Source organism: Microchirus variegatus, assembly GCF_963457635.1.
Source record: "Microchirus variegatus genome assembly, chromosome: 19".
NCBI lineage: Eukaryota > Metazoa > Chordata > Actinopteri > Pleuronectiformes > Soleidae > Microchirus > Microchirus variegatus.
In genome coordinates this window covers 15,308,774-15,380,862 of record NC_139820.1, presented here as the reverse complement: position 1 = coordinate 15,380,862, position 72,089 = coordinate 15,308,774, and the positions used below count along the sequence as shown (strand labels likewise).

Here is a 72,089-nt window from a genome sequence, read left to right as displayed (position 1 = left end):
TTATTGAGGTTAAAACCGGCCTCATCTACAAAAAACAGCTCATGTCCCATGGCATCTGCTTCTAGTTCCATCACTCTCTGGACACGACTAAACAAATGCAACACATCAGGCCCATGCACAGCACTACAGTATGCACTTCCAGAATTACACGTTCAGTGTTTCTCTCGAAAGGAACTCTGTATATTTGCTTCATTCTTATTCTGTGGCGCGCAAGTACACGACTTAGTGCAGAATGGCTCACACTGTGTATATTTTGGAAGATGGTGTCATTATCAATTATGCGCTGCTGTATTTCGCATAGTCTTATTGCGTTATTGGCAATCACCATATTAACTATATGGGTCTCTTGCTCTGGAGTGAACATTCTTCCTCTGCCCCCAACATCTGGACGTCTAGCAATTCTGTAATGTAACAATTTCAGTATTTTTGCATGTATGGTACTGTTGTGTTTCTCATTAGAGTATGGCAGTGCTACAAAGTGACTGTACTTACCCATTCTCATTTTGAAATGTTCTAATGATGCTTGCTACAGTGTAGCGGCTCAAATTAGGCTGAACCCGTTGGCCAGCTTCCCTCAGGGTCATCCCATGGTTGACATGGTCCACTATTGTAGCTCTGATGTTATCAGATATTCTATTTCTTACTCTTCTTACCCTTCCTCTTTCCCCTCCTTGTCCTCTTCCTCTAACTTCCTCTAACCCTCTCGCTTCTTCATCTCCACGTCCTCTCCCTCGGCCTCCTCTGATTCTCACTCTTCTCACTCTTACTGCTCCTTCCATTGTACTCCACACAGACAGCTTACCTGTGGCTTATATATAGTGCTATTGCAAGGTGAACTAATTATCTAAAACAGTTTTTACATGTGAAAGTGTGCCAGACAGTTGGCAAAATAGTGTTAATGATGGCCATACATGTGGATAATTTTGCTAGGAGTGTGTTTTGGTAATTGGTAATTGAGTGTAAGCAGTGAGTTGGGTTTAAAGTTTTGCAAAAAGGGTGTTGTGCAGTGAATTGTGCCTACAGTTTAGCAAAGTGTGTGTTACACAATTACAAACTGAGTTCAAAGCAGGGTTTGTGCTTTTAGTTTTGCAAACTCAGTGAGTGGTTTTGCTATACGTATTAATAGTTTTAGAAATTGTGCTACAAGAATCACGATTAGCGCTTAAGCATTCAGAAAAAACTGTAACACTAGTTGAGAGCTAACTATTTCTCTGAATATTGACTATTTTCACTTTATTAATAGAGTTGAGTACATAGAATATTTCCAATTAGTTTTATAACACACCAGTAGTGAACACACACACAAGAGCAGTGGACAGCACAAATCTGTGGAGAGGGAGAAATGGGAGATTGGGTGTCTTGCTCAGGGGAACCCCATTTCAACCAGTAATTGTGTGACCAGTGTGAATGTGAGGGTTGAACTCATAACTTTCTGAACATGAGAGTGATGTGCTGCCAACTACACCAACAAGGGATCTTTTAGGTTATGTTCGGTCCATTGCAGCAGTGGATTAACACAGTGCTTTTGTTTATAATTGGCCTGCCTTTGCCTTTACCTTCACCAACAGAGTACTAGTACCAATAAATCTGCACATTAAATGTATACATTTACAATTATTTACTTATTTTCTAATGCTATTTATATACTGTATGTTGTTACTTGTTTATTTCTTGTCTATTTGAAACAGAGGTAAATATTGTATCTTATTTAAATATATATATATATTATATGTACTGTATCTTAGTATAGGCTGTTAATATCTGTATTTCTAAATCTGATTCTGATACCTCATTTAACCCCCTGAACTATCCCTTTATTTAAGATTCTTTATTGTTATTATGCAAGCATAACAAAATTTCCTCCCGAGACTCTCAGAACACATTAAAATGAATAAATAAAAACACTTGTAGTGCAAAAAACAGAAAGAAAAAGAAAGAAAACAGGGTATGATATTGCAGGTGAAGTGTGCAAATTGTAAGTTAACAAGTAAACAAGGCAGGGAAATGGATGGCAGAGCAGTCCTGTGTGAAGAGAGTGAAGAGGGCTGGGCTGAGCACAGAACCCTGCGGCGTTCCGGTGTGGAGGATCAGCGATGCAGAAGTGGACCCCCTTCACCACCAGGGGCCTGTTGGCCTTTAAAACACAGTTATCCATTTCTGTTTGATTGATTCTCTTCAGCAGTCAAGTGATTTCTGCAGCTTCTCTTCACAGAATACAGAATATATTCTAAGCTGCTGGACAGATTAAGCCTGTGTTTGCTTGAGTAACCAAGTACAAACACAGCTAATACCACTGTGGGTGCACCACCACGGCTGTTGAGCCTCTCCCCGTGGGGCTGTGGACAAGGCCTGGGTTGACTGGTAATCCCGATGATTCGCATGTAATGTTTTTCCAGTCGGCAGGTTTCAACACACACACACTGATGACACACCTTGTTGTGCAACAACACCAAAAACTGTGTGTATCTGTGCCGACTCATAAACTCTCTGTTTCTCTGTACACACCTTTATTGTGCACTATACAAGTCTCAGTCGGACAATATGGTTCAGCACTTAGTCTTGAAATAACAAAATTCATTCTCTTGCCTCTTGGCCATAAATCACTTGGCATTAAAGTCTATTTGTGGTTGTGTGGGGAAAATGTGTAAGTCAGCAACACTGTTTGCAAAGGTCAAACAATGACTTTATTATCCTCCCAAGATTTATGCTTTAGTCTCAGATAAAGCTGACCAATTTATTTCACACATCAGCATTGGCAAATTTATCAGGCCATTTATTTGATATAAATGAATTTCTTTTCACAGAAGTGGGAAGGTCCACTTCTCCATAATGATGAAAAGCTGTCTAACATAGTGTTGACTTCAGCAGGTCTTGACTTTATTAGAGGATCTTTTTTTATTGGCTAAAGTCTGTTTTTGCTTTTGTTCCTGCTGGCAGTCATGACAGCGAGTGTCTGGGTCCCAGGCTGTTTCACAGAATTGGTGGTGCGCTCTACAGTGTGCTGAGCAAAGTAGCTGTTGATTATGTCAATATGTCATACAGCCTCACCACCACCACCACAACCTCACAAACTGAACTGTCCCTTTAATGACTCAGGATAAACATGAGACCTAAGTTTATATCATTTGAGAAGCACTGCTTTACTTTATGTAGGACCGAGGTGGGCTTGTGAAAAGGTGTGTGTTAATTCATAATCACTTTATGTTCCTGCATACCTATTTGTTTTCTTGTGTGTTTTATGTTTTTTTGGACAATACATTATAGTGTTGAACTGTGCAAAAATATGCCTTAACATTATGTGTTCATTACAAGTTGTAAGGCACATTTGGGGTATCATCAAAAAATATAGACCATGTATATAAAGAGATAATAAATAAAATCATTTTAGCTGTGACATGCAACCTCACATAAACATTTCTAAAGTTGGAAATTGGAGAAGTGAATGATTATCTGCTGTGGAGGAGATACACATGCATAATAAATCTAAAAAAGCTAAAAAAAAAGCAAAGTTTAAAAAGAAAGAAAAGAAATGAGACAAAGTCAGGTTGGAAGTTAAGAACATTCACCTGAAGATGGTGATGAGACACGAGTGTACAGTCTCACATACAATAATGTGCAAATACATGTTTTTTCTTCCTTCTCTAGGGGTTACCACAGTGGAATCCTCCCATTTATCTGGGCTTTGGACCGGCACAAAGAGTGCACTGGATTAAGTCAATTTAGTGTGTGAAATTAAGAATGAGCAATAGCAATTGGGTACTTTGCTCAGGGGACACTCTGTCTCTCTCAACCTTTGACCTGGTGGGGGACTCGGGGACTGTCAACCCTTCACAAGACAAGTTCTCTTTGCACTTGAAAGCTTTGGCTGCCAGAGGAGGTGTGATTAAAATAATTGCTGTTTTACATTTAAAGGGACACTGTGTAGTATATATGGGTTTATATGACGCAAAATCCACTTTTTTATACATATTATGTGCTCCTGCATTGTCTAGTCGCTGTATAATAGTTTTTGTTTCATTTTCGTAGTGTTTCAAAAAGTCATGTAAAATAACATGGTCGCGGGCCACCGTTGCATAGCCACTGTTAGCAGCGAGACGCCATGTTTCTACCGGAGCCTGTTCTTTGTGAAGTGGGCCAGTGAGAACCACCTGCTTCTGAATGTGACCAAGACCAAGGAGATGGTGGTGGACTTCAGGAGGAAGAAGACAGCTCCACAACCGCTGACGGTGCTGGGGGAGCACATAGAGATGGTGGAGGATTACAAATTCCTCGGTGTGAGGTTGAACAACAGATTGGACTGGAAGGCTAACACCAGTGCTGTGTACAGGAAGGGGATGAGCAGGCTCTTCTTTCTGAGGAGGCTGCGATCCTTTGATGTATGCAGCAAGATGCTGGAGTTATTTTACCAGTCTGTTGTGGCCAGCGCACTGTTCTTTGCTGTGGTGTGCTGGGGGAGCAGCATGGGAGCCGGTGAAACCAGCAAAATCAACAAACTGATTAAGAAGGCCGGCTCCATCATTGGCTGCAAGCAGGACACCGTGGAAACGGTGGTGGAGAGGAGGATGCTGAACAAACTGCTATCCATCATGGATAACTCTGATCATCCTCTCCACCACATCCTCCAGGCTCAGGAGAGCACATTCTCCAGGAGATTCAGACAGCTCCGCTGTCACAAGGACAGATTCAGGAAGTCATTCCTGCCATCAGCCATCAGGATTTACAACTCATCCCTGTAAAACTGACTCTGCTCCATTGCACAACAGCACAGTGTATAATTTATATTAATATATTGGACAGACTACATTAGTCTCTCCTTTATGTCATTGCACCTGATCCTATGGGTCATTCATTCTTCACTTTTTGCACTATTTTCTTTACATACTTTTGTACACTCATTTATTTATGTTGAATTCTTTTCTTGTATTGTATTTTGCTGCTGTGCCACAACAATTTCCCCTTGGGGATGAATAAAGTATTTCTATTCTATTCTATTCTATTCTAAGGACGAACGCGAGAGAACAAATCAAGCGTCGATTTACTTGTAGCGGAAGTCCCGCCTCCACTCTCTCCGCTTCGTCTGCTACGGTCGCGGTAGCTCGCCCTCTCCCTCATCTCACGAACCTCATCTGCTGACACGGAGAAAGACGACGAGGACAACATTTGACCGGCTGAGGATACCGTAGCGCTCAGGGAAGGGAGGGGGTGAGCAGAGGAGCAGTTCTTTGTTGTAAATTTCAGCCTCTCCTCTAGATGCACTATAAACTACTTTATGATGACACATAACGAGACACCTCGTTATTTAGATTCTGAGATGAATCAGTAGTATAACAGTTTTCTTATGGAAAGGAGGAAGCAACAGAGGTGCAGCAGCAGATATGAGTTCTGTAACCTCACCATTGAGAGTATGTGCTCTTTGGCTGGTGGGCCCTCTGCCATGGAGCCTTTGATGAGGAAAAGGAGGAGGAGATTGAGCACATCATTGTGTGTGTAACAAGCATTATTGTGCATGCATTGGGAACTCACCTATGCATACGCATCTAATGTGACCAGGTTTTAGACCAGGTTTTTGTGGGTCAATGGTGCAGTGGCTTTATGCTGCCTCAAAATAGCAACACAACAACAATGCACCTGACCACAACTCATTTTAAGACAAGCAAACCCATGGGCACACTGATGAATCCTGTGAGTGCTAAGTGTGAAAATGACAGCTGTGTCAATTGGAAAACAGCAATGACACTCCGGTATGATTCTATCATCACAACTGCTGATATCACAACATTAATCTGTCACTTCGACTGAGCAAGGGTCAAGCTGTAGTGACCTGTGAGGAAGTTGCCGGTGGGATTGCGGGGTTGGATCCAGACCCTGGTCTGTATATTGCCCATGTGTGATGTTTAGTAATCTCAAACAAAAAGAAACAATGCTTTATACGAAATGTAGGTTATTATTATAGGTCGATTTAACCTTATCTGAAACTCAACAATCTAAAATTGAACATCAGTGAGATGACGTTTTAAATTACCCAATCCACATTGCCAATTGTGAATTGGACACCGTAAAGTGACCCCAGCCACGAATGCCGGTCCCATGCCCAGATAAATGGGAGGGTTGTCAGGAAGAGCATCCAGCTTAAAAATCAAAAAAGATTTGCGAAAATATATCCTTCTGTCAGCGATTCCCATGGCAGATGTAACTCATCTCCTGCAAATCACGCACACATGTTTTGGTCTTGCATTAAACTGAGGTCGTTCTGGTCATACATTTTTGACACATTATCTAAGGCATACGGCTACATTATTTCTCCAAATACTTTGTCTGCAATATTACAAAGTATGTGAGGCAGACCTTAGCATTTACTACCATCATGATCCTCGATAAAGGTGAAGTAAGTAGCCATCTAGAGGAGAGGCTGAAATTTACAACAAAGAACTGCTCCTCTGCTCACCCCCTCCCTTCCCTGTGCGCTACGGTATCCTCAGCAGGTCAAATATCGTCCTTGTCGTCTTTCTCCGTGTCAGCAGATGAGGTTCTAGTATTTATTCAGACAACGAGAGGGAGAGGGCGAGGGCGAGGGCGAGGACGAGGGCGAGGACGAGGGACGGCTCTTCGTGGCCGCCATAGAGCTGTCAGAAGCCGGCGAGGGAGAGGGCGAGCTACCACGGCCGTAGCAGACAAATCGGAGAGAGTGGAGGCGGGACTTCCGCTACAAGTAAAGCGACGGTTGATTTGTTCGCCCGGGTTTGTTCTTACAGGCTCCGGGAGAAACAGGGCGTCTCGCTGCTAACAGTGGCTATGCAACAGCGGCCCGCGACCATGTTATTTTACATGACTTTTTGAAACACTATGAAAATGAAACAAAAATGATTATACAGCGACTAGACAATGCAGGAGCACATAATATGTATAAAAAGTGGATTTTGGGTCATATAAACCCATAAATACTATGCAGTGTCCCTTTAACTGGAAACTCTCCAATACTCCCTGCACAATTGCTGTTATTGATACTACCACTATTTTGCACCTGCGGGTCGTAATTCCTGCATACGACCACTAGTTACATTTCGTTGAATCTCTGCGACACATAGAGAGAAAGAAGCTGAAAGAAATAAAAAAGTGGAGATCAACCTTAATTGTCGCATTGAAGCAGTTGTGGAGAACTTGTATGCAGTGTGTCACAGAGCAGCAGACCTGTCTCCTCGACCACTGTGTGACCATCAGGCCCTGAGGTCAGAGTCAAGCCCAATTTATACTCCTGCGTAAAGTGCTCTGCGTAGCTACGCAGAGTCCTCTGCGTCGACGCAGAACCTGTCGAAGAGCCTCTGCGTCGTCTCCGGGTGCACGGAATATTTTTTAAGTGTCCGTCACTCCGTCAAGGGACTACGGAGACGGCAAGAGCTGCGATTGGTCCTCAGGACAGGCCGAGCTAAGCTGCTCTGTGCCGGCTCTCAGTGCGCTCCGGGCGTCCTGACAGAGGCGGAGCTGATCCCCGCCGATAACGCCGCTGCCGAACTATAAATACGTCATATCTTAACACACACAGCACATGTTTAGACTCTAAATGGCCAATTTCTCGCCTCAAATTATCTTAAAACTGCGTTCCGTGACACAGAAAAGTGAGAAACGGCCACTTTTTCAACAACAACAGTCTTTCTCTCTCTTTCTTTCTCGGACGCCATTGCTCACTGTAGCCAGAAGCACAACAACCTTGCGCAGCGACCCCTACTGATCGGGCGGGAAATTGCAGCGAGTGTCCGTCACCACGACGCAGAAGTATAAATGCTCGAGGCGTCTCCGTGGTGACGCAGACGGATAACGCATACGCAGTCGGAGAAGTATAATGTGGCCTTCATGTCAGCATTTTGCACCTGTAATCTGAAGAGCTGAGGTCACCTCAAACACTCGGGACTACTTGTCCTCTTTGTCTGTCAAGCCAACTCCCTCCTGTTGTACACCTGATGCCTTTCTCCCTTTTTCTCACAGTTCATATCTGCCCTTTGACAAAACACTCGGGTGGGAACCAGAGCTGTCACAGGTGGTGAGAGGATGTGCAAGGTGTGAAATGTGAGAGTAAGAGAGAGAGGGAAGGCCATTTGAAGGAAAACACTGTTTGTTCTAATGGCTTCCAGAGAAGGCAAACACCAACCAGTGTTATCGAGATGTTTTCTTGCTTTCTTTACTTTTCTCTAAAATGAATATTACCTTATTTTAGCCAAGTAACTGGATAACTAGTTCCAGTTGAGGGCAGACAGGCAGGCAACAGTCAGGCGAGCAGCCGCATAGGTTCAGGCCTTGTTGGATAGTATCACGTAGCTGCTTTTACGACCTGTTTTTACACCAGAGTGTTGAACGTAGCCATTTATCCTGCAGTGTATGACACGGTGTGAATGGAACTGGGTGCACATGGCAATAAAATAAAAGCAGAGGAAGAGGAAATTGGGCTACGTGGAAATAAAGAGAGGTTGCTGTTTGTCTGCAGTAAATTATTCAATCCACTGACACAAGCTACGACTTTCCACTGTTTAAAAGTCAAGTCAATTTTATTCATGTCGGCCAATATCACAAACACTATTTGCCTCGAAAGGCTTTCCAGTCTGTACAGCAAGTGACCGCCTCTATCTTTAGACCCTCACATCGAGAGAGGAAAACTCCACAGAAAACCCTTGTACAGGGGAAAAATGGGCAAAACCTTAGGAAGAGCCACAGAGGAGGGTGTCCAGGGTGTGACATGCTGCTTGTCCCAACACCATCTGGGGTAGGTTCCAGCTAAGAAAAAAACAAGCCTTTGATGAACGGCAGATAAGGATAATGTTATTATATATTATGTATAATGTTAGCAGTAATAAGTAGCTATGTAAAATGTATAATTGTAGTTGTAGTATTTGAGCTGTGGAATCAGGGATACCTGTAAATAAGAACAGAGAGAGAGAGACTATTGTGATAATGCTCATGTGCCAATGGGAATACTGATGTGTGAAAGCAAAATTCAAAAGCAGACATTTTCAAGCACACCAGATAATATGCTTAACAAGTGATGTTTCTGTTGCAGTACAGAAATGATCCACTGCCTTCCACCGAGCACATTCTCTACTTCACATGTGTCAAACTCAAGGCCCATGGATAGACAGACAGACTCATGTTTGGTCTGTTTGCTTTATGATAACTTTTTTTTCTTTCCTTTGTTGTCCTGGCTTTCTTCATTCTGTCTCTGTTTCTGTGATTGTAAACATTGTAATGGATTCCAATGAAGCTTTATTTTAAAGAAATAGTAAACAGAGCACATTCTGTAGGCATACGCACAGTGTCATAGAGTTATTTTGAAGGGTTTCATGTGGATGAAGACTTTTCTTGAAACAATGCTGTGTTTATGGAAAGCTTTTCAAAACGACAAAGAAAAAGATGGTTCTGTTTCTGTGTGGACAGGCCAGTCTCCCTGGTTTGCATTAGCTCCCTGATGACATGGTCACCATGCCTATAGGTTCTGCTGCTGCTTTAAACTATCTGAAACTAACTAAAAAGATACCCCTGCTGTTCTCGTCATCCTTCCTTGTCTGAGTGTGTGAGAAAGAGTGACTATTCAAACTATAATGTTTATCACACTGCTGTTTATTATGTATGTCAGAGCCATGTATGACCGCTCTTTGGCTCAAGAGCCTGATCACCAATTTCTAGAAAGATCACTGGAAGGTCTCCTTGTGAACACTTAGGCTCTAGCTCTCAGAGGGAAAGGAATAACAATCCTCTCTATGATGTCTTCCACATGCTCTCCATGACGTTCACTTGGTTTTTTCTGACAATTTTGCCCTTCATCAGATGTGCTGGAGGCTACATTAGAAAGAGAGAGAGAAAGGTGAAAGAGAGTGAGTGGGAGAGAGGAAAAAGTGGGAGCTGAGAGCTGATCTTAAATTTCAACTGAGCCCCGGCAGCTACACAAACAGTGGATGAAGATGGGAGGGGGAACACAGCAGCTGAGGCAGAGGAACGGATGGATGGATGTGGATGTGGAGAGGGAAGACAGGGAGGGAGTGAGTGAGTCGCTCGGCAGAGCCACTCAGTCTAGACTCCAGATGTGCAGGCAGCAGCAGTGTGGCTGTTTTGGCCCCCACCAGGCTGCACTGGGAGTATCCCCAGCACATGTCCCCACTTCGCCTGTAAATCAGCCCAGCCAGGCCTCAGGCAGCACTGCAGCCACAAAGCCCCTCCGTCCGGACCCCCAAAACAGACTGGACGGCGACAGACAGACGCTGGCAAGGCCAATGGAATGGTCTCCCTCATATTAGATAGAAGTTACCATGTGTTTTGTTTTGGTTCGTATGTGTACTCACATATACACAGTGCACATGGTGTTTACTAGTGTACAGCTGCCTATAGATCAGAGAGGAATGCAGCTGGGTGTTGTAAACACTACTATTTCTTGTGTTTTTGCTCCACCACAGCTCGTCGGCCGCTCTGTTCCCTAGTCTCACTGGCACCAGGGCATTCCATCAATAGCCCACTGCTTCCCATACTTCACATTCACTCCAACACAGTGCATTTACACAATTACAGATTCCTGCTGGATGTTGGAGTGTGTGCATGTGTTTGTGTAATCCTTTCCCATCAGCGCTCAACACATAATTAGATGTTGGACTAAGAGGCACAACCCATATATAGTAAGCAGTTCGTACCACAAACATGTACTTAAAACCAGATTTTATATTGTACTACATCAGCTCTCAGGGTGAGGAAGGAGGGTCTTTCTTCCATGTGAGCAGGAGGAGGAGCCCTCTATCTGTGTGTGTGTGTGTGTGTGTGTGTGCGTGCGTGCGTGCGTGCATGCGTTTAAAGGGCTCTTTCTAGGTTAAGACCTGATTTTAGGGTTAGGGTTAGGTTAAACCTCACATAGAGTGGTCCTGTTGCACATATATGTTAGTTATGGAGGTCTACTTACATACATGAATTTGTTTTTATGGTCAAAGACCTCCTAGTTGCTGTAAACGAGCCGATAGAAATCTGTCTTTTCTGACGCTGTGCTCAGCCACGATATATTTCAGAGTCTTGTGATTGGCCAGCCAGCGTAGAGCCTTCCCAACTGTCTTGTGATTGGCCAATACCCGGAAGTGACATAATCAGCACACCCGATCTCAGAAGCGCAGCTCCCCCCTCTGGAACGGTGGATGCACTGCTACTCATTATCAAAACATTGTTTTAACAATGTTTAAAAATAGCTTCGTCACGACTCCCCGCCGCAGTCCCTTTAACGACCTTTGACCCGGTGTCAGACTCAGAGTCAGAAGACACTGTCGCTCGTGAAACACCTCCACAACGGACGTTATTCTTCTTCTGCGGTTCAATGTACGCAACCGGATGTACCCGGACTAAGGCCCACTTTACATTACGCTTTTCCTGTGTAACCCTGTGTAAAGAGAATTTCAGCTGTCGTAGTCCCGCTGTCTTCAAATGTTCTCCCGACCACTGCGAAGTGGTCACCCGACAACTCAGTGGGAGTCCCCGACAACTTCAAAGTGCGTATAAAGAGCATGCGTCAGGCTCGCGACAGTGGGAGGTCAGTGATTACCGATTACCATAGCAACAATGCAACAGCGGATGCGGGAGGCCGGCTACGATTGTACAGTCGAGCAAGTAAAGAGGAAAGTTGCAAGTGCCGCAGGTGTCCTGCCAGATATCCGGCCGGTGTGTCTAAAGACGTCACGACAGCGGAGTCCCGACAACGGGAAATTTTGCGGCTGTCGCGAAAAGCGTAATGTAAAGAGGTCCTAACAGAGAACTGCTGTTTACGTAACCGGACCAGGTTTTTTCAGAGATCTCGCTGAGCCCGAGATTACAATAAAACACAGTGTTCTCAGCAGTGGCTGAACTGTTTGTTTAGAACCTTCAGGGCTTCTTAAACAAGGTAATGATGCAGATACACACTAAAAAACAGCGTTAATTGGAACTTCCGGTCTAGGTCCGCTTTAAGTCAAGGGTTAGGGTTCGGCATTTAAGTGTGATGGTTATGGGTGGGGTAAGGGGACAGGGAATTTGTTATGTCTATAATGTGTCCTCACTAAGATGAAAAAACATTTTGTGTGTGTGTGTCTCCAAACAAATCCCCTGCTATTGTGCAAAGTGCTAAAACAATGCTTCACTCAGCTGTTCAAACAGGTAGCATGGAAACATTGGAGCTGTTTTTAAGTTGATCAGGCAGCAGACATCCTCCGAACAAACAGGTGTGTGCAGGGACAAAAATTTGGAGGTCAGTATCTGTGTGTGTTTGTGTGCACTCAGCTGTGACTGTGGCCCTGTGAAAATCAACTTCCCTGTGTGTGCATGTATGTGTGAACAGGTGAGCAAGCCCTTATTTTTGGTCCAACAAGCAGACACAAACACAGCAGTGCACCTATTCACACACTCTCTCTCTCTCACACACACACACACACACACATCCCAGTCGATCCCCCTAAATACACCTGTGCCATGTAGAGATTCTAAGAGCAACAGCACTCACATAACCTGCTTCTCCATCTGTGTGTGTTGTGGTTGTTTAAACACTTAAATGATGTTGTTCCTTGTCCCAGCATCAAGGTCCAGACCCTCAGTGGGACACATCAGAAAAAAGAAACAGCAGACAGTCAGTGAAATGCTTATGGATGGTTAACTAGGCTTTAACTTCTGCACTGTGGGAGGGAAGCAGTGCAGAAACACAGCACAGACCTCTGAATGGACTGTAATCAGAAGCTTGTGGACCAACATGAGCACTGCTGCGTAATGTACAGTCAACCTGCTCTAGTTTAAAACAGCAGTTCATGCATTGAGTCACATTAAATTACTGCATTTGAGCTGATTAAGATTAAGAAATGTTACATTTTTTGTAACCAATGTGATTGCAGCCTCTGCAATATTTCTCATGTTGCTGCATGTGTCTCATAATATTGGCTTTTGGTCTGAGTCATGCAAAAGAGGGAAGATGTCATTTCAGTTTCTGAGATGAGATGATGCTCTACCTCTTTGTGGGCGTAGAAGAAGTAAAACTCCAACCCTTTTCGCAGCTGCCTCACTTAACGCACACAGTGTTGCTGTTTGATGGTGATTGAGTCATGTGGAGCTGATAGAAAATAGAATGAATGAATGACAATGTTAGAAGGTAACACAGTATATTTTTTCACACAGTAGGTTTTAAGTTTGCATTTTCTCTGATATTTTTACCACCATCCTGTATGTTAAGTTAGTTCAACAATTAGTAGATACCTATTATAAGTAATATTGATCCACTCACTCAGTGTCTACCGCTTTTTCCTTAGAGCCATTACTAGCTGACATAGGGTGAAAGGCAGCAGGTCAGCAAACAGATTTGAACCACTTGTAGTTACATGCTTAGGTTTTTCTGGTCACTTATTAACTGTTGACATTGACAGGACATGCTCATTTGAAAAGAAATCATAATGTCTAACCATTCAAAATTCATCTAATTATTTTCAGAGGAAACCAAGAACCTCTGCCTGGGACCCAATGACTCACAACTGCAACCTTTAATAAATAACTAATATATTATTTATTTACAAAAGTAAGTTAATAAGCAGTGTCAGTTTGTAGCACCCTTCAAGTCTGTGTCTATGTGATGATTTCATGTTCATTTTGAAGATTTACAACAGCAGCACATGACTTAAAGTCAGGTGGAACAACTGAGACTCCTTCCTGTTATCCATATCTCCTTGCTGTACCACAAGAGGGCCCCCTACACCATCTAAGATCCTCTTGGGGTCCACAACAGATAGTAATCTGTGTCCAGTGTGTATTTGCAAGTGTCTGTTAGCATGCATACATGAGTAATCCTGAGCTGGGGGAGGTTTAAAAGAGACAAGGCAGTCAGTCAGAGGGCCCTGGGCTCCCAGTTAATTAGTAGAAGGGCTAGGCCACAAACAGGCCAGCAGCAGCAGCAGCAACATCAGCCTGGCCAGCAGTCATCATGTGAAATGGCTGGAGGGGAGAATGTCTCTCTGACGCTGCAGATAGAGCTGTTCAAAGAGCTTATCTGAGGCTGTCTGGCCTCGCCTTATCTGATCTTACCCCAGCTCATACGCCTCTTGTTACACTATGTTTCATCTGGTGCAGTGTGTGTGTGTGTGTGTGTGTGTGTGTGTGTGTGTGTGTGTGTGTGTGTGTGTGTGTGTGTGTGCGTGTGACTGTGCATGCATCTGAAGCACAATGTGTGTGTATTGGAATCCAGTTGGATTGAATGTCAACCGGGCCAATGTGAGGTCACCATCACTTGTAAGTGGGTAAACGGGACTGCATATCAAATTAGCCACAGGTACTGTCACTGCACTGTACTGTTACAACGCGATCTGAAATCGTTTAAGTGCTTAAGTGTGATTTATGAAGTGATTTATGGGAAAATTACTCATGCGAGCTCCTTGGCCTGAGCTGGATATGTTCACAAGTGTGTTTTTGTTTAAGTGTGCTCAGAGTGGAGTGTGAGTCCAACAGAAATTTAGGAAAGCGTCAGATATGGTTAAATGTTAAGGGTAATCAGTAAATGAAATTCTTCATACAGCACTCTGAGTTCTGCATGAGTGTGTTCTCATCCTGCAGCTGATCATTTATTCTCTATTATAAACTAACAAGCAGCATTGCATGTTTCAAATGAAGCAGTGCACTGTAATTACGCAGCCACTCCAAGCTTCTCTCTGCTGGCACAGACGTGTCTGTGGGCAGGGACCAACAATTCAGACACAATTTAGCTACAATGCTGCAGTAATTGTTGTTGCCCAGTGTCTCTCCCAGGGGTGAGCCGTCACTTCCCCAAACACAAACATGTGCACAGATACACACAGTATTGACACACATTAACACACAATGTTGACACAGCTTCAGCATAGGCAACAACTCCCCCCCCCCCCCCCCCTTGTCTTCTCTATTCCTCATCCCATCATCGTCCCTCCCTACACAGACACACACACATTCACACACAGTGCTGTTTGGTGGAGATCAGAAGCCCAGCTCGGAGGCCCCACACCTGGGCATGTTTGCGGAGGAAGCGGGCCCTGGGCGGGCTGCGCTCCATGCGCCTGTCGACTGGCTCCACCAAGTCTGGCCAGCTGTGCTCCTGGCCTGGCCTCGCGCTGTGGGGGCTGTGCAGCTGGGAAAGGCATGTTTCCCAAAAGAGGAAAAAAAAGAGGGGAGGGGAGGAGGACACAGAAGAGAAAAAGAGAAAAAGGGCTTTAGGTTATTTCAAGCTCATTACACATTCATCCCTGAGCTCTCCTAAAGCATCTCTTTTAATATGAAAAAAACATTCTGGGCTAAGCCGGTTAATACCTTGGAGGAGCTTAAATTCATTATTAGGTTTTTATGGACTAATCAAGCAATGTTTGATAATATCCTATAATCAAACAGGATATTTTATAATGTTTGTAGAGTTTGAGAGTTAGATAATGATACCAACTCATATCAACAAAAGTCATTGTCCTTGGTATTGAATTAAATAAGTTGTGCACAAACTCAATTTCCAATTGTTTTCTCCTGCAGTTTCATGAAATACATTTTCAGATATTCATGTTGAATTTGAATGTTGGACATTGTTTTTTTGGCAGATGGTCCACTGTGATGAGTTGGCACTGGATACAGTGGACACACTGGAAACTTTCACCAGTTTGAAGAAACAACAAACAAATGATTGCATTGCATTTCAGATGTCACCTCTTCCTGTGTGTGTAGCTCACGTGAAGCTTCCAAAAACCTCAGAGCCCAGCAGAATCTTAGGAAATGGAGGGCGAGTGGAGACACAGCTGAATACTCCTGTCACTCAGCACTCCAGGAAACAGTCCGAGCCAGGCCAAGCCAGGCCTTACCAGGCCAAGCAAGTCGGACCAGGGCCAGAGCCCTGCAGGCTCCTTCACTCTCATTCCTTACCATTCCTTACCTTTTGACCAGACGTAATCTGCATTCATACTAACACACAGTCATGTGACCATTTAGGTTGACGGGCATGTGTTTGTCAGCGTAAACGGGAAGCAGATTCTCTCTTCTGCAGTTGTTTGTTTTGTTTTAGACAATACCACCAATGAGAAACAATGGTGAAAAATAATGACACCAATGTCGAGGTGACATCGAAAGCAAGAGTTAACTGAGGAGTTTTTCCTTCATGGCTGATTGTTGATAATGTCGTCGATAAAAAAACAATCAGGAAATGAATGAGCGTAACTATGTCATCAAAACCTCTAAGTTCAAAAGATATATATCCATCTCCAGAGGGCAAATTAAGGCATATAGAGCACTTTTCAACAAACAGAATTAGAATTAGAATGTTTGCACACACACAAAACAAGTCAAATTAAAGGTTAGATTAAAGAGTAACATACAGGCAGATGGTTTGAGGTGTTGAAGAAATCAGTGTAGCAGTGCAAACAGACACAGAATAACTAAATGTGTAGATTGCAGTGTAAGTGGATTGTCTGTACTGCATTGTTGTTGTTATAAATCGTCAAAGACAATTAAAGAAAACATCATCTCCCAGACAATTTCAAACAAAAATAACTAGTGGTCCACAATGATGGAGTCGTGTGGATGAACACCTTAATGAAGGGAAAACAAAGTAGTGTGGTTGTTGCCTGAAAATGAGTTTAGTGTGATCCTCATATGCAGTTATTTATGCTGTGTAAGGAAAGTGAAACACCTAGATGTTGGCACAAACCAGTGCTATCTCTGGTCTGTGTTGAAGTGTTTTCATAGCTCAGATAGTAGACATCATGATCTGATCTGTGCAGATGTTCACTGAGGTAATATAAACGCTAAGGAGCTGTACATTTCTCTAGTTATATCCCCTGGGCTTTTTTGACTGTGGACTGAGTGTTGAAGTGAAACAACACCAGTTATCCAGTCCAGCTATTTATTGTCCCTGCCAGGTCATTCCCCTCAGAGAACCTCAAACATAGAGTAACCATGCAAACAGAGGAGCAACACATTAAACCCATTTGTCTGCTGCACAAAGCACAGAGCCTGCTGACACACAACATGCTCTGTCTGTAAAGAGTCCACATGTGAGCCACATCCCTTATGGTTCAGAAAACCTCTCACGGTGTGTGTGTGTGTGTGTGTGTGTGTGTGTGTGTGTGTGTGTGTGTGTGTGTGTGTGTGTGTGTGTGTGTGTGTGTGTGTGTGTGTGTGTGTGTGTGTGGTGTACTGGCTGCCAGCGGCCTGTAGCCTCTCCTGAAGCTATGTTGGCCCCAGGTTCCTATACCTCCATCCACAGGTCAGCCCTTCTCCCTGCTGTCCTCTCTCCTCTGGCCTGACCCTTGACCTGCTGCCCTGCTGTCACCAGAGGCCCATGCAGGTGGACATAAAAAAGGAGGAAGTGACATAAGGTGAACATATGCTGGTCACATAGAAGTGGATGCCCTTTGTCACGTTCTTTTTTCTGGAAACATACATTTAAAATGTTGTAGTAAGCTCAGTGATAATGCTGTACAGATTATTGCTGCTGTGGAAGGTTGCAGTGACGCACTGCTGATAGTGACAGCAGCATGAAGGTTCAGATTAGACAGTGAACCTCTGTTACTGATAGAGGTACATTATGATTAGGGATTGTGACATTTATCAAATGTTAAAAAACTTAGACAACTGTTATTTACTGTTATGAACTGTCACAGTTTTCCCGGACACGGCAGTAAGTAATTCAGAACCTATAAAGAGTGTAAATTGATATTACAGTTGTGTAAAACATCTGTCAAAAACTGGAAAGTGTGTGCTCATACACAGAGACAGTTAGTATGAAGTTATGGTTTGTATATTTCATCAGTTGTTTTTTATAAAGTTGAATACTATATGAGCAGGATCAGCTCTAATTCAAACGAAAATTGGTTCTAGAATGGGAAAATTAAAAGTGTGTACACTGTGCACATGCTCAATGTCTTCTGTAGTGAAGTGTGCTACAGTGCCCCGTACAGGCCTGGCATATGTACTACATCGTTTAGGGTCGTGTAGTGGGTCTGAAACAGTGACGTGTTTACGGAAAACTTCTTCAAAATGACACAGAACAAGATTGTTTTGTTCTGTTTCAGTGTGGATAGAGACTTAGAGGTCAACATTGAAAACAAAAGTGTTAATTCTCATGGGTGCTTGTTATCAAACTGTGTGGAGATGCTAGAGCATTAATTGTGTCATACTAACTTCCAGTACTTGACCAGATTCATCTGTACCTAGAGCGCGACATACAGTACTAAAGGCATTGAAAATACATTTTCTCTTTCACTCTCTGTCCTTATGCTCCATTTGCTTTCTTATTCTCTCTGTAGGTCTGTGTTTGCTCACCCAGTGAGGCCTCCTTCTCACAAGCTATCTGTGCTCTGTCCTGCCTGTTTTTGGGCTTGGCGTACTGACTAGAGCCAGTCTCTGCTCGCTACCAGGGCCCACACACCCACCACATTCCTGCACTCACTGCCAGAGGGGAGGGTGAGGTGCTGGATGAGGTGAACATCAGTAATGATGGATGGGATGACCTGGTGAAATATCACAACATAGCCTCTCCAGACCAGCAGGTATGAGCTGTGCTATGTTATCATTAGGCTGCGTGATATCTGTTAGGCTCATTTTCCTGTGATGCTGAATTTCTGTCCTTTCAGAAGATGATTTATCTCCGGGGGATGCCATTCACTTTACATTGTAACAAAGTCAACCTGCAGCTTAGCTGAGTAAATGGAAAAAAACTACAGAGTGAAAAGAAGACCTCTGGAGACACAGAAAGAGACAATAAAAAACTCCTGACAAAGGCAGAAAGAGAGAATTATCTCCCCAGCTGTCTGTGCATCAGGAAGTCTCTCCCAGAGAGTCAGCTCTGATCAGCCTGATCGCAGTGGCAGCACAGGAAGTCACACAAAAAGAAAAGGAAGTGAACACCAGCTCCAGGAACTGAGTTTTTTGCAGCTTCGGCTCCACAAAGTCTGGATCACGAAGGGAGGAAGGCGGGAGGAGGAAGGGAGGTAGCCCAGCTGAACACCAGAGTGTGAGAGAGGAGGAAAAGACATATAGAGGGAGGGAGACAGATTAGGGCGTAGTGACGGCAGTGACAGCTGTCTCCACGCCGCCAGCTGTGTGTCATTTACTGACTGCTTATAAATATGAGCCTGGCACCAGGGAGTGATGCTCCTGATGCTGTGGCGCCAGGCGCTACGCTTCAAATGACATTGGGTGCCACCACTGACTTCCTCTCATCCTACACACACACACACACACAAATGAGGCAGCACAAAAAGCTCAATTCAGCACAAGTAAATGTAGGCTTGTGTTTTTGAGGGAGATGCCTATTTTCAGGCTGCTTTTCTCCTTCTGCAATCTCTTTACAATAGAGAACTGAAACATGTTTTCACAAAACCTCTAATTACACAACACCACAATCCAACAGTATCAGAGCAAACATGGAGCACGTCAGGACAAACAGATTAGAGCTCCCGGTGACAGCATCTCCACCACATCCCACCCGCACACACCTGTGTTCACACATTTTCTGACTAAGCTCCCTGTTTTGCATGCAAATAGTGTGTGTTGCTGTGTTGCGGAGGTGCTAACTTCCTCTGGTTTGCACCTGGGTCCGCTTCTCATATGCATATGTGTGTGTGTGAGAAGGAGAGCACAGAAAGAGGGACAGGAGGAGGGAGAATATCAGAGGTGTTAATGGGTTAAAACCTTGTAATTGGGGGTACTTAGTTGCCTATTGTCATTGTGAGGCCCAAGGAACAACAGATGAAGCCTCATTTTCGATTTTAGAGTCCCCATGTGACTAAAAGCAGTGACACCTGGTTTTAACTATGTACTATGTAGTGTCGGGATGAGCCAATACGATACTTGGTACTGGTCAAAATCACTGGATCGGATATTTTAAAGAGAAAAATGCAAAATCCAATACTGTCCAAACCTTTATATATCACATGCAGCATTTAGTGCAAAAAATTCAAATTGAGTCATGTTGTGAGCTGATTATTTTTTCTTAATGGGAGCAGAATATTGGCTGTAGGTGGTAAAGGCAATGTGTTGTTAACAGCTTTGTAGTTTAAAAGGTCTAAAATGACAGACTGATATCAGTATACAATACAAGGATGTGATGTCGTATGCCTTTATATAACGTACCTGTATTCAGTTTTTAGTTCATGTTTTCACTTTCATGGGATTGATCTTCTCCTCCATCACACTTTTCCACTACAGTATTAACAAACTTTCTTTTTTAACTGTGAGACTGTAATGTGTCTTTTCATATTCTCCTTTTATATACATTTAAAAGAACCTCTTTGTTTTATTAAATAAGAAACAGTTTGACTCTGCACGTACCCTGGATGAGTTGAAGTCACCATATCTTGTGAGTGTGTGCAGCCAGTACAGTAACTCTGTGTCCTCCTGCATGTCCTTTACCTTCAATCCTGCTCATTCCTCGCTGATAAATGATAAAGCATAAAACCATGCTCTCCGTTTGCTATCAGAGGCTATCAGGCCCTCATGACAGTATCTACTCGGGCCCCGTCAAGGTCAGAATGCAGTTCATCCAAAAACCCTTCATGCTCACAACTGCTTTTCAGATGGGACATTTGGCGTTGCGGAGTCAGCACGGGACAAACAGTCATAACATTTGGGTTGGAGACTTCAACAGACGTAATTCAGCACAGCTTTCAAAGCAAAACCTGATAATATTCAAAATGACTGCTGTCATTATACTCAAGAGAGTGAGTCCTCTGGCTCAGGGCCAGACAACTCTCTGCTCTATATTTGGTCATTTCTCTTGCTTGCAATGACTTCACCGGTGCAGTTATTGCCCCGGTCAGTGTGTTGATTCAGTCTCATTTTCAGTAAACTCTGTGATCACCTTGCCTTTGCGTTCCACAGGCCATTCACAGGGAGTACAAAGAGAGAGGCGGCATTTGTCCACAAGAAAAGCCCAGCTTTGGCTTTTTAAAGAAAGCAGAGGTTTAGCTCTTTCACTTCCACTGCATTGTTATGCTAAGGCACAGCTTGGGAAAAGAGTGAACCATTAGCATCTGAAGAAGAGCCAACATCTGAGGGAAACGTGTCTTTAAGGCCCAAGAGAAAAGAATCCATGCTGTCTCTCCCTCTCATTTTCTCATTCTCCAACTCACTTCACTCTCATTCCTTACCATTCGAAGGCCCATTCTCTTTTCTTTCAGTCTCTCCTGCTGTCTCTTTTGGCGCCAAGAGGGATAAGAGGTGTGTGTGTGTGTGTGTGTGTGTGTGTGTGTGTGTGTGTGTGTGTGTGTGTGTGTGTGTGTGTGTGTGTGTGTGTGTGTGTGTGTACACTTGTATTTGTTACATCTTTAGGAACTTTTCTGGCATACACACTAACCTTATCAGGACCAGTAGTTCTTATGGAGACCAAAACCTGGTCCTAAAGAAGCAGAACTTAATTTCCGAGTAAGTGGTTGAGTTTAGGTCTAATATTTGAATTGTGGGTATATGTTATGATGTTGTATTAACTGGTTGTGGATAAGGTTAGGAATAATCTATATTTTCGTTGTCATAGTGAAGTTAATGCGGTAGTAGTTGCTGTGTGTGTGTGTGGGGGGGGGGGGATTCGGAATTTAAATGCCCCATGAATCAATTAGCTCTTATATGATTCTTTTTATCTATATAAATGGTAAATGGCAGAGAGCCTCTGCGTCGTCTCCAACTGCACAAAATATTTTTTAAGTGTCCGTCACTCCGTCAAGGGACAACGGAGACGGCAAGAGCTGCGATTGGTCCTCAGGACAGGCCGAGCTAAGCTGCTCTGTGCCGGCTCACAGTGTGCACCAAGCGTCCACAGAGGCGGAGCTGATCACCGCCGACAACGTCGCTGCCAAACTATAAATACGTCATATCTTAACACACACAGCACATGTTTAGACTCCAAATGGCCAATTTCTCGCCTCAAATTATCTTTATCTTTAATAATCTATTATTATTATTATTATTATTATTATTATCAAATAATTCTAACCCTAAAACTGCGTTCCGTGACACAGAAAAGTGTGAAACGGCCACTGTTTCAACAACAACAGTCTTTCTCTCTCTTTCTCTCGGAAGTCATTGCTCACTGTAGCCTGAAGCGGAACAACCTTGCGCAGCGACCCCTACTGATCGGGCGGGAAATTGCAGTGCGTATCCGTCACCACGACGCAGAAGTATGAAGGCTCGAGGGTAATGGATTAACGCATTACACAGTCGGAGAAGTATAATGTGGCCTTTACACTACAGTATCCCTCATCATTCATACCCATTCACACACTGCTGTCAGGAGCAAGTGCCTTGCCCAAGGACACATCGGCATGTAGAGTAGCAGTGCGAGGAATCAAACCCACAACCTTTGAGTTGAAAGACTACAACTGATCATCATACCACATATGTTATTGTTTAAAGGCTGGTTTCCATACATGGAGAATGTGGATTCACCTGTAGTTATTATATTTTGCATCACACGCCAAAGAAAACAAGTCTGTGTGATCATATTGAAAATGAGCGTGTAGTGTTACAGTCAGGTGGACATGGGAGCAAGGCTTGTCTCTGTTATATTCATTCGTTTTCATTTAAAAATTTAAAATTTGTGCTCACCCATACTACCCTTGTGTTTTAGATCCCCAAAGTTTAAAATTTCTGCAAACTCCAGACCTGCACTTTAGTTTAGAAAAATATAGCGCTTTGGTAACAATGATGCAGTTACCTGCAGTCACTTCCTGAGTGGTTCTTATCAGCTGGGAATTGTCAATCAAAAAGGCATTGTTCTTCCTTGTCATCATTGTTGTTTCTCGTTAGTTATACTCGCCAAAACTAAGCAAACATTCTCAGAGGAGAGAATCAACTTTGTGTTTACACTGACAGGCACATTCCCACTGAACCTGCATGACCATGTTATGAACCTTTTAGCTGTGTCAGTATGGATGCTGATAATTCTGCACCATTGATTTAGCCATAACTATGCTATTAGGATTTCTTACAGCAAAAAAGGTTTCTTATGCTCCGTTCCATTTACATCAGAACTCAGGAGATGGAAGTGGGAGTGAGCCCACTCCAAAGTTCACCACGTTCTAATAGTGAAGACGGAATTCGCAATTCCAGTGAATAACAACACTCAACACTCTTATTTTCTGTGAAAATAATACAGATATACTATTGACGATTAAACTAGCAGTGCATCTTGAAATCCCATGTTGGGGTTTGGTGAGGTTAAATTGGGAAGTTGGAAATCCATTTATGGAACATTCCATGACCTCGGAAAGTTCAGAATACAAACTGAATTCACCATCACGCTCTTTGGCACAGTGTGGCACAGGAGACTGAAACGCTTCTCTGAAACACTGTTGGTGTGAAGCTGTGAAGTCCTGAGAAGAATGGAACTGTATTCCAGGGATATTCTCTCACTGTAGCACACTACATGTGACATTTCATTTCAAAAACAGAAACATGACTCTGGTGAATGCTGTGACACTAAAGGACCAGCTGATTCAGTGAATATCAATTATATCAGAAACACAAAGCAATTGACAATCATACTCCATTTTACTAACAACCATCACATTAGAACAGAGTAATGAGGTCAGTGTCACAGATGTGAAATAGCAAATGTGTAATGTATGACTTACACTGATCAAACATGATCATCATGGAGGAAAATAATGTTTAGAGTAGATTAATGATGATTAAAGTTTCTGATACTGAAGTGACAACAAAGATTCAACAAAACCAAGACTTGCATATGTAAAGTCTCCTTGAATCAGGGACTGCTGGACTCTGGTTCCCCTTAAACCAGGGGTGTCAAACTCATTGAGAGTCAGGGGCCACATACAGTTCAGTCTGGTCTCAAGTGGGCCGAATGAGTAAAATAATAGCATAATAACGTATAAACAACAAGAACTCCAATGTTTTCCTTGTTTTACATTTAATGAATCTTTTCACAAAACATATTATGAAAAACCTGAAAATGTAATGCTTAAAGCGGACCTAGACCGTAAGTTCCAATTAACGCTGTTTTTTAGTGTGTATCTGCGTCATTACCTTGTTTAAGAAGCCCTGAAGGTTCTAAACAAACAGTTCAGCCATTGCCGAGAACACTGTGTTTTATTGTAATCGAGCGAGATCTCTGAAAAAACCCGGTCTGGTTACGTAAACAGCGGTTCTCCAGAACAGCAGATCCTCCTGCTCCGGGCACTAGTCCGGGCACATCTGGTTGCGTACATTAAACCAGAGAAGAAAAATAATGTCCGTTGTGGAGGTGTTTCACGAGCGACAGTGTCTTCTGACTCTGGGTCTGACTCCGGGTCAAAGTCATAAAAGGGACTGCGGCGGGGAGTCGTGATGAAGCTATTTTTTTAACACTATTAAAACAATGTTTGGATAATGAGTAGCAGTGCATCCACCGTTCCAGAGGGGGGAGCTGTGCTTCTGAGAGCTGGTGTGCTGAATATGTCACTTCCGGGTATTGGCCAATCACAAGACAGTTAGGAAGGCTCTACGCTGGCTGGCCAATCACAACACAATCTGTATTCTGGGGGTGAGATTTCAGTCTGAAACACTGCGGCTGAGGAGAGCGCCAGAAAAGAGAGATTTCTATCGGCTCGTTTACAGCAACTAGGAGGTTTTTGACCATAAAAACAAGTTAATGTATGTAAGTAGACCTCCATAACTAACATTTATGTGCAACAGGACCACTCTATGTGAGATTTAAGGGTAAGGGTATTGACAGCTGACACCGCACTTCCTCCAGACCTCATGAAAACACCTGTGTGTATCAAATGTGTGGTGGTCAAAAGAATCCAAGGACAGACCAAGACAGAGATTTCTCAGTTTTTATCAGTGGGGTCATTCATGTGCTGTAAGTGACTCCATGATGAACATTCCACTTCCATTAGCAGTGACATAGAAACCATGTGAGCTCCAGCTGAGGCAAATAACCCTGTGAGTCATCTGGTTTTCCTGGATAAAGACGAGGACACTCTTACAGAGGAGATTGTCGCTGAGCAGCAGTGAAGGAATGCTGCTGTGGCTGCTGCAGCTGGCCACCTGTGCGGAGGAGGAAGTGTGTGAGGGATATATACGTGTTGTACTGTATGTACCACATGATCTCATGTTGTTGAAGAGACTCAGAATGACTTCACCATTGTTCATTGTGATCACCTATGAATGTGTGTATTTATATTTCTGTGAGTGTACGTGGAGAGTTATTACATATAATATACAGTATATGGTTTGTGGATTCTCTAGATAATTTGTGTCACCACTCCTCTGTGATTAATATTGTTTTTTTTTTTAAAGCTAACATCACAGTGTGGGGAACAACGTAGGAAAGGCATGTATGAGAGGGACAAAGAGGTGGAGAAAGAATGAGAGACAATTAAAAGTTTGATCTGACTTGTGAGGATCTCCACTGATGATTCATTCTTTTACACATGGAGTCGTTCACTCCTCTGCAGCTGTGCGTCCACATGCTCAATATGATTTCACAACATCTTCCCTGGCCTTGGAAATTCCTTTTTTTCATGCAGCCCTCTCACCCCCTTCCTCCTTGTCAATGTGCTGGTGCTGTTGTTCTGACAGAGAGGCAGGTGCAGCACTTAGTCATTCTTTTCTTCATTTAACAGCTCCGTGCTTCACTGAGGCTTTAGTCAGCTCCAGGAGCTCGACCAGAGAGCCTTGACAGTCACGCATTTATCATACAGTAGACTCCACAGTGCTGCTGGTGATGGTGCAGTTGTTATCATTCAACTCATCAGCAGCTGGGAGCAGAACAGTGGTGTCTCAGCTGCAGAAACTCAGTGAGTCAGCATTTGTTCCTGTCAGTTCCCAGTTTTGTCTTGCAGTGTGTTTGTATGACTTCACAACAACTCTCTCTCCCTCTGCGTAGGATTTGATTCATTCATTTGGGACCTAGTGGAGCTTTTTGGGATCAATTTTTGGGACGATGATGAAGCACAAACTAATTTCTGAGGAATTGGTTAAGTTTTGGCATCACCTTCGAGATCACCACGTTCCAGAGGGCTTCCCACTCTTAGTAAAACTAAAAAGTAAAAAATGCTCTTCTTTCGTGCTTTGGTGCACACAAACAATGTAGTATCATGTCTATGGTTAAAAATCTAAACAGTGCTGGTGTAGGACAATACAACAGAAGGGCTATTAACGGTAAAAGTAACAGTGTTTGTATGGTGGAAGCCATCTTGGCGGTTGGGGCATATGGGGTTGTTCCCAGTTGGTAATCTGAGTTACAAATGGAACGCAGCATTACCCTGGATTTCCACTGGACGCGGAACGGCAGTGGCGCGGTCGCCGTTGCAAATCGATTCCATTCTAATCAATGAGAGCATTCCCACCGTCCACGCTGCGGCGCGTCTCAGCAGCGGCCCAGAAGCGGCTCGCCGCGCTGCATCGCTATCGATAGGAATCAGTTATATTTTTTCCGTTGCCGTTGCTGAACCTCGTAAATTTCAACGAAGCAGATCGCACAAGACAGGAAGTCCGACACAGAATCAAAGTAAAACATTTCCGCCCCCTTTCAAAATAAAACACAATACACAGGTCATACAGCCTGTTACAACTTCACATCAACATTACGTCGTGACCTGTGCTGCCAGGTCAACAGTCAATTAATCAGAGCGTCTTTGAGAGTCATAATGTACGATGAGAGACTGATTGTTGAAGTGGAGAAACATAAAATCATTTATGACACCAGATCAACAGTTCTTCCACGTCGGAGAATGAAAAGAAGCTGTGTTGTTGTTGTTTACTTTATACACACAGTCTATCGCTTGTCCTCGCAATCTCGCGTCCGTTCGAGATTATTGCGCGATCTTCTGTGAATACCGCCGGCTCCCAAGGCTCCGCGCCGCTGCCGTAACGCGCCCAGTGGGGATTGCTGCCGGGCAGAGGACGAAGCAGAACCGCACCGCGGCTGTTCCGCGGCCGTTCCGCGTCCAGTGGAAATCCGGGGTTAGGCTTTGTTCAGGCTGACCAAATGAATGGAATTCAATGCATAACTTTACGTGTAACATATGTGGGTTAACATATGTTTGTTTGTTTTTTTTACATTGTTATGCATAGTAATAATTACTTTATTCATGTTAGCTTATTACCTGATGCCAAAAATTAACGTAGCGTTAACTGATATGGAGTGAGCACGGAAAATTATTGCTTCTTTTATCATTTGCTCGTTCCAGTCGCTCCTCCTGATGACTTCCAACCAAAGACGTCTCCGGTTAGCCTTGAAAGGGCTGCAACTTGACGGTATCTGGTAAAACTTCAGGCTTTTGTCTTGTTTGTTAAAATTATTTGGGCAACCGACAGCACAACAAGACATGTTGTTGGTTAACTTGTTGCTCACAATAGCGCTTTCTGCAAACTGAAATGCGCAGTATAGAGAAGGTGACACTGGGTTAGGTTGACACTCGAGCAGCAGTGTTCTTGCTGCTGCAGTGCTGTTACACTTCCTCCTAAAAACATGCTCAAACTCACCATATGAGCACATTAATATTTCCAACTCCAGTGGAGTGAAGAACGTCGCCCTCCGCTTCACCGTTGACATGGTGACTCGTCGAATCGGGGCTCCATTGATGCTGTCTTTTTAGACGTGTGGTGCACGCGCTTAACTCCAGGTGAAACTACTCTGAGTTGATCGAACTAACTCAAATCAGCTGTTCTGAAACCGAAAACTCAGAGTTTCCTATCTCAGAGTAGATCAACTCAGAGTTCAGGGTTAAGGGACGGATACGCGCTGCAATTTCCCGCCTGATCAGTAGGAGTCGCTGTGCAAGGTTGTTGTGTCTCTGGCTACAGTGAGCAATGGCGTCTGAGAGAGAAAGAGAGAGAAAGACTGTTGTTGTTGAAACAGTGGCCTTTTCTCACTTTTCTGTGTCACAGAACGCAGTTTTAAAATGATTTGAGGCGAGAAATGGGCCATTTAGAGTCTAAACATGTGCTGTGTGTGTTAAGATATGACGTATTTATAGTTTGGCAGCGACGTTGTCAATGGTGATCAGCTCCGCCTCTGTGGACGCTCTGTGCTCACTGTGAGCCGGCACAGAGCAGCTTCGCTTGGCCTGTCCTGAGGACCAATCACAATGGCACAAATGACATTATAGTACAGTAACAAAATGGTAAAACGGTGGTAGTATTATGGTATACCATCTTATTTCTTAAGTCATTTTAATGAAATAAGTGATAATAAGGGGAGAAAATGACAGTAATATCTAGGTAATAAGAATTAATGTCTACACTACTGTTCAAAAGATTGGGGTCACTTAGAAACTTCCTTATGTTTGAAGTAAAAGCACTTTTTTCAATGAATATAATATTAAATGAATCAGAAACACTCTATACATTGTTAATGTGGTAAACGACTATTCTAGCTGCAAACGTCTGGTTTTAATGGAATATGTACATAGGTGTATAGAGTACACTGTGGTACATTGTGTTTGCTAATTACGTTAAAAGGCTGTTGGATGATTAGAAAACCCCTGAAAACCCTTGTGCAATGTTTTCCTATTTTTTTTTTGTGAAGTGTTACCTGCCTGATACTGATAAGGTGAAATGTAAATATACTGACGGATCAGTCAGTGAGAATTCACCCTCCAGCTCCTCAGTGAATAAAGTGATGATGGTAGGACAGATGATTAAGGCAGTGCACTCATGAAGTGCAGAGGCTGCTGACATCTTTATCTGTCACCACTTTGACTCTGAAGCTAAATCGACAGCTTTAGAATGTGTCTTTAATGCTAATTCAACGGGTAAATCCAAGCTAGTTGTAGTGCCCTATGGCAGCAGTGTTATCCCGGGTCCCTAAGGACTGTCCACTGCTACTCTGTGTGGTCCAGCCCCCCCAGGAGAAAGCTGGGGCCGGGGTTTTGGGCTTTTACCTCCCTCTCCAACTTGTTCTTCTTTGATATCAGGAGTGCTGGAATGGAGGAGTAGCACAAGAAGGGAGGTGTGTGTGTGTGTGTGGGGGGGGGGGGGTCTCCCTAGTTGCCAAGCGAACGCCATATGGGCAGCTCACTGGTGTTACTGGGGGCCCGGGGCAGTTCCCAGAATTCACATGATAATGAAGCCCAGGGCCATTCAGAGTGCTGGGCTAAAGCTGGGCCTAAGAGCTTTTGATAGCCCCCAGCAGCCTGTAGGCCTGCCCACCCCGAGCCTAGCCAGCTTTCCTGCCAGGCCCAAACCACCTGTTTGATTTTCCCAGGGCCCTGCAACAGCCAAGGGAGAGGAGAGAAAGAGGGAGCAAGGAGGAGGAGGCAGCAAAGGAATGTTTCCCTCTTATTTTGTCACTGAGTGTGTACTTCCCATTCACTTCCTTTTTATAATCCTCCAGCCTTCCACTCACGTGCACACACACACACACACACACACACACACACACACACACACACACACACACACACACACACACACATACACGTGCATCAACACAGGTGTGCACATGAACACATGCATAACTATATACGGTATATACAGTTTATTAGACCACCTGTCAAATTAGCCTTCTGTGGGAATAAAACACATTCAAGTAAATAACTATAATTTATTATCTTATCTTAATCAAGAAATAATAATGTGCTTTACAATTTTTGGATCACAATGGATAACAATGATAATAATGTTAATGTTGCTTAAAGAGCTTCTACACACTAGTGTATTAACCGTTACATAAACAAAAAATTATTGTGCTAATTACCAATGCTGTTAATGTAGGGCAGCAGTGGCTTTTGGTGGTGGTCTAATACATTTGTTAAGCACTGTATATGTACTGTATATACATATATGTATATATGTATATACAGTACACACACACACCCCTACTGACCTGCACTTGGTCTGTTTGCCCCTCTGAACCCTCTCATAGAGAAGAATGAAGTTTAAAAGTAGGGCACCTTCTGCTACATCACAGTTTCACACACGCATGTTCATGGAAAAGAGGCCCTGGATGAAAAGCAGGGCGCTTGTCTTAGCGGTGTGTCTCAGTTCTACGTGGGAACCAGAGGAGGACCAGAGGAGGAGGCAGCTGTGGGGTTCACACATAAGACTGGCAGAGGCAGGACCGTGGGAGGGAGGGGAGGGGGGTAATTGGATGACAGGGTGATGGAGACTGGGGTGGGCAAAGGGACACCCAGCTCAGAGAGGAGGGGAAGCACTTGCAGGGGGTTGATGTATGTTTACAAGAAGATGACATTCCTTTGGTGGGTTAACATTTCAAATTTGCTTCTTTTTTATGGGAAACATGTTTAAAAAGCAGTTTGTCAAAATGAATTTTTTATAGGTCAAATGACAATTACACACACACACACACACACACACACACAGACAGACACACACCCACATTTTCTTCAGGAGTGTAGTGGAATATTTCCTGTTGTGAAATTGTGTGATGACATGATCACAAAACACTTACACAGGTGTGCAGGTGTGACGCTGTGTACTCCATGGCCACGTCTAGTTCCCGCTGTGGAGGTGGGGCAGAGTTCCTACAGTTGAAGCAGAAATGTTGCCTTGCTGGGGGCTAAACACCTGTGCTGCAGTTTCAGAGAAAAAGGGCAGGGTGTGTGTGTGAGTGTGAGGGGGGTAACACCTGAGCTGCTGCCTCCGACCCTTACTTAACAGGCTCTCTGGTTACTGTAGTCTCCTGGCTGAGCTGTCTCTTATAACACATTATTCAGGTCAGATGAACAATGGACATCTGCATAGAAAACATTACAATAACTGCACTGCAGCTCTATTGAGTGTGACAAGAAAACACACACCTACACCTGTTGCACCTGCACTGCCTTCTTTAGACCACATGAATAGAAAGCCAGATTCCCACACCCATGTAAATTAACTTCCTCTAGCTGTTTCACCCTCTATACAGCTTTGATAAAAAGAAACAACAAAAAAAGGAGGGAAACTTGAGCAGGCTCAGATCCCAGCTGAGCCAGCAGAGACTGCTGAGGTGCAACTTTAGTGTCAAGAGCATCAGGAGAGAGAAACAAAAACTCCCAGAGACCCAAATAACTTGATTATACCCGCTCCACAATCAAAACAAAAGTGGCAGGCCCAATCTGTTCACTGTCAATGGCGGCTCTCATTTGTCAAGCCCATCCAAGAGGTTGGTTCTCAGGCGACTTGCACAATGCCCAGTGACAAACAGGAGGGTTCTCCTTTTAGCACTGCCTGCCACTGGGAAGCCCATCTGAAGTATTAATCTTTGGGTGGAAGAGTGGAGGAGAGGGCTCAGCCTGGCCCAGCCATTGTCCACAGGCCTGGTCCCTCTGAATGGGGCTTTGTCAGCTCCCCAGCTGCCACTGTCCAAGCTCCATCTTTAGGCTTTGGCTCCCATGTCCCGTGGCCATGCTGACTGGACGCCTCCGTGCAGCTGTGAGGATGTGCACTGTGTGTGCAAGCAGATAGAGGTCAGGTGACCGACCATTCGTCTCTCACACACAAACACACACAAATATGTGGCTTTACATGGGATATTGTCATTTCAAAGTGGTGCATTCAGTTGCCATGGAATCTTGGAAACTCCCGGGAGAGAATCTGTCCAGTTTCTTTTTGGAGGGAAGAAATTATAGTATACACACACACACACATATATACAGTGGTATGCAAAAGTTTGGGCACCTCTGTAAATGTTCATGATTTTCCTTTATAAATCATTGGTTGTTTGGCTAAGAAATGTCAGTTAAATATATCATAGGAGACAAACACAGTGATATTTGAGAAGTGAAATAAAGTGTATATGATTTACAGAAAGTGTGCAAGACTTATTTAAACAAAATTAGGCATGTGCCTAAAAAAACAACAACAACACACGAAAAAACGAAAATGGAGACAGAGAGTAAAAAACGCAAAGGCAGCGTGGAAAAATTGAGGGAAAGGAAAAGAAAGTCTCCAGCAGCACAGGCTGCTAAAAGAAAAAAAAGTACACAGCCGGCCTGACCGAGGCTAGCAGCACCGAGGCTGCAGCTTCAGCAACAGGTCCTTCATGTGAGTGTGAAGAGAGTGAGACTCCATGACCACTGCCCTTATGGTGCAGGAGGAGGCTGATGTTAAGGTATTAAGAGCTTGTGTGTTGTTATGTACATCAACGGGGCAAATTGGCACAATATCTGTGCACGGATTGTAGCCCCCATACAGTGTGTGTATACAGTTGCAGTTGCAGATGAGCAGTGCTTATCCCCACACATTTATCTCGTCAAACTTCTTAACAAGTGTGGGGTTTTTGAGCACATCTTTGTGTTTCAAACTCCATCCTAAAATGAATCATTTCCTGGGTGCAGTGCAGTAATGTGGCCAGATCTAAACACTGCTATGTACTGTATGTCTGTCGCTCTCTCTCTGTGTATGTCTTTCATATTGACAACACTCGCCAAACAATGCTTTTTGAGAGGTGAGTTGGTAAATGGTGGATCAAGCAGGACAATACTGGAGCTGAGCTGATGGTTTCCCAGTGGCATTTATTTGTTCCCCATCTCCCTCCTGCAGAAGGAGCCAGCTGGTCTGCTCCAATCAGGTCTGTCCTCTTTCAGGATCATTTGGCTACCAACTGAGAACAGCTGGCAGGACCTGGACTCTGCTGGAAGTCCTGGAGAAGAGAAGGCCCTCAGGCCTTAAACAGACACACACACAGGTTCTGCTAATGAAGATGCCTCATTAGGCAACATTTACAGTGTCTGAGTTGGTGCACCTATTGTTCTATCAGTGGCTTTGCAGCTGTGGGTTCCCACTGTGACAATGCAGCACCTCATCGTGTTGCCTGCTCCACCTCAGCACAGAATCAGTGTGAGCTGACTTGTTGCTTCAGTGAAAGAAGGAGAGGGAGGAGTGAAACAATTTCTGGTGATGTTGGGGGTCGATTAGTGGACGGAAAAAGGAACTTATTAGATATGCAACAAGCCATAACACTGTCTCCCATTGTGTAGCCCTCCACCCCTGCCCTCCCCCAAACCCCTGACCACAGAGAAATTTACCCAGCATTCCCTCCTTTTCCTCCTCCTTTACACCACCTCCTCACCCAGACCCACACCAGCAATCCCTCCACCCCTTCACACACACACACACACACACACACACACACACACACACACACACACACACACACACACACACACACACACACATACATACAACTAAAGCTCTCTCACCAGGCAATTGCCACTGGAGTGGAAAGTATTCCAGAGCACAATGCCTGTGCTCTCAATGGGTGCTTTAGCATGCCACCAGTGCGCTGTCACCAGCAGATGGGGAGCTAATTAGAAGCCATTAAAGGGCTTTGATAGTGTGTGTGGGAACCAGGCGGAGGGAGATGATGGTCACAGGGTGTGTGTGAAGGAGGGGTAGAGCTGTATAGCCGATGAACGCGGGCACACAAACATGTACACAAACGGGAGACAGAGAGCCCAAGCTGTCCCTGTGAGTCCTTCCTGGGGCCAAGGACACAGAGCAGTGGACACCTGTGGAGCTTCAAGGTTCTCTGTGAGGCTTGGACACTCAGCAGATATCAGATGGTGTTCCTGTGCTCTGCCCCTCAGCTCTCAGACGAAGGCATCCATCCATCCATCCATCCACCTAAAGTTTGCTGCCTACACTCAAGGAAAAACACAGCAAAAAGCAAGGCTCCAGTCTGTCTGCACTGCTGATGACACATCTCTGAACCAGGACTCCCACAGGAAGTGACTCCCTGACCACTCGCCCTCAGTCATTACAAAGGCTGGGCTGCAAAGGCCACACCAGGGAACACCAGGAATTCAACATGCATACACACAGTGTTACAAGTTTTCACATACAATGCAAACAGAGCAGGCTTGAGTGCTATGAGTCAATCATCACTTGGCCGTGGGTAGTTTTGACAGTGTGGTGTGGTAACAGTCTTGAATCTGACACCACACACACACACACACACCCCTCCCTATTTCTTACTAGCCTCTCCACACACCTGCACACAGGTGTGATCATTATCAAGCAAACAGGAAGAGCCTGACTGGGAACTGGAAACTAATCCCACAGCTGCAAGGAGATGGCCCATGTGTGTGTGTGTGTGTGTGTGTGTGTGTGTGTGTGTGTGTGTGTGTGTGTGTGTGTGTGTGTGTGTGTGTGTGAGAGAGAGATAGAGAGAGAGAGCGATGTGGTGCTCACTCATTATCAAATTCCTCCCTGCTTTTTTTTAATAGTGTATCTCAATAATCACACAGAAGTCAAACCCTGCAACGAAGAAACCATTGATTCACCTCCACCATCACTGTGCTTTGGTCACTTTCATGTTTCAGGAAGTAGTATGAGAAATTCTCATTGTTCCCCACAGCAATAAAAACAGCAGTGTGAAAGCATTGCTGGAATGTCTTACTTCCTCCTGCACCAACTTTTCCCCTCGTAGCTTCCTGTAGTATGCTTTTGTAGATCTATTTTCCACAGCGATAAAGAGGGTGTATTAGCTAAGCCATTTCCCTTCCACCCAATGGAACAATTTATCCTGAAAATGCTACAGGAACGTGGTTTGTGTGGTGGCATGAATTAATCCAAGATACATGATGTCCTGAAAGACAAGACAAGTGTTGGACGGCTGCAGCAGCAGAGACAGAAACAGCAGCGTGTCGTATAAATGCAACACCACTGGGTGATAATGGGAACTGGAGAGGGCACTGCCACTCTGTCAGTTAAAATCAGGAGCTAATATGTTTCACTTTTCTTTCCCCTCCTCTGCCTCATCCCTCTGTCTTCTCCCTCTCTCTCCCCTCGCCTTGATGTGCTGTAAACAGGCTAAAAAGGGCCCAGCTGTGTGGAGTTATTGTTGGTGTCAGTAGGAAGTGCTGATAGCTTTTGCAGCTGAACAAAAGCTGGATGAGGGGAGTGGAGGGGCGCTCCAGACACTGTGGCTCCAGCCTAGATTCTCTCCCACAATCCCTGCACCGCACTCCCATTGTTCTAACCACCCCTCCCTCCCTCCCTCCCTCCCTCCGCCCTGTCAGCTGCGACCTAGGACAGAGGGCAAAAAAAGAAAAGTTTTTTTCTGAAGAAAAAAAGTTTTTATGGGCTACTGCAAAGGCTAGGAGAAACAGTCCCAGTGGTAGTTAAGTGGACAGCAGTACTGACGCTGTCTTTGGTCTGGCGTAACATCTGTGCAGATACGACCAGTGGCTCTTTAAACACTCTTTACATTCCAATCGGAACCTTAACTTTCCTTCATGGTAATACTAATGAATTTTAAATAGGATGTAATAAACACCAGACTATTCATCTATTCTGATCATCAACTAAATACATTTACCCCAATAGTGTACACACTATTTTTAAGTTAATTCAACTTAGCTAGTATTGAGTACACGCCACACTTCTCTAGTTAGGCTAACATAATTACTTTAGTACAAGCAACATGATTTGCCTCTTCCTCTACAAACTTATTTAAGTTGAACCAACTTAATTTTAATTGTGTTAAAATTCCTCATTTTAGTTATTCTAACTTATTTCTTTTTCTTTCATTCTACTCAGAAATGTCCATGAAAATTGTTACCTTACTTGTTTTTAGTACAAGAACTTATTTATCTAAGTCAGAATAAATCACACAATGAAATCCCAGTTTTATGATCTAACTGTTTATTCAAACACCAGTCAGCATCTTGCTTACAGTAACAGGACTGAGTGTATATTGACATTTTAATAGTAAACAAAATTGCAGGCTTCATAAAATAAATCAAATGTCTCTAACAATCGACTCAAGGTCACCCACAGTCCCAGGGAAGACATCAGGTCAGTCAAGAATTCATGGTCCTGAAGAATGATCTGTAAAGATTCTCTGTAAGAGAAAAAACATTATTTTAGTTTGACTTACAGAATACATTCTGCTTAACATTGTGTATCAGAGGGGAATATTGAAATTGATAATTACCAGTGATTAGTTACGGTACAGACTTTTCATCAACTTTGCAATATTGTCTTATATGGAATAAGGAATTACACTGGTTATTATGTCTCTAATCATTAGCTTTCACATTTCATGTCATATACATTGGATTTCTTCTGTTTGTCAAAACTAGACACCTGCAAATCTGAGCATCCATATATCTTCTTTTAGTCTGACTAAACATTTGAATCCTTTATTTCTAACAAAGTTAAACTGAAAACCAGTGCCAAGTAAAGCCTGCCACCATAAAACAAAACTTAACAAACACTAATGTCTGAATTAGCATTACTGCTAGCTTACCCATTACCACTGCTGACCGAGAAAAAGCATCTTGCGTTGTGTAAAACGATTTCTTGTACTGTCTGCTGATGCAGTTATTAGCTGTTGTGAATAAAACAACAGCATAAAGACAACATAAAGTCAAAATTGTACTCACCAAGCCGTAAAAGTCTGCGAACCATGTTTCTCCAACTCAGTCGTGTCTTCAAAACCTTATGCTTCCAACAGGCAATGGCACATGGTCTGTTTGTGCCAAATATGTCCGAGCAGGTCAGCCTTGTACTCAGCTTTTAACAAACATGGACACTGATTTTTTAAGTTGTGCTAACTCAATACACCTCTATGTTAAGTTAAGGCAGAAATATCTGTTGGAAATTCATGTTTTCTTGAGTTAAAACTATTTTATTTATTTTCATTTAGACCAACATATTTAATTAAGTTATGAACTCATTATAATGTATACACATACCAAACTTGTTTTTTTTTATGCAGAAAAAGCTCTTGATTTTGAGTTATACTAACTAACCCTATGAATCATTTCTTAGCAGAGGCGATTCTAGAGTCTGCAGGGGCCCTAAGCAAAAATTCCCAGGGGGCCCTTCCTTCCAACCAGTGTTCATCACCATGATGTTAAAAATAATCTGACACCAACGAAAAATGTATGAGTTCAATTTTTTTTTTTCTGAAATGAATGAAATAACATGGAAATACCTTGTAATTAAAAAGTATGTGAAAATATAAATGTATAGAACATTAAATACTGTAAATAGCTTTAAAAAAAAACTATATAAACTTAGTAAAAAAAAAATACATTACACTGTAAAGAACCCACATTATAAAACAATATAAATATATAGAACAATAAAATACTGTCAATAACTGAAAAAAACATATATAAACTGAGTAAAAAGATATGCATTACACTGTAAATAATCCTCTTCATTTTCCAACTTGCAGAACGATAACTTCACACAGGTTAAAGTGAGGTGGGGCCCCTTTAGGGAGGTTTCCTACTGAGATGTCATTGCAAATCGCCCATTGTTGTTTAAGGGGGACGGGGAGGCGGCTGCTCACAGCACATTTCAGTAAAAACAGCCCTCAGGCTCCGAGTGTCGGGGGCCCCCTATCAGCTCGGGGCCCCAAGCAGTTGCCTGCCTTGCCTGTTCACAAGCTGCACCTCTGTTTCTTAGAGTGTACATCATACACTTTTGACCTGCTACCACTTTAATATGTTTCTATTTTATTATTTCACAGACGGAAAACAGTATACATTTTCATGTTGCTGCATTTATTTCACAGCCATTGATAACAACCACATTCTGAATAAGAAAAACTAATCCGCTTATAAGATGTAATGGGTAATGATTGAGCTGCAAAACAGGTCACATGTTAATGCAGGAGGTGTATTAATAATAGTAACAAAGTGATTCCATAGAATTCACAAGCTTCATTGTCTTAAATAATCCCTCATTTTATTTCTTACAGTTCTCTGATAATTCACAATTTTTCTAAGTATAGGTTTTTGAATACAGGATTCAGAGGAAAACTTTGACAAGTGGAAAACTGACTGAAGCAGGCGAGAAGAGTTTTGTTGTCACTGTAACGTTAGAACTAACTCTGCTCCACTGCATCACATTTACACTTCTGTTCAATCTGTTCAGCGCTATCCGACTGCCATTTAATCATAGAAAATGCATTTCAACTTCACATATCAAACCCTGAACTATCCCTTTAACATAGTGTTTTAAAGTAGTAGTAGTCAGTCATTAAATATAATGTATATGGTATATCATTATTCTTATTGTTATTATTTTCATTATTGTTTTTATTTAATCTTGACTTAAATTCAGTTTCATTTGTAAAGTTCTTCCAGCAGAGCAGTGAAGGAGGGCTGTGTGCAGGAATGCTGCAGTTACTTTAGTTCAGTGTAAACAACATCCTCCTCCTGTGTGTGTGTGTGTGTGTGTGTGTGCATGTGTGTGTGAGTGTGCGTGCGTGTGCGTGTGCGTGTGTGTGAGAGAGAGACAGCGGCTGCTCCGCAGGTGCGCTGGGCGGTGACCTTAACCCGCTGCGGTCACGTGATAAATGAAGCACGAAGCACCGGAGCCGGTTTGTTCTCAGGTTTGTTCTCAGGTTTGTTCTCAGGACTCCTCTGCGCCGAGCAGGTGAAGAGCGCCGGAGTGCGAGCTCTCTTGTTTGACGTCTCCATGGAGACCGCCCGAGCGGCGCCAGGCTGACAGGCGTCAAGGCTCGGATGAATGGGTGACGTCACCGCGCTGGCGCCTGCCAGTCTGCTTAGGCTTGTTTGGACAATCTGGGGGGAAGATTCAGAGCAGAGAACACATACTGCTGCAGAAACATGTGAAGGAATCCGAGAAACTGTGTGTGTGTGTGTGTGTGTGTGTGTGTGTGTGTGTGTGTGTGTGTGTGTGTGTGTGTGTGTGTGTGTGTGTGTGTGTGTGTGTTACAGAGCAGGAACAACAGTCTGTTCATCAATCTGATACACAATAACCTGATTATGTCTCCAACTATATACCATAATATGGGGGAACTGCAGTGTAATTCTATAAATAACACAACCACAGCAACTTTTCTCCATTAAAGTTAAATTATTATTATATATTATTATTAATAATAATGGTATAAATGATGATAATAATAATAATAATAATAATAATAATAAAGGGAAACTATACCTTTGATAGCAATATTGCAAACTTGAGAGTCATTTTCGACATCTAAACTATGAACATAATAACAACACATTTGCTAGTCATGTCAAGTTATTTCAAAGACATAATTCTCCAAATATTATTCTTTAATAAAGAAGAAATAAACAGCCCACAACATGACTCAGCTAAAATGCTGTTATGTGCATATTGAGAAGCGTGATATAGGATTTTTTTGGATTTAACATTTTTCTCTCTGTGATTTGGACCAGTTTTAGACTGAGTATTATGTCAGCTCATCCCTAGTAGAAACATATGTAGGATTGTTTACTTGATGCATGAGTGCATAATGATTGAAAGAATTGGATGTGTAAGTATGAGCATTTAATATTAAGGGGGGCTGCCTTGTTTTCACCCCTTGTCTTTGCTCACCACTTCACACGTTCATGCACAGTGAAACTTTTCCCACAAGTGTTTCCCGTGTGTGTGTGTGTGTGTGTGTGTGTGTGTGTTGTGTGTGTGTGATCAATGGATTTACTTTACTGTCTCCATCCACATCTGCAGTGTGATCAACAATGAGAGGCAAATCTAGGCCACTGTGTGAGCCTCATTATCATCATCCATTCATCCTTTTATTCCTGTTCCATCATCCCACACACACATTCTCACAGTTGACACTCAGGCAGCCATTCACTGTCCCCAGGCAATCTACACCTGCAGAGTCCCCAAGCCATGGACAGCTGGATTCCCACATATCAGCCATAAAAGACACACATTTGTTTCCATTTGTAACGCCATCCCTCAAACAGATTGTAAATCCCGATAACCAGGCGAGTCCTGTCATTGGCTGAGAGCGCAGCTGTGGACCCGCCCATTAAGACAAACGCAGCCGTGTCAGTGGCCTAGCAGTTTCAAACAGGAGGGCTTGTACACGCCCCCTGCGCCTGCTCCGCTATAAACAGGCCGAGGTTACTCCATGTGGTTGTTGGGAACTGTCAACACACGTGAGAGAGGAGTAGGAGTAAACGCCTGATCACTGAAACTTTATCACCCTCATTTCTTGGAAACTACTCCACAGACAAATCAACATGAAGGTTCACGGATCTACCTGCGCCCTGAAGAGCAAGGTCGGCGATGACGACGTGGTGCGCTGCCTGTCCGAACAGAGCCTCAGCATCTCCAAGTGCAAGATCCCGCTGCTAGACGAACAGATGACCGTGTTCCTGCAGGACATGAACAACTGCTACAGCAAGCTCAAAGAGCTGGTGCCCACGCTGCCCACCAACAAGAAGGCGAGCAAGGTGGAGATCCTGCAGCACGTCATCGACTACATCTGGGACTTGCAGGTTGAGCTGGACGAGCCTGAGAGAAGCCGCCAGCATTCCGTCAGCGGCGGCCCCCGCACACCGCTGACCACATTGAACGCAGAACTGGCCAGCATCACAGAGGTACATATCTGCAGTAATATCATATGACACAGTGTCAGTGTGTTGTTGAGGTGCATGTGCTCTTATAACTCATGTTATGATTGTTAAAACACGTGCGTAAAAGCTGTCAGCTCCGTGCGTAAAAGTTCACACAATGTATTAATCCTCCTCTCGTCTCGTCTTTTGCAGAACGGATGCTCAGATGACAGGATAATGTGTCGTTAAGAACTCGGGGAGCATCGCTCCGTGATTCTACTGTGAGCAGCACCAAGAACGAACAAGGCTTCCTGATGTGACGGAAAAACCTTGAACTGTGTAGGGACGTTTCAAACTCCCAAATGCTAGAATTAAAAAGCGCTGCGTGGATATTTCTCCCGCAGCGACGATCTCTCTGCCACTCAACGGCTCTCGATTCATCCGAGGGTCCAGAGAAGAGGAGCGCGCGGTGGTGTCCGGACAGAGACAGGGTTAGTCAGGGGGACCAAGACAAAGTTCAGCGCAGCCAGCGTGTGCTTGTTGCTTGTAGAGTTTCTAAAAGAAAGTTGAAAGTTTCTGTTAACACTCTGTGTCTTGTGTTTAAAAACCTTGTAGAATATTCAGCATTTTGTATGAAAAGACGAAAAGTAAAATTCTCAGATTCCTGAGCAACAAAACTGTATTGTATATTACAATGAGTCATTATGTGAAGATATTGTTTTCTTACAATGTACCATGTGTATGTGTTTTTTATTAAAACAAGACAATTATTTTTCAACAGTGTGTCACTGAGTATCTGTATCTACAGTCACGTGTGTGTGTGTGTGTGCGTGTGCTTATGGGCTGTAACGTTGTCACAGTTCCTATGTGACCAGGTTACCTTGAGGAGTGAGTGTGAAGTGTCTGAGAAGTTGTTCAGGTAACATAAAACCAAAGCTGCTGTTCAACACATTTGGAGGCTGTTAAATGTGCTTCTGTGAGCATCATTAACAGATCACGTTACCAAAGGTCATCAACTCTTAACATCTTGACAAGTTAAATTTCAAATAAAGTTGACAAACTTTTTTTTTTAACTTCAGATGTTTTTTTGTGATGAGAAAACTGACAAAGAAAAAGGTGAAAACGGGGAAATGACAATAACAATAACAATGAAATGAGATAAAAGTTAGTTTCACTCTATAAAAACTGCATTTAAAAGTGCTCTTTCAATATGTTCTGCTGTAAATAAGCCGTGCTGTAGTGTCCGCCGGCACCGCAGGGGTTAAATTGCTTTGGCGAGGCGATTCGTTAGAAGATTTATTCTGTCTCCCTGGTGCAATGTTTTTCCCAATTCCCTGCGGTGCGATGCGCACAGCTGCAGCCCCGGCGTGGCCAGTGTGTGATTGTGTTTGTGTGATAGCTTTGTGCCAAGGGCAGGGGAGGGCGGCGGGGCCCAGACTGAGCGGCGCCTCGGCACACCTGGGGAAGTTCAGGTTAAATAGCTCCACATTCCTCAACACACAGCTGATTGAAACATTAACAAACAGTAATCCACGGGCCAGGCCGCAGATGGGCCGGGAACCGAGCCAACTCTCTCTCTCTCTCTCTCATAGAGAAAGAAAGAGAGCTGCTCACTGTTACCCATTCCCACAGTGCACGCACACGCACACACACACGCACACACGCACACACACACGTATTTATATACATGTATATTCTTACATCCAATAATAAATAACTCTACATAAAAAAGGACATTTACAGAACAGATTAACAGTTTAATGAACAAAGAACATGAACAATTAAGAATAAACGCTTAGCCGTGTAAAATCTCAGTATGCCATGTTTTACACACACACACGCACTTGTCATGTGTAACGTGGCAGTGGAGTCTGCTCTCATTTTATCATCTATTATTCTATGTGTCTATCACTTTACCACCAAATCAGCGCTTTAAAATGTTTTCATCATTCTACACAACTGATGCTATTTTAATCCATCAGTGTAGCCATGAAGCCTCCAACTACTCACCTGTGGTCATTGCGCCCTCCTGTGTCCGTGCCTTACATTGCTGCATTTTGGGTAGGAGACAAGTGAAAGTGAAGGCATAAACGGACAACAGCGCCCCGCTGTGGTAACAATAACAGTGAGCTTGTACACACAAGCAGCTTCCTAGGACATTCAGACAGCTTAACCAAAACCTTATCCCTAACCTTAACCATACCCAGTAACTTAAGCACGATTCAAATCTTAATCAGTTCGTCAGAAATGAGGTTCTGTCTCATTCAGACCAGGTTTTGCTCTCCATGAGGACCACTGGTCTCGACAAGGTTGCATTTCAAACAAAATATCTCCCCCATTATGATTATGTGACTATATTTCTTTACTGATTTTACATTTAAAACATGATCATCTAAAGAAAGAAACAACATTAAAAGTCTGCAGCAATTATATCCAATAACACGCTGTAATAAATGTTTCTTCCTCAAGCTTCAGGGATAAATGTTTGGGAATCTGCACAAAATGTGTGAAACATGTCAGATTTGAACAAAATCTGCATTTTACTTGCATCAACTGTGAATACTGAAGTATTTTTACAGCATGACGTTCACATGCTCATAGACACGTTTGCATCACCACATAAATCTATTTTTAGGAAAAGGATGATGGACTTCACCGGGAGCAATATTTTTCTGGGACAAGAATATTCCATCTAAACATGGGTATGATTAGTCTTTCATTCATTTAGGAGTGTACTATACAGGCTTATATTCACAGTTTGCATGCATGTATCACTGCTTATAATCAGAGAATCGGAGGCAAGACTGTTTAAATATAAATTTGTATTTACATTAATATCAACAACAAAGAGAAAATCTGTAATATACATCCTGTAAAATGACAGCTTAGAGAGAAACAAACCTAAACCATCCCATGCTTCATTCAAACTGTACAAAGTTCCTTTTTCCCCAAAGTAACAAAATCTGCTCATTAAATGGAGTCGTACAGAAAAATAGAAGAGATATTGATATGTTTTTAAGTGGATTTCATTCTCTTGCACAGCAAAAACATGCTTTGTTTTCTGCTGTGGAGTTGGAACCTCCCAATTCTCTTTTGACTGCACTGCTCTCACACACACGCACACATACTGTCCACCGTATGCACTTACAGATCCATATGTACCCATTTACCATCCAAATAATATAAATGCATATCATAAAAAATGTACACTCAAACTATACAGAGAGGTGGAAAAATATCTTTGGATTGCGCATTTTGAAAAGGTAGATTCAGCGAGTTGAGAATATCATTCACAAGATTAAGTGAAGAAAAAACATTGAACAGACAAAACTGAGGGGAGAGCAAAATCTGTAAGGAGGCTCGTCACTGAACAAAAACACAACACACACATGTCCATGACTTCAGATAACACAAACCCTTAAACATGTCTTTACTTTAAAATGTAATTCTCACATTACGAAGACTTGCCGTTTTCCCCCATTCAAGCCCTCATAATGTAACACATACACATTTCATCGAATTATCAATTTAACATCATGGACAGACCTGAAATAATTAATTTCCATTTCCTCTCCACAGTGTGAGAGCTCAAACCTTTATGTCATAAAAAAGTGCCTTACTAAAACAACAAAACTCTTAAGGAAATAAAACAGCATTGAGAAAAATGACTGAGAAGGAAAACCAAGGCAAAAACTAACAAACAATAGAACACATCAGTCATGACCTATGGAACACAAACATACAAGCAGGTGTCATGCTTTGAAAGCATGTCTGATACATTTTACAATTCATGTTCACAGAGGACATTTGAGACATACTAATACTGCACAGTACCATTTGTTTGCTGATAACACGGTGACAATGCTCAGTTACAGTCAAAAATATCGAGGCAATAATTATTGCTCCCATCTGCATAACATAGAAAACTGTGGCGAGAGCTCCTTATGACTTTAAGAATGAGGCGTATTCGAAAAAAAGAAAAGACAAAAAAAACCTTTTAGTGAAGGCATTCAATCTCTAGTAAAGGTTTAATGATGAAGAAATACTGCATCAATCTTGATTCCACACAGGAGCCTCTGGGCAAAGTGCAGCAACAGCCTGTTGTACCATCATCCTAAACTGCAGCCGGACTGTGACACTAAATACTGTTGGACAGCCACAGCTCAGTCATGTGAACACTCACACAGATTTTTTGTTTGTGCAGAATCATAATAGACGTGTGACGTTTCAGTGGGAGATGAAACCTGATGCATGCGTGTCCTCACAGCCCACTTCCTTCTGGATGAGCAGTATATCGAGTCTCTTGCACCGCGTGTGTGTGTGTGTGTGTGTGTGTGTGTGTGTGTGTGTGTGTGTGTGGTGCCTGCTGTTCTCCAGGTTCAGGCTGCTCTGCTACAGTTGAAAGGCGTCAGTTTAGGCCATCTGCCACAGGTCTTCTCCTCAACAATACTTCTGCAGAGACAGAACAGTGGAAATGTAACATTTTCCTTTAAAACATTCAGGAGGGTTTATTAACAGAAATTGAAAATACCTATAAGTATGTTTGTTGAAGACTATCCCTGACTTCAAATAGAAATCATTTGGTTTTTGAAAACTTAAAATAAACAAGCATCTTGTGCCATTGTGTTTCTAAAGCAGCCTGAACAGACTCATGCACAGAAGCTTATTATGCAATGAAATACAGCATCCTTTCTGCTATGTAAAAGTAAACATAGTTCCCCATGCACTTGGGAAAGGAAATCTGGTCATAAAAACTGATTAAAGCAGGTTTTAAGCAGTGGGAAAGTGTTTAATGAGAATCACTCACAGGTCAAATCACTCTGCAATGTATTTGGGGTTTTATTGGATTGAACTCTGATATAGGTGGGGACCTGGGTCAATGAGCTGATTTCTTAATTTTAGCAGATATTCAAATTCCTCCTTAATTTCTGGTGCAACACTCGGAGGCACATTTATCTACCAGCCATTGTAATGAATTTAAGTCAAAGTACTACCAACCTGATCAGGTCCCATTGGCATTCTACCCATTCCCATGCGGTTCATGGCCATGTGGCCCTGCATCTGTCCTGCTGCGGCCCCACTGACTGGACCCAGTCCACTCATGGAGCTGTTCATCATCATAGGTCCAAACTGGCCCTGGTTGCCTTGCTGGGGGTATTGTTGCTGGGAGTAAGAACTGGAAGACGGGGGGAAAAAACAGTACGTTTTGAGTATTTTGCTAAACGGGTGACAGTTGTTGCTCAGAGAGGTTTGATGGTTGTTACTTGTTGCGTGGCATTCCGCCCTGTGGCCAGGGCTTCGTCTCTGCGGCCGAGTACATGGGTCCTCCCTGTGGGTTTCCTTGCATCCCTGGCATCATGGTGTTCTGAGCAGGGCCACCCATTCGTCCTTGCATCATATTTCCTGGTGGGCTGTTACCTGGAGCCATGAATGGTGGGTCCCCCTGCTGGTTCATCCCTGCAAGTACAACAGCAAGTACAGGATAAATACTCAAGCATGTTCTACTTTGACCTGCCTTTGTGTTTAGCGCAGTTTAGCATTACTGTGTCCATCAAGAAAAAACACTGCTCCAACAAAAGTGATACATTTCTACTAGCCGGCGATCACAAGCAAAATGCAAACCTTTTTTCATCACAATCGTGTATAGGGACGATTTGGGTGACACCCTCCCAACTAGGAGGAGAAAGAGATACTAGAGATTGAAATTATCCAGTCTGCTATGGATGAAGAGACCGCTTGGAGACGCGGGAGCGACGAACGGCTCAGGAGAGGGAGAAGAGAACAGCGCAGGGGCTGTGTGCAGAAATAAAAGGGCCGTTTGTCTGCAGCAGGTGAGGCAGATGAGGGGGCACTACCACTTTTTTATTTATGTTCCTTTATTTTACTTTTAAATGTGACCATTGCATGGCTTGTTTGAAGATTCACTTCATTTAAATTAAGTGAAAAAAAAAGGATTTATTTAATTTCAAGAGTGTGTCTTTTTGTAAGACTCTATAGTTGGTGTAAAAGTATCGTTAATAAATGTCTTACAATTACACATAATATTCATAATTTAAACTTGTGAACTTCAATTTTTTTTTTTTTTAAATGCTGTGGGCCGCCGGTGCGCTGCCCGAGAGGTCCCATCACCGGGCTTAGCAGCTTTTCTGGGTGAAACCCTGCTGTGCAACTATTCAGCGCACTTTACACAAGGAGACGCTGTATGGAAGAGTAATCCGCAACAAACAGAGTCGTTTAAGGTATGCTAAACCACAAAATGGGTTCACGTTAACGGCGTTAATAACACGTTTAACTGACAGCACTAATACACGCGGGTATACACATGCGCGTATACGCACACGCGTGTATATACATACTCATATGTGTATATATATATATATATATATATATATACACTAGGGATGCAACGGTACAGTTTCTCCACAGTTCGGTATGTATCACAGTTTTGGGGCCACGGTATCGGTACGGTTTCGATATCTTAATATAAAACTGCTCAGACAACAAGCAAAGGTAATATTGCATTGTAAAAATAATTAAAAGAACAGATATAATAAAACCACAAACTTTATATATATACATATATACATATACATATATATATACACATATATACACATATACATATATATATACACATATATATATATACACATATACATATACACATATATACACATACACATATATACATATACACATACACATATATACACATACATATACACATATATATACATATACACATATATATACATACATATACACATATATATACACATACACATATGTATACATACATATATATATATATATATACACATATACATATATATACATATATACATACATACATATATACATATACATATACATATAAATATATATACATATATACATATATATATACACATATACATATATACATATACACATACATACATATATACATATACATACATATATTCATATACATACATATATATACATATATTCATATACATACATATATACATACATACATATATTCATATACATACATATATACATACATACATACATATATATATATGAATGAATAAAAACAGTGTATATATTTACTGTGTGAAGCTAGAACATTCAGGAAGCAACGACACATGAAGCAAGCTCTCTTTCAGTCAACTCACCATAGTTCCCTCCATAATTGAAGCCCTGCTGCCCAGGTTGGTTTAAGACTGGGCCTACCATGGGGCTGTCCATGCCTCCCGGTGCAGTGACATTTGGAGGAGGGCTGAAGGCTCCTGCTGCTCCCTGCCCCTGCTGCTGTTGTTGTTGTTGCTGCTGCATCAGCAGCATCATCCGCTGCCTCTTCATCTGCATGGCCATCATCTCTCGGCTGCGCTGAGCCATCATCTGGGCGTTCAGGAAACCAGGCTGTGGGAAAAACATCAAAATGTTGACCTTGATTCTGCAGTTGGGCTTTGCTAAATGTGGCAAGTAAATGCACACTAAATTTGACATGAAGAAGTGCTTGCTACATACCTGAGTACCCATGCCTGCAGGCTGCATGCCAGGCTGCAAGCCTGGACGCATGGGAGGATTTCCTCCAGGGGCATTTTCCATCTTCATGCCTTGTCGGGTTTGGTTCATAAACTGCCAGATATGAGAGGACAATGTGTTATTTTGATGTTCATAACTAAAATAAAAAACAAGAAGCCACTTTCTACCAAACCATAAGGTGTTTGTTCGATCACCTGCTGCCCTTGCAGTCTCTGCTGTAGCTGCAGTCGGAGAGGCTTGGCAGCCATCATGCCCGGTCTCATCATGTTTGCACGGGGGTTGCCCATACCCCCCATGCCAGGGAAGCCCCCTGTTTGACCCATCTGATTCATCATAGGGTTGAAGCCTCCTGGAGACTGGCCTTGCATTGTGTTGTTGCTGTACCCAGCTTGCATGCCCATGGAAGGGGGACCTGGGCCATACATGGATTTTTGGTCAATAGCTATGGAGGACTCCGGCCGTGGGAAAGGCTCTGAAGATGGGCGCTGACTCTGTCCTTGCTCCTGGCCCCGCTGTTGACCTTCTGGTCCCTGGTTGTGGAGTACAGTTAGGTTGCATGTAATGCTAATTTGAACAGAGTAAACCACAATCTAATAACACACACAACTGAGGGTTGTGAAAATATTTTTTTTGAAATGAGGTTGTTTGGGGTATTAACACATACTGACCCCTATATACAGAGAAACAGTGTTTTAGCTTGCAGGAAGCTAAAACAGCTAGTTTATGTCACTCCACAGTCAAAAGATAACACATCTGAACTTAAATGATTGTGAAAGCAGTGGATTAACAACTTATATGTGCCACATTGTAAATATAATATTATTTGTGGACTTTGGTGCAGAAGTGAGTGGTTCAAAAAGGCAAAAAAAACTTCAGTTGAATTTGGCTTTCTAATGGTGAGAAAAGGATACATACAAGGATTGCAGCTCAAAGTGCTTCATAATAAATGGAAAATAAAACTTAAGGTAAGGCCAACTGACGTTAAGAATGTACAAAGAGACCATGTTCATGTAATGTAAATGAATGCAATGATTTTAGATCATTATACAGTATGCACTTCGGCTCATTTTAACTATCTTAATCCTCACCGACTATTCAAATATCATACTATTCTGATTTTACACTGTAAAAAAAGCAGTAACTTAAGTTGATGTGGACCCTTGACGCTAAGACAGGTGATAGCTCATCTCCTGTAAAACAAAGGTCCAACACATCGTGTACCAGTACCTGGCTTACCATTTCAACGATGCCCAGGGCTCGGTCAATCTCCTGCAGAGCAATGACATCAGTCGTGTTAAGCAGAGAATCCAGTTGGTCAAGAAGCGCTCGCTCATCAGGCGGGCCCTCACTGTTGGCCACAGACCCCAGTAAATCATCGAGAGGGTGCGCAAATGGGTCCCTAAACCAACATATGACAAATGTGTTGAGTCATGCAGTTCAGATCTCGAATTAACATTGATCATGTGAGTGATATGATCACAGGAGGACAACTGTTGACAATGACATGTATCCTGGATGTGTCTCCTGTGCACATCACCATGAACACGGACATCACCTGTTCACAAGAATAATTATTTTACATCTGATTGTACAGATATATCTTCAGTCTTTAGTCTCTAGTCATGACTATATCAGCACAAGAACAAAAAGCTCTCCATCTGCTTCTAGAACATAAACATAACAACAAAGAAACCATGTGTTGTGGTAGTAGCTACAAATTAACTAAAGAGAGTTCACTTTGAAACTGCAGAAGTCCGAGGACGTCAGCTGAAGAAGCACACTTTAAGGTTTCCTGAGGATGCATTAATGATTGTATGGATGGATTTACATTCACACATGTACAGTACATGAATATGGCCATATGCATCCTATAGAGAGAGAAAAACCACTTCTTAATTTGTTTTTGTGATCAGAGCAGAAGAAACATTCAGGGACTATGAATACTGCACACAATAAAAATGTCAACTTATAAATTCAGTCTTAGGTCTAGAGTAGGTTAAAACAAGTAGCTTACATATTAGGGTTGCTTTGTGGTCTGTCCATTCCCATCGCGGAGTCTGGCCAGGATGGGGACTGTGGTGGTGGTCCGTGTCCACCAAAAGGGCTCATCCTCATATTGGATTCATTGGTACCTGCAGATGATTTAAAAAAAATTTGATGTATATCATTTCCTTACATTTTGGTCAACAAATATAAGACAATGAAACAACAGGGAAAAGTAAGATAAATGGAAATAAAACAAAAGGAAAATAGAAAACAACAAAAACTACAAGAAGGAACAAGTTAGACAGAAAAAGTGAAGGCGGAAGCACAAGCTTAATACGCCTGACCCTTTACATTCAAAAAGAAGAATCGGTGGCACTAGGCAACCATATATTTCCATCACACAGAGAATACAGCTTCATTTGTTCTGGTTTTAATAGTATTTCGTAGAGATCAACCAATATGTTTTTTCAGGGTCGATATCGATACCAAATATTAGTCGTCAAGGAGGCCGATAACCATTATTTGGAGCCAATTTTATCTTTTTTTTATCTTTTATCTTATTTTATCTTGCCCAATTGTATTGTTTTACTGTTTTTAATTACTCTTATTTGTTACCTCTTTATTTATTTAATTGTTGTAAAGCACTTTGGCTCACCGAAAGGATTGTTGTAAAGGGCATTTACATTTACAATATTAATTTGCAGTAAAAGTAAAAATATTGGCATCAAAACCTTGAATTATACAAACACTTGGGTTAGGGTTAACTTCATTTAAATGCCTTTAAGCATTTGTTTATTGAACATATCTTTTAGGATCTTTATTTTAAAACTGTAACAAACAGTGCACGAAGCTCCCAGGCTCAGCAGCATCTCTAATAGATTTAACAGAAATTTGAATAAATTACAAAAAATGCTTCCTGAAGTTTCATAAAGTAAATATCCAGCCATCCATCCATTATCTAGCGCTTCATCCTCCACCAGAGGGTCGCGGGGGTTGCTGTGCCTATCTCAGCTGACATTAAGATTAAGAACCCTTTAAGTCCCGCAAGGGGAAATTCAATTCTGCAGTGAGTTAGTGAACACACACAGCACACAGTGAGGTGTAGAACATGTAACCCAGCGCAGTGAGCTGCCATGCCAGTGAGCGGCGCTCGGGGAGCAGTGAGGGGGTTAGGTGCCTTGCTCAACAGCACTTCAGTTGGGACTGGTCGGGGATTGAACCGGCTACCTTCCGGTCTCGAGCTCGAAGCCCTAACCACTAGGCCACAGCTGCCCATTGGGCGATAGGCGGGGTACACCCTCGACAGTTCGCCAGTCCATCACAGGGCCACATACAGACAAACAACCATTCACTCACACTCTCACACCTACAGTCAGTTTAGAGAGATATTGAACACAGAATACCTGAACTCATAAATTTCTCTCTAGTTTTTAATAAAACTAGTTGACCTATTATACCTTGTTAAATATTATGAATATTAAAATGCTAACCACACCTGCCATATCTTCAAAGTGTCCAAATGTCATGAAAAAGCATACACTATGTTTATTAAATTTCATGAAAAAGCATACAATATGTTCAATAATACAGTACAATATACAATAATGCATTCAATGCATTAATAAAGAAATGGAGGCTTAACTGTTTTTTATATGATCATTAATAAATGTATATTATAATGTAATAAATATTATGAATACGTGCTAAATAAACCCATGATATCCTCAATGTGTCCAAATGAGCTCAATAATAAAGAAAAATGCCTTTCTGTGTTCACTAATAAGTTAACCAGTTAACTTATTATGTAACTATTACCAATCATAGCCAAAGTAATAATGATTTGAAGGTAATATCTCCATCAGTCTGGAAGATAAAGCCAAAAATGTGTTTTTAGCATAATAAATTAATTAATTTGCTAATTAATAATAAAGCTACAAAGATAGGGATAATTCTCAGGTGGTATGTGATGCCCATGCAAAATTTGAAGCCAAAACCTGCAATACTTTGGAAAATACAGGCGAAAATATGTTTTTTATATCATTAATTAATTAATTAATTAATTAATTAATTAATTAATTAATTAATTAATTAATTAATTAATAATAATGATAGACAGCTCAAAATCAATAGGGATCATCTACAGGGGGTATGTGACCCATAAACAAAAATAAGAAAATCAAATCTCAAACGCCTTTCCAGTTATCGCGTTAACGGCTAAAATCTGCGGACGCGGACGACGCGCACAACGACGCGGACGCGCAAGACCGATTCCATAATATCCGCGCGCGTATATGCTAAACTCATCATGCATTACAGCATTTGGGAAGCCTATAGTTGATTTTATAATGTAAATATATTATAATATGTATAATATATATATATTTTAACAACATGTGATAGCAGGGACCCTGTCATTCAAAACTAAGCGGCTACATTACTAACGATTAATGTTAGTGTAGCTGGAAAAAAATAGAATAGCAATAGGAGAGTGTTCATCCCTGAACACCATGCAGTTGATGTAGGCTTTATGATGCTATGTTATGTCCCTTCAACAGGACTTTAACATGACAGAACTAACAAACATGTCTCTTAAACAGACTTCTGAGGGGAAAATATTGTCCTCTGTTCAGGTTTTCTGCCCCCTCTCAGTATTCATGCACATCATGTTTATTAACTGCTCGCACGCACTCACTCACACACGGCGTTATTTAGAGTTGGAATGGCGTTCAAAAGGGACCGAGAGGATTAAACTTGATTTCCTCACTTGTAATTTGGCGTCTCTCTGGCACTACACTAGTGTCTGACGCCGGGACGGAAACGAGTGGATCGACTGGTCTAAAGTCGTCTTCAAGAGACGCAGGGCTGGAGGGACTGCGAGTGAGCAGAGCTGCCGCTTGTGTTTAAGTTTTCGTCTCACAGTGACGTTACTAGTAGCGCTGAGTTGTAGAGAACTGTGGACTTTTTATTACAATGTACATATACAGTATCTGCTCTCCACAGCTTCACTATTTCTCCTCTGTGTGAGCACTGTGCGTGCAGAGCTTTCACTGCTGCTGATTGGCTGTTACCGTGACTCTGTGTGTAACCAATCAGACTGTGCTGTGGGTGGGACGATGCTGGAGACAGAGTAGTGACTGCAGGCAGAGAGGCGCGGCTGTAACAGAGCCAAAATACTCCAGTTTTAAATTGATCTATAATCGGCCGTCGCATTAAAAAAGGCCGATAATCGGTCGATCCCTAGTATTTTGTACAGAATTACTTTGTGATTCCTTTAGTGGTCAATTTTAGGCCACCCAGAACAACCAGACACCCTCTGTACAGCACTTCTGCCGAGCGGAGAAGCAACAGCGGGAGGTTCATCATGTTGCGCTGCAGGGCAGAATGGTTCTGGAAGTTATTTATCCCTACGGCCACGGACGGATGTCTGTCTGTGATTCCAAGCAGTATCAGTTGTTCTACTGGGTTTTGTGATCACATTATATAGGCCAATACCATACACGGTATTAACAAAATCAGCTGTCTGACCTATTAACTAAATCAGTATTTAAGTCCCTACAAACAATGTGGTCTTTTGTGTTGTGCTTTTTCAAATAAAGCTGCCATTTGTTTCATTAAACAAATCATGTATATCCCTGGCTACCACAATTGATGACACTTCTCGACACAAACATCAATTGTTGTGCATTTTAAAATATTGTCTACACGGTCAGACATACCTTTATCCATCATCCATTTATAGTTTAGTAGGATTTATCGACTTACACTGCTTCTCTTTTTACTCCGGTAGTTAAGATAAGATCAGTGGAAGTTGGGACATTGTTTGAAGCCAGTAGAAAGCTTACGCGGTGTAGTGTAAGTGTGTAGTATGTGACAAAATACTTGGATTCATCATATTATGCAACAACTGTGTTAAAGGGTTAGCAAGCATTCACTAGTTTCAGGTACAACAGAAACATGCCACATACCCATATCCATGAGCTGCTGCTGCAACATAGACCTGGTGTTTCCAGGAACACTGTTGGAGCGGTTGATCACAGGTCCTCCCATTGGGCCAGAGCGAGCCATGCCTGGGTGTCCTGGTCCGGCCACAGGGCTGCCACTGTTCCTCTGCATCCCCCACTCTCCTATTCCTGCCATGGGAGGGCGCTGGGTCATTCCCATTCCTCTGCCCATACCTCCTGAATGACACAAAGATCATTAACATTAAGGATTTTGGGGGATTTCAGGTCAGATATCAATTCAAATGACTTTTTAACGAGGCTAATAACAACAGATTTTTACATTAAAAATTGAAATACATGCCAAAACTTAGAATTTTACAAAATCCAACACAAAGCTGTTTAAATTTCTTTAATGTTCATTAGTAATATCAGTTGATGCAGCAGCTTGAAAGCAGATTGCCACAGCAGAACACTTATATTAATCAATAATATTGGTGATCGTTAAAATAAAATGGCAATATCGCTAATCTGCCAAATGCCTAATCGGCCTGGGCGACCTCTACTGCTTAATTACACACTGAAAACTGTACTGCGAGCGTAATTAGTCATGAGTTTAATTATACATTTAAAAAAAGACGTAATGAAAAAAACATGCCATCTATTCTATTAAAATCAGATCTATACAGAATTACTCTGCGTTAGGCATAAAAAAAAAGAGTTTACTTGGATTTCCCCGTGGTGGACAAACACTCATGCCTCCAGGAAAGCCATTGGGTACGCCCCCAGGACAGATTGGCACATCCATTTTTTCCTGTTTGACCAATGTGGGACAGGGGACGTTTCTCCTCACAGAAAGGCCACCTCCTACTGCTCCATCACCAGCCATGGGTTTGGCATCCATGGATAAGGTTCTTTCATAGACACCATGCTGGCCTGATGGCCTTTCTCTCGCCTGATGACTTTTCTCTCCTCCTGACAAGAACAAAGTAACAGTGCTTTTGTAGTGTTTCATGTTTTAGGTGGTAGCCTCTTCTTCCCTGACCCTCTTTTTGGAGTCCCTGCCTGAAAATGACATGCCCAAACTAAATACAGTAAATATTTGCAGTTACAAGCTCTATGTGGATTATCTTGGTATCAAAAGGAAGATAACACTTGGTGAGATTCCACCAGAGGTGTAAGTTTCACTGTAGATGCCACTATGTCAGAGTAAATGCACATGGATCACCTTTAAAATATGCAGTAGAAGTTTAAAAACACCTGTAGGTCATGTGACAACGAGCTGTGAAAAGTCTGATGCTGCTGAAGTGAAGCAGAGAAAAAATACAGAGGTTTTAGTAAAGAGATGTCTAGGCGTTCTATCTTTTGGCACAGTTTGGCACCATCCGTTCCATTTGAGATTTCTTGGGTTCCAAATTATGAAAAAAGTATGATAACTCGTTGTAAATGGGTACTCCCTGTGCGGTACGTAATAACAACTCTGACTCTGCAGCGTCTTCAGTTACGCAGCGCCATAGCTCTGGCTTACCTTGGTCAATTAGGGTGATTGACAGCTCGTTTTAAACCTCTAAACGGGTAGAATCAGACCCCGGTCTCCAAATGTGTGTGAATCACTTCATAAGCGACTCAAAAGGACATAAATGCATATGATGCATTTCAGCAGACATTTGCCCTTCTCTAATCAGAACGATCTAATGTCGATCTGTAATGATCAATCAGACCAGGATTTGTTCCCAAAGCATGCTGGAAAGTGTAGTTCTTCATTAGAAGTGGTTTTGTTCCGGTGGAAATAACTTTTGTTTTTTTCCGCTCCTGCTGGTTTGATCCACCAGTGTTTTAACTGTGTTTCATGAACATAAGAATGGTTTATATGAGCTTTTAGTTGAGTTTCTGACCTTTCTGTGGGTATGCAGCATGTCTGTGTTTATTAAAGTTAGACATGGTTTTGTATTTACATGGTAATTAGTATTTTAATTAGTATATAATTAATAATTTAACTAATAATCACGGTCCTTACCGCCGCATTATCAACATCCATAAAAAAAAAAAAAAAAATTGTCAACATCCGGTTCCGTTCATTTCCGTTGTAAGTCACTTCCGTTGTGGCTTTTGCTTTTGTTGTGGCTTTTGTATTCGTGTTGTGGCTTTTGCATTCGTGTTGTGGCTTTTGTATTTGTGTTGTGGCTTTTGTATTCGCGTTGTGGCTTTTGCATTCGTGTTGTGGCTTTTGCATTTGTGTTGTGGCTTTTGTAATTGTGTTGTGGCTTTTGTATTTGTGTTGGTGCTTTTGTATTTGTGTTGGGGCTTTTGTATTTGTCCTGACACCTCTGGGCCACCGTATGTAAGTCCATGCACCTAATCATTCTCCAAGGATATCTCTGTAACTTTGTTGACATCGCTGTATAGAAGATCGCTGTAACAGGTCCACGTCGCTCGTAGAACATCCACACAGCCATTTTTTTTCTGGGTGTACCACTCCGTTTGAAAAGATCGGGTAACGTTCTTTCCCGTGGTCTGAAGTAATCCTCTAAACTCTGGTGTTTGTCTTCCTTTAGTTATTACCACTTGCTCTGATTGAAAGTCCAGATTTTCAATTTTTTTGATAAGGCGGGTTGTAAACGCAATATAAAAAAGAACGAAGAAGACGATTGCAGTGGTTCCAGCTCATTGCGGCGGCGGTGGCCCAAGAATCTGAGGGCTCACAAGCGTCCTCTGCCATGAGTCAGGTACGGTTTCCATCACCCAGTGACTTTTCACTGAGGTTTTATGATGAATCTGCGAGCCTAAACACGTTACAGGAATATATTTCATACATTATTATGATTCTGAAAAGACGGAGCATATAATCAGAGTCTTTGAAATCATTTTGTTTGCAATATACAGATGTTTAGCGAAAGACTAATAGCATCACATAGTTTGTGAGGGATTACACGATCTACTGAGAGGCACGGCAAGGTGCTGCCTCACGGCGCGTCTGCTCCCTGTATTTGAACAGGACATGCAAACATTTTGCAATACTTAAAATATATATATTTTTAATTGTGGATTTGGATGGAAAATGGGTTACTAACTGCATACCAGCAGACAAATATTAATATTTATTTTAAAATTTATTTTATTAATATTAATTTTCTATAATTAACACTTTCTTTTCAAGATTGATAGGTGAGGCTCCAACTCCCCTGCCTGCACATCACTGGGCAAGTCAAATGGTGCACATCTCTGAGTGAGTGAGGGAGTGCTATATAGATTACATTACATTTTAAATACTTTGAAGTGACAATGCCAATGGCATAACCTTACACTGCATATTTAGCTCTATAATTGTTTATTTTACATTTTCCTTACCATTGAAAGTGTCAGGCATATTTCCTTGTTTCCTCCCCACTTCCTTCCCTGCTCTGGAGTCTGGGTCTGGGTAGAAGCCAGAGTTGTTCCTTGGGACACCAAGAATGGTCTCCAGGGTCTCAGTCTGAACAACCGAGAAATAAAAGGGATTGAGAAACAACGCTCTGAGTATTTTTATTTTTACTATGTCTAACAACTTGTCATTTCAGGTGGAAAAACATACCTCATCAGATGGCTCCAGTTTCACCTTTCCATCAATGTCTGAGTTAGTGACCCTTGCCCCCTGAGCTGCCCTGCCTTCCAACTCTTCCAGCTTTGGCTTGACATCCCCACTTTCTTTAGTGTCATCCTTATTGAGGAGGTAGTGAAGGAGTGCATGAGGCTTCTCTTTCTTTGGGCTGTGCTGCTCTTGTTTTGATTCTGATCCCCTAACTCCGCCAGGGACAGCAGATGCAGAGTCTGAATTGAAGCTGCTCTTCCCAGTGGCCTCAGCTGTGATACGAGCCACCTCATCGGGAGTGTTCCCATTCTGAAGGAGCTTGTGGAGGATCTTGTGTTTTTCCTGAAGTGACTGATTTGACAAATGACCAGTGCCACCAGAGGACGACACAGCACCATGATTTCCACCTGTAGAGGACACTCCTGTGGAAGAAAAAGGGCTGGTGACGCCCAGTGTTCCGTCTTTATTCTCAGGTGTGGAGGTGGGTCCGGAGCTTGATGTTTGATTGGGTGGTGCTGACTCCTCTGTAGGGGAGGTGAGAAGCTGCAGAAGTTTCTTGTGGCATCTGCTGTCAGGGACCCTTCGAGAGGCTTCACCTGCACCCGGGCCCATCTCTCTGCTCACCTGGTCCAGTTTGTCAGGAGGGCCCTCGCTGATAGGAGTGTGAGGGTGCTGTTGTGAGTGCTGATCTCCACCAGCCCCCAAAGAGCTGCCTGGACTCTTGGTGTCAGAGTAGGATGGGAGACCTGGTTTGCATGGTCCCCCTGCTGACTGATTGGTGGAGTTGATGCTTGGGGAGCTGTCAGGTTTGTGTGGGGGAGGAGATGTAAGTGGGGTAGGCATAGGATTGCCAACTCCCTCACTGATGGCTTGGAGGGCATTCAAAGAACTGCTTGAGAAGGTGGTTCCTCCTGCACCCACTCCAGAGTTACCAGGGTGACCTGCGCTAATGGGGGAGTTCATACCTGCAAACAGACAAACCAAAGTAAAAAGTAAATTTGTTTTAGATCTGGTTCTCCTGTATGTAATTATCCTGAATATTAAAATGTGTTGACAAAATATTTGGTTCATACCACCAGGGGAGAAGGGGCTTGTACCCATCTTTGGGCTCCCTCTGACTCTAGGGGAACCCATAACATTGTGTGGGGGGCCATTAATCCCTGGACTGGCCTGGGGAGGACTAGTCATTCCTATTCCATACCCTGCACCTCCAGGTCCACCTCCTCCTCCATGGAACTGACCCATCTGTTGTTGATGTGGGTGCTGCTGGTGATGTGGGTGCTGCTGGTGATGCATGCTGCGTTGACCCATCGGATTCAATGGACCCACTTGGTTCATTGAGTTCATGGGGTAGTTCACTGAATGCATGGAACTCATTTGACCCACTTTGTTCATTTGCTGCATGGGATTCATTTGATTCATTTGGTTAATGGAGTTCATGCAGTTGCCCCCCGCATACGGAGACATTCCTCTATGTGGCGCGCTGCCCTGTTCAGCCATGCCATAGCCTCGGTTCATACCCATGCCACCTCCAGGGCCCATGTTCATCTGTTGATTGGGGTTGTTTTGAGGCCTCATGCCTCCGCCCTGGTTTCCACGATAATTATTTTGCCCTCTTCAAGAAAATATGAAAAATAACAATTAAAAACAGAGCAATATAATTGCTGTACATTTAGTTGACATTCTATTTGTGTTGGCTTTAATTGTGAGAACATTTCTACCTTTGAAGCAAGTGTGTGGACACAAAAGAGTGTGGTTCATTGGGGTTGGGATTTCTGCAGAGGTCACTTCTGGTCTGAGCTGTGACTAGGGTACCATCAGGAAGCGAGAAACGATAGAGTGGAGTTTCTGCATGGCCATTATGGAAGGCTAAAGTGAAGGAAGAAAAAAAAATCAAATATCCAATAAATAACTGACAATGGACAAAAAACAAACACAAAAGAAAAAGCTGAGACACTTGCATTTCCTAGAGCTGCAACTAACTTATTTTCTCAACCAATCAAGTAATCGTTTGGGCAATAAAATGTTGACCAGTGTTTCTCAAACCTCAAAATGAAGGTTGAAAGTCTTTTAATCATTTATTTGATAATATGGCAGGGGGTGAAGTAGTTCAGGGGTTAAGAACGGTACTCCTGTGTGCAGAGACATCATGGGCCCAAGTTCAACTCCAGAAGCTTAAAATCACTCAAAGCAATTCATCAATTACAATCAATTAATTTAGTAATCAATTAGTTGCAAATAATAATTGCTAAAAACTAAAAAACAAACTTAATGCATCAATGAGTTGCCCCACCTGCTATGTAACCATCTGCACTGGTTACATAGCAGATTGTAGAGACATACATCAATCCATACCTTCTTGATAGTGACGTTTGTAGGACCATGGTTGTCCCTCACTGTGATGGAGGAACATTTGCATGCAGCGCTTTACCAGATCCTCCCAACCTGGGCGCATAGTGGTGTGAATAGAGCTCTGTTCAATTTCAATCAGTTTACCTGCAACAGAAGATGAACAGTTTAGTCTCATCTTCGACTGTGGGCTTGTTTTTAAAATGTATGCATTCATGTTAACATTACACTGTTGATACAAACTCAGGCTTTTTTTTTTCTTTTCTTTTTTAAAGCCCTCAAGTATTAGGTGACATTAAACAGGGATTGTTTTCATTTACCATAATGAGTTTGCACATCTAAAAATGTAAACAAGTTAAAGGGCAGGATCAGATAAAAGATGAAAAACAAATTGTGTAAACTATTTGTTATTATTGTTCCCACAAAATTAACTCAGCCTTACTAGCAGCAAAAGGATGACTGGACGATTTTCTGAAATCATGGGTAGTGTGTATGCATTATGTTGTTTTGGCAGTATATAGTTAGAAATGTAAAATAAAATATTTTAAAGCTCCCATAGAACAGAAGTACCAATTAACGCTGTTTTTTATTGTGCATCTGTGCCATTACCTCGTTTATGAAGCCCTGAAGGTTCAAAACAAACAGTTCAGCCACCGCTGAGAACGCTGTGTTGTATTGTAATCTCTGAGATCTCTGAAAAAACCCGGTCCGGTTACGTAAACAGAGGTTCTCCTGAACAGCAGATCGTCCTGCTCCGGGCACTAGTCCGGGCACATCCGGTTGCGTACATTGAACCGCAGAAGAAGAATAACTTCTGTTGTGGGGGTGTTTCACATGGACAGTGTCTTCTGACTCTGGGTCTGACTCTGGGTCAAAGTCATAAAAGGGACTGCGGTGGGGAGTCGTGAAGAAGCTATTTTTAAACATTGTTAAATCAATGTTTTGATAATGAGTAGCATTGCATCCACTGTTCCAGAGGGGGGAGCGCTTCTGAGAGCGGGTGTGCCGAATATGTCACTTTCAGGTATTGGCCAATCACAAGACAGTTGGGAAGGCGCATGCTGGCTGGCCAATCACAACACAGTCTGTCTTCTGGGTGTGAGATTTCAGTCTGAAACACTGCGGCTGACGAGAGCTTCAGTGAGGAGAGATTTCTCTCGGCTCATTTACAGTAACTAGATCTCATAGATGTGCCATAGGACCACTCTATGGGAGCTTTAAAAACAGTGTCCACATATATGTATATGTATATATATATATATATATATATACACATACATACATATATATATATATATATATACACATAGCAAAGTAGAAACTTACCAGACAGTTCGTGGCGTGTGCTAAACCTCTCTGTTCTTTCTACTGCAGTAATACGTCGTGCCACACAAATCATACATGACTGCAAATCTGAGGAAAGAGACAATGCCATTTCAAATCCACATTTAACTACACTTGTTGGTATAATGTGTGCAAGAATTAAGAATCAACTGATGAGAAAAATACAGAAGACAAAGAGCCAAACAAGACGGCAGATATGCTGATCAAATCATAACCTCTACATTGTTCAATTTCAGTAAATGCAGATTGTTAACAAGTGTTGGAATTCTGATAAAAGTGACTTTTACCTTCTCCCTCCTCCATCATTGCCCGGGGCTGAGTCAGAGCAAAACACTGCATGGCCTCATAGCGTTGGCCTCCAGGTCTCTCATCTAACAACTCATGACTCTGTCCATGACCAAAGTTCACCAGCATGCGACAGTTGAAGGTGTGACTCTTCTGCAGAGGTGCTTCTCCACCCCATGATGCCCCATTTGGTGCTATTAAAAAAGTATGAAGGTAATGTGTGAGAGTGTCTGAGTCCAAGTGAAAGTGAGGGTGTATTTGTATTATAAAGTGAAAGAAATATTATAATTATACATTTAAATGCGTTTGCACCAAGTACCTGTAATTCCTCATTATTGAGATGAAACAAAATAATGAATTATTCAGAATGAAAAAAAAGTGATATTGGCGAATGAAGACGTGTCTCACCAATGGACTTGGGCAGATTCTTGTGAAACTCCTCCCGGTCCTCATCATGGATGATTTTGTACACACTGGTGCTGATCAGCTCCTCCTGTTTGTATTGCAGGTACTGGGTCACATTGTCTGACACGAATATGATGCTGCCCTCTCGGTTCACCACAAACAGAAAGCCATCCAAGGCCTACAAACAACAGGGGAATAGAAGAAGTATATATCACACAGTAAAACACTGATCCAGCCAATAAAAGAGAAATTAATTGGTGTCTTTTGCCTATCAAAGATTGTCCCCAAGCTGACCTGCAGGAGCAGCGGTCCCAGATGGTCCTTGTCAATGACCCCTTGACCAGTGGAGGACACATCAGCCTTCTGGACATCATCATCACTACACGAGCTTTTTCCTAATGACAGATGAAGCAAATTGCACTGCTAATGAAGAAAGTTATCATTTTACATATGCAACATGGATTTTGCCCACTATTACTCACTGTGAAAACCTTTTATTCTAAACACCAGGGTTCACACAAATTTGTACCCGTTAATTTTAAGTTTTAAAAAGTTAACCCCTATCATAACTATAGAACCCATTAACGAGGCTCTTACTTTTTTTGCCCTAGGCCAGGGGTCGGCAACCCACGGCTCTGGAGCTGCATGCGGCTCTAAAGCCCCTCTGCAGTGGCTCCCTGGAGCTTTGAAAAAAACTTTTTTTTTAAATTATTTTTTATTTATAGCTCACTAGAAAATAATTATTCATATCAAAGCATTTTACTGCTTTCTCTTCCCCATCTCTTGCCGCTCCTGTCGGGGCTCACGCACCGTGACGTTTCGGACTTTGCGCTCATGTGGACAGCGCAGTTGTGAGGCACACGATGAAGCTTCTCCATGTCATCACACGTTTTTTATATATATAAAGAACTGAGGCATTTGTTGCAGCCAGGTCGATGATATTACAAATCACTGTTACTGGACATCTGCGCGTGGCTGCTGAAGGGAAAGCAGCTTTAATTGTAATCGTGTTTGGTTTAGCTTTTTCCCCACTCGTGATGGTCACAGCTGTGTGGACAGCAGGCTTTTAGCCAGCAGGGCGTCCGGGCGTCCTGGGGACATTAGACGCCCTACTTTTAGGCAGGACAACAAAGTTAGATTTGTGGGGGGGGGGGGGGGGGGGGGACTATTTATATTTTGGGGTCTGTGTCATCTTCATTTTAAGGGTCAAATAGGTTTTGCGGCTCCTTTGATAGTAAAGGTTGCCGACCCCTGCCCTAGGCCTATCGCATGCCTAATAGCAAAAGTGGAATTTGGAAGTCAACATCCACAGTGGATTCTGAATCTCCTTTGAGCCACGTAGCCCATTTGACATACTAAAGCCACACACTTATTTGGAATTTTCTACATATTTGCTCATTTCACTCGGAAGTGAACATAATGCGTACAACATGCATCAAGTGACATGCAAAGTAAGTAACGCTTATGCAGCTTGGAATCTTACATCCGATATATTTAATATAAGATCAGGCCATCCCTAATTTAAACATTTTCTAAGACATTAAATTAATTCCAAACGATTCCCAGGCTTTTCCATAAACTAATATAATACTTCTTACGGCCACCAGGTGTCAGCACAAGACATGGAAGCATGGTCAGCATGCCTTTCCATTTTTAAAACTAGCCTACGCTGTCGGGGGCCGACAGCAAGGGGTATATCCGCGAACTTGTCCAATCCTCAACTTTCCAATATACCCAAAGTATACGCACTCGCACCTGCCACTAACTGTTTTAATTAATTATTAATAAATTCAACAAAATAACCGTTAAATATTATGATATAATGCTGACTACACTTTATACATGTTCAAAGTATCCATATAAACTCGATATTGAACACAGAATACCTGAACTCATAAATTTCTCTCTAGTTTTTAATAAAACTAGTTAACCTATTATACCTTGTTAAATATTATGAATATTAAAATGCTAACCACACCTGCCATATCTTCAAAGTGTCCAAATTTCATGAAAAAAGCATACACTGTTTATTCAATTTCATGAATAAGCATACAATATGTTCAAACTTTCCATTCAATGCATTAATAAAGAAATGGAGGCTTAACTATTTTTTATATGATAATTAATACATTTATATTATAATGTAATAAATATTATGAATAAGTGCTAAATAAACCCATGATATCCTCAATGCGTCCAAATGAGCTCAATAATAAAGAAAAAATGCCTTATCTATTTTTTCTGTGTTCACTAATAAGTTAACCAGTTAACTTATTATGTAACTATTACCAATCATAGCCAAAGTAATAATGATTGTACTTGTAGATAGTTGTTACATGAATCATTGTACAAAATTTGAAGGCAATATCTCCATCAGTCTGGAAGGTAAAGCCGAAAATGTGTTTTTAGTATAATAAATTAAGTAATCTGCTAATTAATAATAAAGCTACAAAGATAGGGATAATTCTCAGGTGGTATGTGATGCCCATGCAAAATTTGAAGCCAATACCTGCAATACTTTGGAAGATACAGGCTTTAATGCTTTAAGTGCCATAACTTGAGAACTACTATGTATTCCATAGTATAATTGTCTTCTGCATTGCATCGTATCACACTGTGTTAAAATTAAATCATACTGTATCGCAATAGGTGGGAGAATCGTATCGTTGGTAATTTCCTGAATCGTTAATCGCTTCATGAATCCTTGGCAGTGTATCGAGATGCGTATCGAATCGCTTCGATGATGAAGATTCCCATCCCTAGTCTACAGTGACAAACAGGAATTATTCTGTGACAAACAATACTGTTTGTACGTACTTTTGAACATGTGTGGATAAGATCAGAGAGGACACTGAAAACAAACTGATCCTGTGCTCAAACACCAAACACTACAGGCATTTAGCCAGCAGGGCCTAGGACGAAGTGTACTGAAAATAATATGAAATTAGAAGCCCTACATTTAGGCAGGACGCCCCGAAGACGCCCTATTTTTTCCTCCAGTTTCCCCAGGTAACCACCGAAACGATGTGATGACGCATGCAAAAATGTGAACAGCACGCGCCTGTCTATACCCGCTTAGAGTCTGTCCAAGATCAGTTCGGAACACCAATAAAACGATTCTTACAAGATGCGAGTACACTGTGGAACAGCACCTATTAAATGCTGGAACGTCACTTTGTGCAAAAGCGAAACTTGGCTGATTATGAACTCGCGACAGAACTCTCTTCTCTCCTTTGAGCAGTTAACTAAAGAGATCAGCTCAACTGATGCATCCATTATTCCCTTATTTACATTATTCCCTTATTTCTATGCAAAGATTGAGACCACGGAGTGTAAACAGTGAAAAGTGTGCTTTTGAGAGTCCGGGTTTCACTAAGATCTACTCTCATCCCCTGTATCGCGACTGTACTCGATCCTCATCATAAAGATCATTATATATGCGTCTTATATGGATGTGGGGATAAAACTACGCATAGACAAATTATCCATTCTGCGTTGGATACGGAGAGCCCGCTTGGAGCAGCACACAATGCAGGAGAGGGAGAAGACCACAGTCAGCAGGGGTGGTGAGGAGAAAAAAAAGGCCCGCACCAGATGAGGGGCACCCTTTACTTTAGTGATGCAAGTACACACAGTCCCAGCCATAAAAACAAAATTTGATTTTAAAACAAGGGCAAGCTAAAAGCCTGACACACTACAAATGTGTGTGTGTGTGTGTGTGTGTCACACTTTTCTCTATGTGTTCTCTCTTACTTTGAGCAAATGACTGGAATTGATTTTCCACAGATTAATCTTTTCTTTATGTAAATAGACACACAGCTGCTGGCGTGAACACATGAACATCAATCTGCAATGTTTTAAACACTCCAAGATAAAGTTACGGACTCATTTGTTGTAAGAAAGGGGGACTTGAACGTTGAGTTGATTTTAATCCATACGATAATGAAATAACTGCAAATAAGTTATTCCACTACTGCTGCACATTTCTTCAAAAGAGACAGGTGATGCAGGTGCATGCTTGTCAGCCGCTGGAGACACCGGCACACCTGAGACATCGGCACACCTGAGACATCGGAGCACTAGCATCTTCTTCCTCCCTCTTCAGCCAGAACACAATCAGTGACAGTAACGAATCATTACATGGAGTAACTCAGTGAGCTCTGTCTGCTTTTTCTGTGCGTAATGTAACTGGATGATGACGTGTGACACTGAGAAATGTATAGATTGTTGAAATGATCTGTAAATTCAGATCACATGGATAAGTCATGTCTCAATAAACATGTTACATCAGAAAAACAACACCCACAGGATCAACTATCAACGCACAGCCAGTTTTTTAAGCATCAAGATTGATATGAGAGCAGTCGCTGTGACCGTCACATTTAGTCCCTTCGTGTTTATCTTCTAGTTGATCGCGCACTTTCCTTCTTTTTCTATTTTCCTCCTTTGCTGCTGCATTTGTCATTATTCTTCAGGAAGTAGGCATTAGAGAGGGTGTTTACAATCATTTGTATATTAATTTGTGGATGGAAAGAGGGCGTGGTGTTACTCATTCACATCCGCTCAGTTTCACATTTGATGGGATGTACAAAGAGAAGGTGTTCAGGACTCGGCGTATGCACGTTTTATAAATCTGAGAATCCCTTTGTGTACGTACAGTTCAAATTTTGCGAGTACTCCATCTTTCAGTATGAAAGTTGCGCACTCTTTTATACATGAGGCCCCAGGGCAGTGAGGATGCCAAACATATCTGGAGCAGAATCTGTCTTTAAAAAGAAAATGTAATGTAGTGGATGTAATCTGAATAATGCAAACACACCACCTAATCAGTGGCTTCATGTGTCCTGCAGAAGGGTCACTGAACCCTGAAATGCTTATGTCCAACTCTATTCAATATTAATTCCACAAAGAGAACATTTTTGGTAAGTAAAGTATGATAAAACCAAACACTGTTTAAACTACATCTTTTCATTTGATGTTTTGCTGCTTATGACCAGGGGTTTACAGTTTGTGTGTGATTCGTAGAGTGGTACTACCTTGCTCTTTTATTTGTCTGATCTGCCTCACGGTCTCCTTGAGGATGGCACATTTGTCAGGCTTGACATTGAAGCTGTCAATGTTGGAGAGGTTTGCAGAGATGAGCTCGGCCAGCTCCTCGATGTACTTGCTCTCCTGTTCCCTTCGACGCTTGTCACACCTGCAGGGGCAACAAGGGGATTAGATATGTTGCCAAGGCAACCTCACCTCTCTATGCCCCATCCACATGCAGGCTCTACAGGGTCTCTGAGGCTTCAGTTATTTTGCTAGCCACAAACGCACATTTGGTACAGGGAGGTAGGGATATTTACACAGGGCCAGGATGAAGGAAGAGACCTGATAAAATCACTGACACCAAAAGAGCAGAGGCTGCTAACTGTGGGCTGATAACTACACTGCATGACAGAATTTACAGCACTTACCCTAAGCCTGGAGTGTCACAGGTGGACAGTTTACGTTTGCGGTCAGAGCACAGCGGCTCCAATGAGTTGTCTCCTATACCACTCATTTTCAGCTCATATCAGCACCTGAAAGAACACAGATTCACGTCATATATACACACATTCAGTAAAGGTGGTTCAACATGAGGGAATAAACAACAAGGTGTGTTTTTATATGCTTGCAAATGTACAGTCTCATGAAAAGATGTGTGTGGACAGTTAGGTAGGACTGGGAGATAACAATAACATGATAAACTTTTTTTTTTTATTCAATGTCAATATATGACGTTATAAATTAAATCAATCAGGTTGTTTCTCTGGGGCCACACGGTTGATGCAGTGGTTAGCGCTCTTGCCTTGACCTGGGTTCGAGCCCCGGTTGGAACCAGGGCCTTTCTGCATGGAGTTTGCATGTTCTCCCGATGTGCGTGGGTTTTTGCCAGGTTCTCTGGTTTCCTCCCACAGTCCAAATAGGTGTGAGTGTGAGAGTGAATGGTTTGTCTCTACTGTATATGTGGCCCTTATCAGCATATGACAATCTCCAAAATCTAAGACCATATCTTGTCTCATGCCACGATGTACTGCCCTTGCTGTAAGGCCGTCAGTTATTGATAAGAGCACTTTAAAATGACTTCAGTGAATTTATTTATTACTAACAAACGCTAAAATAAAGAAATTAGACACCCTACTTTTAGGCAAGATGCCCTATTTTTCCCCCGGTAACCGCCAAAACGATGTTTTGATGACGCACGGGTATAGACCGCCGCATGCTGGCCGCAAAAACTATGGCCAGCACGCGCCTGTCTATACCCGCTTAGAGTCTGTCCAAGATCAGTTTGGAACACCACAAGATTCCAACAAGACGCGAGTACACTGTGGAACAGCACCTATTAAATGCTGGAAAGTCTCTGCGCAAAAGCAAAACTTGGCTGCAAACAGACCCAGCGACAGAACTCTCTTCTCTCTCTCTTTGAGCAGTTAACTAAAGAGATCAGCTCATCTGATGCATCGGTTATTCCCTTTATTACAGCGCTAAAGGTCTTCTTCACAAAGATTGAGACCACGGAGTGAAAACAATGAAAAGTGCGCTCTTGAGAATCTGTCAACACGTTTTACTAAGATCTACTCAGATCCCCTGTATTTCATCGCGACTGTACTCGATCCTCGTCATAAAGATCATTATGTAGGTGTCATATATGGTTGCGTCGATAAAACCTGCATTGGCTACGGTGAGCCCGCTTACAGCGGTGCACAATGCAGGAGAGAGAACAGCACAGTCAGCAGGGGTGATGCACAGGGAAAAAAGACTATAATTGCAATGCTTCGACTTTAGTGATGTCAGTACACACAGTCCCAGCCATAACAACAAAATTAGATTAAAAAAATAAAAAATTAAATGTTACAAAATTGGCACAATAATTAAATTTGTTTTTTCAGTTTTGCTCTGCTCGGGAAATTGCCTGAGTGAAGCCGAAGCATTAATGGTGTTTGCAGTCGGTCTGTGTTTTATTGACAACCTTCGCTCCGTCTCTCAGATGGAGAAAAAATAAGTTGCGTATAAACACAGTAGCGCATACAATACAATCACAATCTATTTACAGAGAATATGTACAGACACATTTAATGTAACATAATATAGCAGTTTACGCCAACCAAACTGTTCTTTTACGGTTCTGTTTTGGACTCCCAGTTATTACAGATTTAGAAGTGTACATAATCCACGTAGTAAAGCAGCCTTGGTTCCTCCTTAGTGCTTGATGAAAGTGTACTCTCATCTCTTCCACTGCAAGAAGCGACTGATCATGATGTAGTGATTTGGAGCCTCGGGGGAAATGGGTCATCTTGCGTTCAGTCGGCTGAGTGCACTTTCATGTTCAGACATGTCGCAGTACAATCTGAAAGAGAGACCAGCGCTAGAAGCCATGGCCCAGGGAAGGCACATATTCACTGGTTCTGGTTCTTTGTCAATCTACCTGTGACTGCATAAGCAAAAGAATACACAGTACTCAAGCTTAAAAGCTATTCAGACAAATCTCAACAGCATTTCTCAGGGACTGGTAAGAATTCTCCCTCTCACACATTCTCTACACTCTGGATTCTCCATACTGGCCCACATCCATTCTGTCATCCAATCATTTTTTTCCGCCGTACCATGCTCAGAGAACCCCCCTCTTCTCTCCCCATCTATCCCTGGGTGTACTCTGGTACTGCCCCGTGTCTGACCCTCTCAGAGTTCATGATAGAGGAAATCTCTGCAGTCAGCCTCTAAGTTCGGCTTGTTCCCAGTTTCACCTAGAAACAACAGACACAAAGATGTAGTGTACGGCTGTTTGACCAGATTGTTCTATTACAATTATGTCCTGGACTTTGGGTCTACATGTGTGTGTACACATGAGTTCTTTTAAACACAGTGAGCTCATTCCAGGGTGGAAAACTGTAGAACGGATGAGAACCATTATGCAACCTCCTGCTCCAAAACAGCAAGCTAGGACATGCAGTCCAGTCAGCCACCATCACCACTACTACTACTACTACTACAACTACAACTACAACAACAACAAGAGCACTAGGGCTGCAACTAATGACTATTTCAATAGTCAACTAGTCAGATTATGAACTACACAAACAATAGCCAATTATTTTACCAAGCAAGGTGCGTCTGAATCATTCAAAACAAAGTGTCCTCTATAAATGTTCATGCACTGCTGAAGTGGCACCATGGTATGCAAGGCTCAGCTTTACATTAGGGCCGTCACATTTCTCCAAAATAAGTTTGAATGAATATATGACACAGAAAATATTAGAATTTGAATATTACCCCCACCACCACCACCCCAATACCCCATTAACGTCACACACACACAGCAACATAATTTGGCATTGCGTACTTCATGTCAGTCTACATTTCCACACCCCTTTCTAAATCTACCTGTCCCTGTCGAGCTGACTTTTCCTGCCAGTATACCCCCCCCCCTCTTGGTTTCTGTCCTAAGGCTCACCTCTGCAGCAGTGGAGAAAGATGACATCGGCCCTGTCAGCTTCACATTTTGAAACAGCAGAGCTGGAGGCTGCTAGGAGCCAGCTATGCACAGCAAGGTAGTATGGTCTCTATACTATACTCTACACTCTGCAAATAGGGTTCACAAACCATCAGGTTCATAAACAACAGCTGCTTATGTGAGAGATTTTACATCTCTAAGTGATATGGACGGAATATTTGGTTGGCTGGTTGGTTGATATTGATTCACAAATTGTACTGCATCCCTGCACGTGCTTGTGTGTGTGTATTTCTACATAATACTGCATGCTCACCTTGGCCAGTACAAGCCCCAGTCAAGCTCCATTTAGGATGTGGTGTTTTAATATCGTAACATCTCCTAAAAAACAGAAAGAATAAGTTCATGAAATGTTGCACCATCTAAATTTTTCAATATCTTAACATGACTTGACCCTGGCAATCTTACTAAGTAGCATTTTCATGCTTATAAATGTTTTGCTTTCTCAGAATGTTATGGGAAAAAAGTGATTTCTAAAACAGCACAGGAAGTCACAGCTCACAGCATCCTGTTTGTGTCCTCCCTTCAGCTCATTCCACTGCGTCATCACTTCCCTTTCCTGGATGTGACCACTAATCCAACCCATTTTCATACAAAGCATCCAGTTAAGTGAAAGTAGATGAAGTGAGCTGCAAGACATCCATCCAGGGTCTCTGCAGGTTTCAACAAGTCAAATTTAAGACTTTTTAAGACTTTTTTAAGACCATAATGAATAAAATTGAAGACCTATTTCAAATCCATACTGGCAAAAAAGTACAAAAGACATGAAGGAAATTTGGAGCCAGCTAAGCTGCTTAGCTGTGGGCATTCATTAAGTTTTCTCCACTGCTATGCTAAGCTGAAACACACCGCAGCGCGTGCACAGCACACTAGCTAGTGGTGCTCGATAAATTCTCACCACTTTAGTTCCGTGTTGCAGTTCTGTTATCGCATCCTCAAAAATAGCAACATTTCAAAGCGAGACTGAAGTTTATGCATGGTTTAAATAGGGATGTCGCGGTTAACGGTGTAACGGTAAACCGCGATAAAATTTGACGATAATAGTTACCATCTTCATTTCAAAAAAAATTATTATCTCGGTGAATAACCGCGCCCGCGGTGTAGGCACCGTGAGCCTTTCCAGCGTCTCCGTCTGCTGAAGTTGCCGCGCAGGCGCACTCTGTAGCCTACAACCTGATGTTCAAACTTTATCGAAGCTGGAATCATGGCTGAAGGAGTAGACTACAGCCCTCAGGACATATACGTATATGAAAACTCACCCATAACATAATAGCGCGGTGCTGGCGTCACGTCATCATCTCAGACAACTACCGTGTGTGTCCTGCTCTCTTTCAGCCACTGAATAATCCATCTGTTTGTTGTTTTTGTGACAATGAAGTCTGCTAATACGTTAGCATAAAGATCGCTAGCTTAAAATGCTAACAGTCCACACACCAGCAGTCTCTGAGCTTTCGCTGTCATTGTGAAGATGTTCAGCCACAGACAATTAGTGTCATGTTCTCCTTGTCTTCCTTTGTCAAACAAAGCTTTTGTTGATGACTGCTTTGATGATAATCACGCTTTTAATTTCGCACACACACACACACACTGCACACATAAGCACAGGAAAGTTCTAGGCACTATCTCTCCCCTCCTCGCTCTCTCTGCGTGAGAGCTGCATATTAATTAGCCATGTGTATTCTCCGTGATCGTCAGCTGATTGGCTGAAAAAGCAACAAAAGCTCTGGAATGTGAGATCGCCACACCCAAACTAGGAGTGATTCACAGCGATAAAACAACCTTAATTCAAACACCAAGTTTATGGTTTTAAGACTCACAATACTGTGTCAATAATGTTAACATGATAGTACAGCTGCAGCGCCCACCGCCAGCATATTAAAAATGCATAGCTTTTAGGACTATCAATGCTTTCTGAACATATTCACACACTT

At 42.4% G+C, this 72,089-nt stretch overlaps 2 protein-coding genes across 2 annotated transcripts; one reads left to right on the top strand and one right to left on the bottom strand.

Annotated features, from left to right (window-relative positions):
• The first annotated feature begins 39,807 nt into the window (after positions 1–39,807).
• Positions 39,808–40,992, top strand: id1 (inhibitor of DNA binding 1, HLH protein). The gene is made up of 2 exons (XM_083906401.1): positions 39,808–40,259; positions 40,428–40,992. Exons 1-2 carry the CDS (start codon positions 39,900–39,902, stop codon positions 40,461–40,463), a joined length of 396 nt encoding a protein of 131 aa, XP_083762527.1. The 5' UTR covers positions 39,808–39,899; the 3' UTR covers positions 40,464–40,992.
• On the bottom strand, positions 40,707–67,190 carry LOC310940999 (nuclear receptor coactivator 3-like; the record flags this gene model as incomplete). Its single annotated transcript, XM_083906070.1, has 21 exons — positions 67,085–67,190; positions 66,662–66,822; positions 61,920–62,020; positions 61,629–61,803; positions 61,223–61,414; positions 60,918–61,004; positions 59,598–59,738; positions 58,964–59,111; positions 58,316–58,857; positions 57,246–58,207; positions 57,023–57,146; positions 54,401–54,649; positions 53,702–53,914; positions 49,765–49,882; positions 48,972–49,149; positions 47,945–48,280; positions 47,733–47,843; positions 47,378–47,624; positions 45,479–45,671; positions 45,213–45,390; positions 40,707–40,769 (listed from the first exon to the last, which is right to left on the bottom strand). The coding sequence occupies exons 1-21, from the start codon at positions 67,168–67,170 to the stop codon at positions 40,707–40,709; spliced, it is 4,605 nt and encodes a 1,534-aa protein (XP_083762196.1). The 5' UTR covers positions 67,171–67,190.
• Between the last annotated feature and the right edge of the window lie 4,899 nt (positions 67,191–72,089).

Excerpts from the sequence above, each read along its gene's own strand:
- id1 (XM_083906401.1), top strand. The coding sequence starts at position 39,900 with ATGAAGGTTCACGGATCTACCTGCGCCCTGAAGAGCAAGGTCGGCGAT. Across the intron at positions 40,260-40,427 it reads AACTGGCCAGCATCACAGAG|AACGGATGCTCAGATGACAG; the intron begins GTACATATCTGC and ends CGTCTTTTGCAG.